This window comes from Podarcis vaucheri (genome assembly GCF_965113315.1).
Source record: "Podarcis vaucheri genome assembly, chromosome: 4".
In the NCBI taxonomy this organism is placed as follows: Eukaryota; Metazoa; Chordata; class Lepidosauria; order Squamata; family Lacertidae; genus Podarcis; species Podarcis vaucheri.
Window position 1 is genome coordinate 95464619 of NC_138762.1, and position 72089 is coordinate 95536707.

Consider the following 72089-nt stretch of genomic DNA (forward strand, 5'->3'; position numbering starts at 1 on the left):
CAGCCCTTAACAACTTAACCGGCGCAAAAGATTTTTTTGAAAAAATCCCTAAGCCCCGGGGTCACAATTTCAGCAAAAATCTGACTTTTGGCAATTCACTCAAAAATGGTGCCAAAAGCTTGCAAATGCTCTCCTGAAAGGTTTGGCAATCAAAACAAAAGGCTTTTTATCACAGGACAAGAAATCAGCCCTCAACAACTTAACCGGCAGAAAAGATGTTTTTTGAAAAAATCCCTAAGCCCCGGGGTCACAATTTCAGCAAAAATCTGACTTTTTGCAATTCACTCCAAAATTTTGCCAGAAGCTTGCAAATGCTCTCCTGAAAAGGTTTGGCAGTCGAAACAGAAGGCTTTTTATCACAGGACAAGAAATCAGCCCTCAACAATTTAACCGGCAGAAAAGATGTTTTTTGAAAAAATCCCTAAGCCCCGGGGTCACAATTTCAGCAAAAATCTGACTTTTGGCAATTCACTCAAAAATGGTGCCAACCGGTTGCAAATGTTCCCCTGAAAACTTTGGCGATGGAAACAGAAGGTTTTTCTTATCACAAGACAAGAAATCAGCCCTCAACAACTTAACCGGCAGTAAATATTTTTTTGAAAAAATCCCTAAGCCCCGGGGTCACAATTTCAGCAAAAATCTGACTTTTGGCAATTCACTCGAAAATGGTGCCAGAAGCTTGAAAATGCTCTCCTGAAAGCTTTGGCAGTCGAAACAAAAGGCTTTTTATCACAAGACAAGAAATCAACCCTCAACAACTTAACCAGCAGAAAAGATGTTTTTTGGAAAAATCCCTAAGCCCCGGGGTCACAATTTCAGCAAAAATCTGACTTTTGGCAATTCACTCAAAAATGGTGCCAGAAGCTTGCAAATGCTCTCCTGAAAAGGTTTGGCAGTCGAAACAGAAGGCTTTTTATCACAGGACAAGAAATCAGCCCTCAACAATTTAACCGGCAGAAAAGATGTTTTTTGAAAAAATCCCTAAGCCCCGGGGTCACAATTTCAGCAAAAATCTGACATTTGGCAATTCACTCAAAAATGGTGCCAACCGGTTGCAAATGGTCCCCTGAAAACTTTGGCGATGGAAACAGAAGGTTTTTCTTATCACAAGACAAGAAATCAGCCTTAACAACTTAACCGGCAGTAAATATTTTTTTGAAAAAATCCCTAAGCCCCGGGGTCACAATTTCAGCAAAAATCTGACTTTTGGCAATTCACTCCAAAATTTTGCCAGAAGCTTGCAAATGCTCTCCTGAAAGGTTTGGCAGTCAAAACAGAAGGCTTTTATCACAGGACGAGAAATCAGCCCTCGACAACTTAACCGGCGCAGAATATTTTTTTTTTTTAAAAAAAATCCCAAAGCCCCGGGGTCACAATTTCAGCAAAAATCTGACTTTTGGCAATTCACTCAAAAATGGTGCCAAAAGCTTGCAAATGCTCTCCTGAAAGATTTGGCAGTCGAAACAGAAGGCTTTTTATCACAGGACAAGAAATCAGCCCTCAACAACTTAACCGTAGGAAAATATTTTTTTGAAAAAATCCCTAAGCCCCGGGGTCACAATTTCAGCAAAAATCTGACTTTTGGCAATTCACTCAAAAATGGTGCCAGAAGCTTGCAAATGCTCTCCTGAAAGGTTTGGCAGTCGAAACAAAAGGCTTTTTATCACAAGACAAGAAATCAGCCCTCAACAACTTAACCGGCAGAAAAGATGTTTTTTGAAAAAATCCCTAAGCCCCGGGGTCACAATTTCAGCAAAAATCTGACTTTTGGCAATTCACTCCAAAATGGTGCCAACCGGTTGCAAATGGTCCCCTGAAAACTTTGCCGATGGAAACAGAAGGTTTTTCTTATCACAAGACAAGAAATCAGCCCTTAACAACTTAACCGGCGGAAAAGATGTTTTTGAAAAAATCACTAAGCCCCGGGGTCACAATTTCAGCAAAAATCTGACTTTTGGCAATTCACTCCAAAATTTTGCCAGAAGCTTGCAAATGCTCTCCTGAAATGTTTGGCAATCAAAACAGAAGGCTTTTTATCACAGGACAAGAAATCAGCCCTCGACAACTTAACCGGTGGAAAATATTTTTTTGAAAAAATCCCTAAGCCTCGGGGTCACAATTTCAGCAAAAATCTGACTTTTGGCAATTCACTCAAAAATGGTACCAACCGGTTGCAAATGGTCCCCAGAAAGCTTTGGCGATGGAAACAGAAGGTTTTTTATCACAGGACAAGAAATCAGCCCTTAACAACTTAACCGGCGCAAAAGATTTTTTTGAAAAAATCCCTAAGCCCCGGGGTCACAATTTCAGCAAAAATCTGACTTTTGGCAATTCACTCAAAAATGGTGCCAAAAGCTTGCAAATGCTCTCCTGAAATGTTTGGCAATCAAAACAGAAGGCTTTTTATCACAGGACAAGAGATCAGCCCTAAAGAACTTAACAGGCGGAAAAGATTTTTTTGAAAAAATCCCTAAGCCCCGGGGTCACAATTTCAGCAAAAATCTGACTTTTGGCAATTCACTCCAAAATGGTGCCAACTGGTTGCAAATGGTACCCTGAAAGTTTTGGCGATGGAAACAGAAGGTTTTTCTTATCACAAGACAAGAAATCAGCCCTTAACAACTTAACCGACGGAAAAGATTTTTTTGAAAAAATCACTTAGCCCCGGGGTCACAATTTCAGCAAAAATCTGACTTTTGGCAATTCACTCCAAAATGGTGCCAACCGGTTGCAAATGGTCCCCTGAAAACTTTGGCGATGGAAACAGAAGGTTTATTATCACAAGACAAGAAATCAGCCCTTAACAACTTAACCGACGGAAACGATTTTTTTGAAAAAATCCCTAAGCCCCGGGGTCACAATTTCAGCAAAAAACTGACTTTTGGCAATTCACTCAAAAATGGTGCCAGAAGCTTGCAAATGGTCTCCTGAAAAAGTTTGGCAGTCGAAACAGAAGGCTTTTTATCACAGGACAAGAAATCAGCCCTCAACAACTTAACAGGCTGAAAATATTTTTTTGAAAAAATCCCTACGCCCCGGGGTCACAATTTCAGCAAAAATCTGACTTTTGGCAATTCACTCAAAAATGGTGCCAGAAGCTTGAAAATGCTCTCCTGAAAGCTTTGGCAGTCGAAACAAAAGGCTTTTTATCACAAGACAAGAAATCAGCCCTCAACAACTTAACCGGCAGAAAAGATGTTTTTTGAAAAAATCCCTAAGCCCCGGGGTCACAATTTCAGCAAAAATCTGACATTTGGCAATTCACTCAAAAATGGTGCCAACCGGTTGCAAATGGTCCCCTGAAAACTTTGGCGATGGAAACAGAAGGTTTTTCTTATCACAAGACAAGAAATCAGCCCTCAACAACTTAACCGGCAGTAAATATTTTTTTGAAAAAATCCCTAAGCCCCGGGGTCACAATTTCAGCAAAAATCTGACTTTTGGCAATTCACTCCAAAATTTTGCCAGAAGCTTGCAAATGCTCTCCTGAAAGGTTTGGCAGTCAAAACAGAAGGCTTTTATCACAGGACGAGAAATCAGCCCTCGACAACTTAACCGGCGCAGAATATTTTTTAAAAAAAAAAAATCCCAAAGCCCCGGGGTCACAATTTCAGCAAAAATCTGACTTTTGGCAATTCACTCAAAAATGGTGCCAAAAGCTTGCAAATGCTCTCCTAAAAGGTTTGGCAGTCGAAACAGAAGGCTTTTTATCACAGGACAAGAAATCAGCCCTCAACAACTTAACAGGCTGAAAATATTTTTTTGAAAAAATCCCTAAGCCCCGGGGTCACAATTTCATCAAAAATCTGACTTTTGGCAACTCACTCAAAAATGGTGCCAGAAGCTTGCAAATGCTCTCCTGAAATGTTTGGCAATCAAAACAGAAGGCTTTTTATCACAGGACAAGAAATCAGCCCTCGACAACTTAACAGGTGGAAAATATTTTTTTGAAAAAATCCCTAAGCCCCGGGGTCACAATTTCATCAAAAATCTGACTTTTGGCAATTCACTCAAAAATGGTACCAACCGGTTGCAAATGGTCCCCAGAAAGCTTTGGCGATGGAAACAGAAGGTTTTTTATCACAGGACAAGAAATCAGCCCTTAACAACTTAACCGGCGCAAAAGATTTTTTTGAAAAAATCCCTAAGCCCCGGGGTCACAATTTCAGCAAAAATCTGACTTTTGGCAATTCACTCAAAAATGGTGCCAAAAGCTTGCAAATGCTCTCCTGAAAGGTTTGGCAATCAAAACAAAAGGCTTTTTATCACAGGACAAGAAATCAGCCCTCAACAACTTAACCGGCAGAAAAGATGTTTTTTGAAAAAATCCCTAAGCCCCGGGGTCACAATTTCAGCAAAAATCTGACTTTTGGCAATTCACTCCAAAATTTTGCCAGAAGCTTGCAAATGCTCTCCTGAAAAGGTTTGGCAGTCGAAACAGAAGGCTTTTTATCACAGGACAAGAAATCAGCCCTCAACAATTTAACCGGCAGAAAAGATGTTTTTTGAAAAAATCCCTAAGCTCCGGGGTCACAATTTCAGCAAAAATCTGACTTTTGGCAATTCACTCAAAAATGGTGCCAACCGGTTGCAAATGTTCCCCTGCAAACTTTGGCGATGGAAACAGAAGGTTTTTCTTATCACAAGACAAGAAATCAGCCCTCAACAACTTAACCGGCAGTAAATATTTTTTTGAAAAAATCCCTAAGCCCCGGGGTCACAATTTCAGCAAAAATCTGACTTTTGGCAATTCACTCCAAAATGGTGTCAGAAGCTTGCAAATGCTCTCCTAAAAAGGTTTGGCAGTCGAAACAGAAGGCTTTTTATCACAGGACAAGAAATCAGCCCTCAACAACTTAACAGGCTGAAAATATTTTTTTGAAAAAATCCCTAAGCCCCGGGGTCACAATTTCAGCAAAAATCTGACTTTTGGTAATTCACTCGAAAATGGTGCCAGAAGCTTGAAAATGCTCTCCTGAAAGCTTTGGCAGTCGAAACAAAAGGCTTTTTATCAGAAGACAAGAAATCAGCCCTCAACAACTTAACCGGCAGTAAATATTTTTTTGAAAAAATCCCTAAGCCCCGGGGTCACAATTTCAGCAAAAATCTGACTTTTGGCAATTCACTCGAAAATGGTGCCAGAAGCTTGAAAATGCTCTCCTGAAAGCTTTGGCAGTCGAAACAAAAGGCTTTTTATCACAAGACAAGAAATCAGCCCTCAACAACTTAACCGGCAGAAAAGATGTTTTTTGGAAAAATCCCTAAGCCCCGGGGTCACAATTTCAGCAAAAATCTGACTTTTGGCAATTCACTCAAAAATGGTGCCAACCGGTTGCAAATGGTCCCCTGAAAACTTTGGCAATGGAAAGAGAAGGTTTTTCTTATCACAAGACAAGAAATCAGCCCTCAACAACTTAACCGGCAGAAAAGATGTTTTTTGAAAAAATCCCTAAGCCCCGGGGTCACAATTTCTGCAAAAATCTGACATTTGGCAATTCACTCAAAAATGGTGCCAACCGGTTGCAAATGGTCCCCTGAAAACTTTGGCGATGGAAACAGAAGGTTTTTCTTATCACAAGAGAAGAAATCAGCCTTAACAACTTAACCGGCAGTAAATATTTTTTTGAAAAAATCCCTAAGCCCCGGGGTCACAATTTCAGCAAAAATCTGACTTTTGGCAATTCACTCCAAAATTTTGCCAGAAGCTTGCAAATGCTTTCCTGAAATGTTTGGCAATCAAAACAGAAGGCTTTTTATCACAGGACAAGAAATCAGCCCTCGACAACTTAACCGGTGGAAAATATTTTTTTGAAAAAATCCCTAAGCCCCGGGGTCACAATTTCAGCAAAAATCTGACTTTTGGCAATTCACTCAAAAATGGTACCAACCGGTTGCAAATGGTCCCCAGAAAGCTTTGGCGATGGAAACAGAAGGTTTTTTATCACAGGACAAGAAATCAGCCCTTAACAACTTAACCGGCGCAAAAGATTTTTTTGAAAAAATCCCTAAGCCCCGGGGTCACAATTTCAGCAAAAATCTGACTTTTGGCAATTCACTCAAAAATGGTGCCAACCGGTTGCAAATGGTCCCCTGAAAACTTTGGCAATGGAAACAGAAGGTTTTTCTTATCACAAGACAAGAAATCAGCCCTCAACAACTTAACCGGCAGTAAATATTTTTTTGAAAAAATCCCTAAGCCACGGGGTCACAATTTCAGCAAATATCTGACTTTTGGCAATTCACTACAAAATTTTGCCAGAAGCTTGCAAATGCTCTCCTGCAAGGTTTGGCGATGGAAACAGAAGGTTTATTATCACAAGACAAGAAATCAGCCCTTAACAACTTAACCGACGGAAAAGATTTTTTTGGAAATATCCCTAAGCCCCGGGGTCACAATTTCAGCAAAAATCTGACTTTTGGCAATTCACTCAAAAATGGTGCCAACCGGTTGCAAATGGTCCCCTGAAAACTTTGCCGATGGAAACAGAAGGTTTTTCTTATCACAAGACAAGAAATCAGCCCTCAACAACTTAACCGGCAGTAAATATTTTTTTGAAAAAATCCCTAAGCCACGGGGCCACAATTTCAGCAAATATCTGACTTTTGGAAATTCACTCCAAAATTTTGCCAGAAGCTTGCAAGTGCTCTCCTGAAAGGTTTGGCAGTCGAAACAGAAGGCTTTTTATCACAGGAAAAGAAATCAGCCCTCGACAACTTAGCCGGCGGAATTTTTTTTTTTGAAAAAATCCCTAAGCCCCGGGGTCACAATTTCAGCAAAAATCTGACTTTTGGCAATTCTCTCAAAAATGGTGCCAGAAGCTTGCAAATGCTCTCCTAAAAAGGTTTGGCAGTCGAAACAGAAGGCTTTTTATCACCGGACAAGAAATCAGCCCTCGACAACTTAACCAGCGGAAAATATTTTTTTGAAAAAATCCCTAAGCCCCGGGGTCACAATTTCATCAAAAATCTGACTTTTGGCAATTCACTCCAAAATGGTGCCAACTGGTTGCAAATGGTACCCTGAAAGTTTTGGCGATGGAAACAGAAGGTTTATTATCACAAGACAAGAAATCAGCCCTTAACAACTTAACCGACGGAAAAGATTTTTTTGAAAAAATCACTTAGCCCCGGGGTCACAATTTCAGCAAAAATCTGACTTTTGGCAATTCACTCCAAAATGGTGCCAACCGGTTGCAAATGGTCCCCTGAAAACTTTGGCGATGGAAACAGAAGGTTTATTATCACAAGACAAGAAATCAGCCCTTAACAACTTAACCGACGGAAAAGATTTTTTTGAAAAAATCCCTAAGCCCCGGGGTCACAATTTCAGCAAAAATCTGACTTTTGGCAATTCACTCAAAAATGGTGCCAGAAGCTTGCAAATGCTCTCCTGAAATGTTTGGCAGTAGAAACAGAAGGCTTTTTATCACAGGACAAGAAATCAGCCCTCAACAACTTAACCGGCAGTAAATATTTTTTTGAAAAAATCCCTAAGCCCCAGGGTCACAATTTCAGCAAAAATCTGACTTTTGGCAATTCACTACAAAATTTTGCCAGAAGCTTGCAAATGCTCTCCTGAAAGGTTTGGCAGTCAAAACAGAAGGCTTTTTATCACAGGACAAGAAATCAGCCCTCAACAATTTAACCGGCAGAAAAGATGTTTTTTGAAAAAATCCCTAAGCCCCGGGGTCACAATTTCAGCAAAAATCTGACTTTTGGCAATTCACTCAAAAATGGTGCCAACCGGTTGCAAATGGTCCCCTGAAAACTTTGGCGATGGAAACAGAAGGTTTTTCTTATCACAAAACAAGAAATCAGCCCTCAACAACTTTGTTGTTGTTGTTTAGTCGTTTAGTCGTGTCCGACTCTTCGTGACCCCATGGACCAGAGCACGCCAGGCACTTCTGTCCTCCACTGCCTCCCGCAGTTTGATCAAACTCATGCTAGTAGCTTCAAGAACACCATCCAACCATCTCATTCTCTGTCGTCCCCTTCTCCTTATGCCCTCCATCTTTCCCAACATCAGGGTCTTTTCCAGGGAGTCCTCTCTTCTCATGAGGTGGCCAAAGTATTGGAGCCTCAGCTTCACGATCTGTCCTTCCAGTGAGCACTCGGCTGATTTCCTTCAGAATGGAGAGGTTTGATCTTCTTGCAGTCCATGGGACTCTCAAGAGTCTCCTCCAGCACCATCATTCAAAAGCATCAATTCTTCGGCGATCAGCCTTCTTTATGGTCCAGCTCTCACTTCCATACATCACTACTGGGAAAACCATGGCTTTTACTATACGGACCTTTGTTGGCAAGGTGATGTCTCTGCTTTTTAAGATGTTGTCTAGGTTTGCCATCGCCTTTCTCCCAAGGAGCAGGCGTCTTTTAATTTCGTGACTGCTGTCACCATCTGCACTGATCATGGAGCCCAAGAAAGTAAAATCTCTCACTGCCTCCATTTCTTCCCCATCTATTTGCCAGGAGGTGATGGGCCCAGTGGCCATGATCTTCGTTTTTTTGATGTTGAGCTTCAGACCATATTTTGCGCTCTCCTCTTTCACCCTCATTAAAAGGTTCTTTAATTCCTCTTCACTTTCTGCCATCAAGGTTGTGTCATCTGCATATCTGAGGTTGTTGATATTTCTTCCGGCAATCTTAATTCCGGCTTGGGATTCATCCAGCCCAGCCTTTCGCATGATGAATTCTGCATATAAGTTAAATAAGCAGGGAGACAATATACAGCCTTGCCGTACTCCTTTCCCAATTTGGAACCAATCAGTTGTTCCATATCCAGTTCTAACTGTAGCTTCTTGTCCCACATAGAGATTTTGCAGGAGACAGATGAGGTGATCAGGCACTCCCATTTCTTTAAGAACTTGCCATAGTTTGCTGTGGTCAACACAGTCAAAGGCTTTTGCATAGTCAATGAAGCAGAAGTAGATGTCTTTCTGGAACTCTCTGGCTTTCTCCATAATCCAGCGCATGTTTGCAATTTGGTCTCTGGTTCCTCTGCCTCTTCTAAATCCAGCTTGCACTTCTGGGAGTTCTCGGTCCACATACTCCTTGAGCCTTCCTTGTAGAATTTTAAGCATAACCTTGCTAGCATGTGAAATGAGTGAAATTGTGCGGTAGTTGGAGCATTCTTTGGCACTGCCTTTCTTTGGGATTGGAATGTAGACTGATCTTCTCCAATCCTCTGGCCACTGCTGAGTTTTCCAAACTTGCTGGCATATTGAGTGTAGCACCTTAACAGCATCATCTTTTAAAATTTTAAACAGTTCAGCTGGAATACTATCACTTCCGCTGGCCTTGTTATTTGCAGTGCTTTCTAAGGCCCATTTGACTTCACTCTCAGCAAAAATCTGACTTTTGGCAATTCACTACAAAATTTTGCCAGAAGCTTGCAAATGCTCTCCTGAAAGGTTTGGCAGTCAAAACAGAAGGCTTTTTATCACAGGACAAGAAATCAGCCCTCAACAACTTAACAGGCGGAAAATATTTTTTTGAAAAAATCCCTAAGCCCCGGGGTCACAATTTCAGCAAAAATCTGACTTTTGACAATTCACTCCAAAATGGTGCCAACTGGTTGCAAATGGTACCCTGAAAGTTTTGGCGATGGAAACAGAAGGTTTATTATCACAAGACCAGAAATCAGGCCTTAACAACTTAACCGACGGAAAAGATTTTTTTTGAAAAAATCACTTAGCCCCGGGGTCACAATTACAGCAAAAATCTGACTTTTGGCAATTCACTCAAAAATGGTGCCAGAAGCTTCCAAATGCTCTCCTGAAAAGGTTTGGCAGCCGAAACAGAAGGCTTTTTATCACCGGACAAGAAATCAGCCCTCGACAACTTAACCAGCGGAAAATATTTTTTTGAAAAAATCCCTAAACCCCGGGGTCACACTTTCAGCAAAAATCTGACTTTTGGCAATTCAATCAAAAATGGTGCCAACCGGTTGCAAATGGTCCCCTGAAAACTTTGGCGATGGAAACAGAAGGTTTTTCTTATCACAAGACAAGAAATCAGCCCTCAACAACTTAACCGGCAGTAAATATTTTTTTGAAAAAATACCTAAGCCCCGGCGTCACAATTTCAGCAAAAATCTGACTTCTGGCAATTCACTCAAAAATGGTGCCAAAAGCTTGCAAATGCTCTCCTGAAATGTTTGGCAATCAAAACAGAAAGCTTTTTATCACAGGACAAGAAATCAGCCCTCAACAACGTAACCGGCAGAACATATTTTTTTGGAAATATCCCTAAGCCCCGGGGTCACAATTTCAGCAAAAATCTGACTTTTGGCAATTCACTCGAAAATGGTCCCAGAAGCTTGCAAATGCTCTCCTGAAAGATTTGGCAGTCGAAACAGAAGGCTTTTTATCACAGGACAAGAAATCAGCCCTCGACAACTTAACCGGCGTAAAATATTTTTTTGAAAAAATCCCTAAGCCCAGGGGTCACAATTTCAGCAAAAATCTGACTTTTGGCAATTCACTCCAAAATTTTGCCAGAAGCTTGCAAATGCTCTCCTGAAAGGTTTGGCAATCAAAACAGAAGGCTTTTTATCACAGGACAAGAAATCAGCCCTCGACAACTTAACCGGCGCAGAATATATTTTTTTTAAAAAAATACCAAAGCCCCGGGGTCACAATTTCAGCAAAAATCTGACTTTTGGCAATGCACTCAAAAATGGTGCCAACCGGTTGCAAATGGTCCCCAGAAAGCTTTGGCGATGGAAACAGAAGTTTTTTTATCACAGGACAAGAAATCAGCCCTTAACAACTTAACCGGCACAAAAGATTTATTTGAAAAAATCACTAAGCCCCGGGGTCACAATTTCAGCAAAAATCTGACTTTTGGCAATGCACTCAAAAATGGTGCCAACCGGTTGCAAATGGTCCCCAGAAAGCTTTGGCGATGGAAACAGAAGTTTTTTTATCACAGGACAAGAAATCAGCCCTTAACAACTTAACCGGCACAAAAGATTTATTTGAAAAAATCACTAAGCCCCGGGGTCACAATTTCAGCAAAAATCTGACTTTTGGCAATTCACTCAATAATGGTGCCAGAAGCTTGCAAATGCTCTCCTGAAAAGGTTTGGCAGTCGAAACAGAAGGCTTGTTATCACAGGACAAGAAATCAGCCCTCAACAACTTAACAGGCGGAAAATATTTTTTTGAAAAAATCCCTAAGCCCCGGGGTCACAATTTCAGCAAAAATCTGACTTTTGGCAATTCACTCGAAAATGGTGCCAGAAGCTTGCAAATGCTCTCCTGAAAGGTTTGGCAGTCGAAACAGAAGGCTTTTTATCACAGGACAAGAAATCAGCCCTCGACAACTTAACCAGCGGAAAAGATTTTTTTGATAAAATCCCTAAGCCTCGGGGTCACAATTTCAGCAAAAATCTGACTTTTGGCAATTCACTCAATAATGGTGCCAGAAGGTTGCAAATGCTCTCTTGAAAAGGTTTGGCAGCCGAAACAGAAGGCTTTTTATCACAGGACAAGAAATCAGCCCTCGACAACTTAACCAGCGGAAAAGATTTTTTTGAAAAAATCACTAAGCCACGGGGTCACAATTTCAGCAAAAAACTGACTTTTGGCAATTCACTCAAAAATGGTGCCAGAAGCTTGCAAATGCTCTCCTGAAATATTTGGCAGTCAAAACAGAAGGCTTTTTATCACAGGACAAGAAATCAGCAATCGACAACTTAACCGGCGGAAAATCTTTTTTTGAAAAAATCCCTAAGCCCCGGGGTCACAATTTCAGCAAAAATCTGACTTTTGGCAATTCATTCAAAAATGGTGCCAGAAGCTTGCAAATGCTCTCCTGAAAAGGTTTGGCAGTCAAAACAGAAGGCTTTTTATCACAGGAAAAGAAATCAGCCCTCGACAACTTAACCAGCGGAAAATATTTTTTTGAAAAACACCCTAAGCCCGGGGTCACAATTTCAGCAAAAATCTGACTTTGGCAATTCACTCAAAAATGGTGCCAGAAGCTTGCAAATGCTCTCCTGAAAGGTTTGGAAGTCGAAACAGAAGGCTTTTTATCACAAGACAAGAAATCAGCCATCAACAAGTTAACCGGCAGAAAAGATTTCTTTGAAAAAATCCGTAAGCCCCGGGTGTCACAATTTCAGCAAAAATCTGACTTTTTGCAATTCACTCAAAAATGGTGCCAACCGGTTGCAAATGGTCCCCTGAAAGCTTTGGCAATGGAAACAGAACGTTTTTCTTATCAAAAGACAAGAAATCAGCCCTTAACAACTTAACCGGCGGAGAAGATTTTTTTGAAAAAATCCTTAAGCCCCGGGGTCAAAATTTCAGCAAAAATCTGACTTTTGGCAATTCACTCAAAAATGGTGCCAGAAGCTTGCAAATGCTCTCCTAAAAGGTTTGGCAGTCGAAATAGAAGGCTTTTTATCACAGGACAAGAAATCAGCCCTCGACAACTTAACCGGCGCAGAATTTTTTTTTTTTTTTGAAAAAATCCCTAAGCCCCGGGGTCACAATTTCAGCAAAAATCTGACTTTTGGCAATTCACTAAAAAATGGTGCCAACCGGTTGCAAATGGTCCCCAGAAAGTTTGGCGAAGGAAACAAAAGGTTTTTTATCACAGGACAAGAAATCAGCCCTTAACAACTTAACCGGCGCAAAAGATTTTTTTGAAAAAATCCCTAAGCCCCGGGGTCACAATTTCAGCAAAAATCTGACTTTTGGCAATTCACTCAAAAATTTTGCCAGAAGCTTGCAAATGGTCCCCTGAAAGCTTTGGCGATGGAAACAGAAGGTTTTTCTTATCACAAGACAAGAAATCAGCCCTTAACAACTTAAGCAGCGGAAAAGATTTTTTTGAAAAAATCCCTAAGCCCCGGGGTCACAATTTCAGCAGAAATCTGACTTTTGGCAATTCACTCAAAAATGGTGCCAACCGGTTGCAAATGCTCTTCTGAAATGGTTTGGCAGTCGAAACAGAAGGCTTTTTATCACAGGACAAGAAATCAGACCTCAACAACTTAACCGGCGGAAAATATTTTTTTGAAAAAATCCCTAAGCCCCGGGGTCACAATTTCAGCAAAAATCTGACTTTTGGCAATTCACTCAAAAATGGTGCCAGAATCTTGCAAATGCTCTCCTGAAATGGTTTGGCAGTCGAAACAGAAGGCTTTTTATCACAGGACAAGAAATCAGACCTCAACAACTTAACCGGCGGAAAATATTTTTTTGAAAAAATCCCTAAGCCCCGGGGTCACAATTTCAGCAAAAATATGACTTTTGGCAATTCACTCAAAAATGGTGCCAGCGGTTGCAAATGCTCTCCTGAAAAGGTTTGGCAGTCGAAACAGAAGGCTTTTTATCACAAGACAAGAAATCAGCCCTCAACAACTTAACCGGCAGAAATTTTTTTTTGGAAATATCCCTAAGCCCCGGGGTCACAATTTCAGCAAAAATCTGACTTTTGGCAATTCATTCGAAAATGGTGCCAGAAGCTTGCAAATGCTCATCTGAAAGATTTGGCAGTCAAAACAGAAGGCTTTTTATCACAGGAGAAAAAATCAGCCATCGACAACTTAACCGGCGGAAAATATTTTTTTGAAAAAATCCCTAAGAACCGGGGTCACAATTTCAGCAAAAATCTGACTTTTGGCAATTCACTCAAAAATGGTGCCAGAAGCTTGCAAATGCTCTCCTGAAAAGGTTTGGCAGTCGAAACAGAAGGTTTTTCTTATCACAAGACAAGAAATCAGCCCTTAACAACTTAACCGGCACAAAAGATTTATTTGAAAAAATCACTAAGCCCCGGGGTCACAATTTCAGCAAAAATCTGACTTTTGGCAATTCACTCAATAATGGTGCCAGAAGCTTGCAAATGCTCTCCTGAAAAGGTTTGGCAGTCGAAACAGAAGGCTTGTTATCACAGGACAAGAAATCAGCCCTCAACAACTTAACAGGCGGAAAATATTTTTTTGAAAAAATCCCTAAGCCCCGGGGTCACAATTTCAGCAAAAATCTGACTTTTGGCAATTCACTCGAAAATGGTGCCAGAAGCTTGCAAATGCTCTCCTGAAAGGTTTGGCAGTCGAAACAGAAGGCTTTTTATCACAGGACAAGAAATCAGCCCTCGACAACTTAACCAGCGGAAAAGATTTTTTTGATAAAATCCCTAAGCCTCGGGGTCACAATTTCAGCAAAAATCTGACTTTTGGCAATTCACTCAATAATGGTGCCAGAAGGTTGCAAATGCTCTCTTGAAAAGGTTTGGCAGCCGAAACAGAAGGCTTTTTATCACAGGACAAGAAATCAGCCCTCGACAACTTAACCAGCGGAAAAGATTTTTTTGAAAAAATCACTAAGCCACGGGGTCACAATTTCAGCAAAAAACTGACTTTTGGCAATTCACTCAAAAATGGTGCCAGAAGCTTGCAAATGCTCTCCTGAAATATTTGGCAGTCAAAACAGAAGGCTTTTTATCACAGGACAAGAAATCAGCAATCGACAACTTAACCGGCGGAAAATCTTTTTTTGAAAAAATCCCTAAGCCCCGGGGTCACAATTTCAGCAAAAATCTGACTTTTGGCAATTCATTCAAAAATGGTGCCAGAAGCTTGCAAATGCTCTCCTGAAAAGGTTTGGCAGTCAAAACAGAAGGCTTTTTATCACAGGAAAAGAAATCAGCCCTCGACAACTTAACCAGCGGAAAATATTTTTTTGAAAAACACCCTAAGCCCGGGGTCACAATTTCAGCAAAAATCTGACTTTGGCAATTCACTCAAAAATGGTGCCAGAAGCTTGCAAATGCTCTCCTGAAAGGTTTGGAAGTCGAAACAGAAGGCTTTTTATCACAAGACAAGAAATCAGCCATCAACAAGTTAACCGGCAGAAAAGATTTCTTTGAAAAAATCCGTAAGCCCCGGGTGTCACAATTTCAGCAAAAATCTGACTTTTTGCAATTCACTCAAAAATGGTGCCAACCGGTTGCAAATGGTCCCCTGAAAGCTTTGGCAATGGAAACAGAACGTTTTTCTTATCAAAAGACAAGAAATCAGCCCTTAACAACTTAACCGGCGGAGAAGATTTTTTTGAAAAAATCCTTAAGCCCCGGGGTCAAAATTTCAGCAAAAATCTGACTTTTGGCAATTCACTCAAAAATGGTGCCAGAAGCTTGCAAATGCTCTCCTAAAAGGTTTGGCAGTCGAAATAGAAGGCTTTTTATCACAGGACAAGAAATCAGCCCTCGACAACTTAACCGGCGCAGAATTTTTTTTTTTTTTAAAAATCCCTAAGCCCCGTGGTCACAATTTCAGCAGAAATCTGACTTTTGGCAATTCACTAAAAAATGGTGCCAACCGGTTGCAAATGGTCCCCAGAAAGTTTGGCGAAGGAAACAAAAGGTTTTTTATCACAGGACAAGAAATCAGACCTCAACAACTTAACAGGCGCAAAATATTTTTTCGAAAAAATCCCTAAGCCCCGGGGTCACAATTTCAGCAAAAATCTGACTTTTGGCAATTCACTCAAAAATGGTGCCAGAATCTTGCAAATGCTCTCCTGAAATGGTTTGGCAGTCGAAACAGAAGGCTTTTTATCACAGGACAAGAAATCAGACCTCAACAACTTAACCGGCGGAAAATATTTTTTTGAAAAAATCCCTAAGCCCCGGGGTCACAATTTCAGCAAAAATATGACTTTTGGCAATTCACTCAAAAATGGTGCCAGCGGTTGCAAATGCTCTCCTGAAAAGGTTTGGCAGTCGAAACAGAAGGCTTTTTATCACAAGACAAGAAATCAGCCCTCAACAACTTAACCGGCAGAAATTTTTTTTTGGAAATATCCCTAAGCCCCGGGGTCACAATTTCAGCAAAAATCTGACTTTTGGCAATTCATTCGAAAATGGTGCCAGAAGCTTGCAAATGCTCATCTGAAAGATTTGGCAGTCGAAACAGAAGGCTTTTTACCACAGGAGAAAAAATCAGCCATCGACAACTTAACCGGCGGAAAATATTTTTTTGAAAAAATCCCTAAGAACCGGGGTCACAATTTCAGCAAAAATCTGACTTTTGGCAATTCACTCAAAAATGGTGCCAGAAGCTTGCAAATGCTCTCCTGAAAAGGTTTGGCAGTCGAAACAGAAGGTTTTTCTTATCACAAGACAAGAAATCAGCCCTTAACAACTTAACCGGCAGAAAAGATTTTTTTGAAAAAATCCCTAAGCCCCGGGGTCACAATTTCAGCAGATATCTGACTTTTGGCAATTCACTCAAAAATGGTGCCAGAAGCTTGCAAATGCTCTCCTGAAAAGGTTTGGCAGTCGAAACAGAAGGCTTTTTATCACAGGACAAGAAATCAGACCTCAACAACTTAACCGGCGGAAAATATTTTTTTGAAAAAATCCCTAAGCCCCGGGGTCACAATTTCAGCAAAAATCTGACTTTTGGCAATTCACTCAAAAATGGTGCCAGCGGTTGCAAATGCTCTCCTGAAAAGGTTTGGCAGTCGAAACAGAAGGCTTTTTATCACAAGACAAGAAATCAGCCCTCAACAACTTAACCGGCAGAATTTTTTTTTGGGAAATATCCCTAAGCCCCGGGGTCACAATTTCAGCAAAAATCTGACTTTTGGCAATTCATTCGAAAATGGTGCCAGAAGCTTGCAAATGCTCATCTGAAAGATTTGGCAGTCAAAACAGAAGGCTTTTTATCACAGGAGAAAAAATCAGCCATCGACAACTTAACCGGCGGAAAATATTTTTTTGAAAAAATCCCTAAGAACCGGGGTCACAATTTCAGCAAAAATCTGACTTTTGGCAATTCACTAAAAAATGGTGCCAGAAGCTTGCAAATGCTCTCCTGAAAGGTTTGGCAGTCCAAACAGAAGGCTTTTTATAACAGGACAAGAAATCAGCCCTCGACAACTTAACCGGCGCAGAATATTTTTTTAAAAAAAAATAAATCCCAAAGCCCCGGGGTCACAATTTCAGCAAAAATCTGACTTTTGGCAATTCACTCAAAAATGGTGCCAACCGGTTGCAAATGGTCCCCAGAAAGCTTTGGCGATGGAAACAGAAGGTTTTTTATCACAGTACAAGAAATCAGTCCTTAACAACTTAACCGGCGCAGAATATTTTTTTTAAAAAAAATTCCCAAAGCCCCGGGGTCACAATTTCAGCAGAAATCTGACTTTTGGCAATTCACTCAAAAATTTTGCCAGAAGCTTGCAAATGGTCCCCTGAAAGCTTTGGCGATGGAAACAGAAGGTTTTTTATCACAGGACGAGAAATCAGCCCTTAACAACTTAACCGGCACAAAAGATTTTTTTGAAAAAATCCCTAAGCCCCGGGGTCACAATTTCAGCAGATATCTGACTTTTGGCAATTCACTCAAAAATGGTGCCAGAAGCTTGCAAATGCTCTCCTGAAAAGGTTTGGCAGTCGAAACAGAAGGCTTTTTATCACAGGACAAGAAATCAGCCCTCAACAACTTAACCGGCGGAAAATATTTTTTTGAAAAAATCCCTAAGCCCCGGGGTCACAATTTCAGCAAAAATCTGACTTTTGCAATTCACTCAAAAATTTTGCCAGAAGCTTGCAAATGGTCCCCTGAAAGCTTTGGCGATGGAAACAGAAGGTTTTTCTTATCACAAGACAGGAAATCAGCCCTTAACAACTTAACCGGCGGAAAAGATTTTTTTGAAAAAAATCCCAAAGGCCTGGGGTCACAATTTCAGCAAAAATCTGACTTTTGGAAATTCACTCCAAAATTTTGCCAGAAGCTTGCAAATGCTCTCCTGAAAGGTTTGGCAGTCAAAACAGAAGGCTTTTTATCACAGCACAAGAAATCAGCCCTCAACAACTTCACCGGCAGAAAAAGATTTATTTGAAAAAATCCCTAAGCCCCGGGGTCACAATTTCAGCAAAAATCTGACTTTTGGCAAATCACTCCAAAATTTTGCCAGATGCTTGCAAATGCTCTCCTGAAAGGTTTGGCAATCAGAACAGAAGGCTTTTTATCACAGGACAAGAAATCAGCCCTCGAAAATTTAACCGGCGCAGAATATTTTTTTTAAAAAAAAAATCCCAAAGCCCCGGGGTCACAATTTCAGCAAAAATCTGACTTTTGGCAATTCACTCAAAAATGGTGCCAACCGGTTGCAAATGGTCCCCAGAAAGCTTTGGCGATGGAAACAGAAGTTTTTTTATCACAGGACAAGAAATCAGCCCTCAACAACTTAACAGGCGCAAAAGATTTTTTTGAAAAAATCCCTAAGCCCCGGGGTCACAATTTCAGCAAAAATCTGACTTTTGGCAATTCACTCAAAAATGGTGCCAAAAGCTTGCAAATGCTCTCCTGAAATGTTTGGCAATCAAAACAGAAAGCTTTTTTATCACAGGACAAGAAATCAGCCCTCAACAACTTAACCGGCAGAAAATATTTTTTTGGAAATATCCCTAAGCCCCGGGGTCACAATTTCAGCAAAAAACTGACTTTTGGCAATTCACTCGAAAATGGTGCCAGAAGCTTGCAAATGCTTTCCTGAAAGATTTGGCAGTCGAAACAGAAGGCTTTTTATCACAGGACAAGAAATCAGCCCTCGACAACTTAACCAGCGTAAAATATTTTTTTGAAAAAACCCCTAAGCCCAGGGGTCACAATTTCAGCAAAAATCTGACTTTTGGCAATTCACTCAAAAATGGTGCCAGAAGCTTGCAAATGCTCTCCTGAAATGTTTGGCAGTACAAACCGAAGGCTTTTTATCACAGGACAAGAAATCAGCCCTCAACAACTTAACCGGCAGTAAATATTTTTTTGAAAAAAATCCCTAAGCCCCGGGGTCACAATTTCAGCAAAAATCTGACTTTTGGCAATTCAGTACAAAATTTTGCCAGAAGCTTGCAAATACTCTCCTGAAAGGTTTGGCAGTCAAAACAGAAGGCTTTTTATCACAGGACAAGAAATCAGCCCTCAACAACTTAACCGGCAGAAAATATTTTTTTGGAAATATCCCTAAGCCCCGGGGTCACAATTTCAGCAAAAATCTGACCTTTGGCAATTCACTCGAAAATGGTGCCAGAAGTTTGCAAATGCTCTCCTGAAAAGGTTTGGCAGTCGAAACAGAAGGCTTTTTATCACAGGACAAGAAATCAGCCCTCGACAACTTAACAGGCGGAAAATATTTTTTTTAAAAAATCCCTAAGCCCCGGGGTCACAATTTCAGCAAAAATCTGACTTTTGGCAATTCACTCCAAAATGGTGCCAGAAGCTTGCAAATGCTCTCCTGAAAAGGTTTGGCAGTCGAAACAGATGGCTTTTTATCACAGGACAAGAAATCAGCCCTCAACAATTTAACCGGCAGAAAAGATGTTTTTTGAAAAAATCCCTAAGCCCCGGGGTCACAATTTCAGCAAAAAACTGACTTTTGGCAATTCACTCGAAAATGGTGCCAGAAGCTTGCAAATGCTCTCCTGAAAGATTTGGCAGTCGAAACAGAAGGCTTTTTATCACAGGACAAGAAATCAGCCCTCGACAACTTAACCAGCGTAAAACATTTTTTTGAAAAAATCCCTAAGCCCAGGGGTCACAATTTCAGCAAAAATCTGACTTTTGGCAATTCACTCAAAAATGGTGCCAGAAGCCTGCAAATGCTCTCCTGAAATGTTTGGCAGTACAAACCGAAGGCTTTTAATCACAGGACAAGAAATCAGCCCTCAACAACTTAAACGGCAGTAAATATTTTTTTGGAAATATCCCTAAGCCCCGGGGTCACAATTTCAGCAAAAATCTGACCTTTGGCAATTCACTCGAAAATGGTGCCAGAAGCTTGCAAATGCTCTCCTGAAAGGTTTGGCAGTCGAAACAGAAGGCTTTTTATCACAGGACAAGAAATCAGCCCTCGACAACTTAACAGGCGGAAAATATTTTTTTGAAAAAATCCCTAAGCCACGGGGTCACAATTTCAGCAAAAATCTGACTTTTGGCAATTCACTCGAAAATGGTGCCAGAAGCTTGCAAATGCTCTCCTGAAAAGGTTTGGCAGTCGAAACAGATGGCTTTTTATCACAGGACAAGAAATCAGCCCTCAACAATTTAACCGGCAGAAAAGATGTTTTTTGAAAAAATCCCTAAGCCCCGGGGTCACAATTTCAGCAAAAATCTGACTTTTGGCAATTCACTCAAACATGGTGCCAAACGGTTGCAAATGCTCCCCTGAAAGGTTTGCTGGTCGAAAAAGAAGGCTTTTTATCACAGGACAAGAAATCAGACCTCAAGAACTTCACCGGCAGAAAAAGATTTTTATGGAAAAAAACCAAGCCCCGGGGTCACAATTTCAGCAAAAATCTGACTTTCAGCAATTCACTCAAAAATGGTGCCTAACGGTTGCAAAAGCTCCCCTGTGGTCAAGACAGAAGGCTTTTTATCACAGGAAAAGAAATCAGCCATCGGCAAGTTAACTGGGAGAAAAAGATTTTTTTGAAAAAATCCCTAAGCCCCGGGGTCACAATTTCCTAAAAAATCTGACTTTCGGCAATTCTGTTAACAATTGTGCCAAATGGTTGCAAATGCTCCTCTGAAAGGTTTGGCGGTCAAAACAGTAGGCTTTTTATCACAGCACAAGAAATCAGCCCTCAACAACTTCACCGGTAGAAAAAGATTTATTTGAAAAAATCCCTAAGCCCCGGGGTCACAATTTCAGCAAAAATCTGACTTTTGGCAAATCACTCCAAAATTTTGCCAGATGCTTGCAAATGCTCTCCTGAAAGGTTTGGCAATCAGAACAGAAGGCTTTTTATCACAGGACAAGAAATCAGCCCTCGACAACTTAACCGGCGCAGAATATTTTTTTTAAAAAAAAAAATCCCAATTTCACAAAAATCTGACTTTTTGCAATTCACTCAAAAATGGTGACAACCGGTTGCAAATGGTCCCCAGAAAGCTTTGGCGATGGAAACAGAAGTTTTTTTATCACAGGACAAGAAATCAGCCCTCAACAACTTAACAGGCGCAAAAGATTTTTTTGAAAAAATCCCTAAGCCCCGGGGTCACAATTTCAGCAAAAATCTGACTTTTGGCAATTCACTCAAAAATGGTGCCAAAAGCTTGCAAATGCTCTCCTGAAATGTTTGGCAATCAAAACAGAAAGCTTTTTTTATCACAGGACAAGAAATCAGCCCTCAACAACTTAACCGGCAGAAAATATTTTTTTGGAAATATCCCTAAGCCCCGGGGTCACAATTTCAGCAAAAATCTGACTTTTGGCAATTCACTCGAAAATGGTGCCAGAAGCTTGCAAATGCTCTCCTGAAAGATTTGGCAGTCGAAACAGAAGGCTTTTTATGACAGGACAAGAAATCAGCCCTCGACAACTTAACCGGCGTAAAATATTTTTTTGAAAAAATCCCTAAGCCCAGGGGTCACAATTTCAGCAAAAATCTGACTTTTGGCAATTCACTCAAAAATGGTGCCAGAAGCTTGCAAATGCTCTCCTGAAATGTTTGGCAGTACAAACCGAAGGCTTTTTATCACATAACAAGAAATCAGCCCTCAACAACTTAACCGGCAGTAAATATTTTTTTGAAAAAAATCCCTAAGCCCCAGGGTCACAATTTCAGCAAAAATCTGACTTTTGGCAATTCAGTACAAAATTTTGCCAGAAGCTTGCAAATGCTCTCCTGAAAGGTTTGGCAGTCAAAACAGAAGGCTTTTTATCACAGGACAAGAAATCAGCCCTCAACAACTTAACCGGCAGAAAATATTTTTTTGGAAATATCCCTAAGCCCCGGGGTCACAATTTCAGCAAAAATCTGACTTTTGGCAATTCACTCAAAAATGGTGCCAACCGGTTGCAAATGGTCCCCAGAAAGCTTTGGCGATGGAAACAGAAGTTTTTTTTATCACAGGACAAGAATTCAGCCCTTAACAACTTAACCGGCACAAAAGATTTATTTGAAAAAATCCCTAAGCCACGGGGTCACAATTTCAGCAAAAATCTGACTTTTGGCAATTCACTCAATAATGGTGCCAGAAGCTTGCAAATGCTCCCCTGAAAGATTTGGCAGTCAAAACTGAAGGCTTTTTATCACAGGACAAGAAATCAGCCCTCGACAACTTAACCGGCGGAAAATCTTTTTTTGAAAAAATCCCTAAGCCCCGGGGTCACAATTTCAGCAAAAATCTGACTTTTGGCAATTCACTCCAAAATGGTGCCAGAAGCTGGCAAATGCTCTCCTGAAAAGGTTTGGCAGTCGAAACAGATGGCTTTTTATCACAGGACAAGAAATCAGCCCTCAACAATTTAACCGGCAGAAAAGATGTTTTTTGAAAAAATCCCTAAGCCCCGGGGTCACAATTTCAGCAAAAATCTGACTTTTGGCAATTCACTCAAAAATGGTGCCAACCGGTTGCAAATGGTCCCCTGAAAACTTTGGCGATGGAAACAGAAGGTTTTTCTTATCACAAGACAAGAAATCAGCCCTCAACAACTTAACCGGCAGTAAATATTTTTTTGAAAAAATCCCTAAGCCCCGGCGTCACAATTTCAGCAAAAAACTGACTTTTGGCAATTCACTCCAAAATTTTGCCAGAAGCTTGCAAATGCTCTCCTGAAAGGTTTGTCAATCAAAACAGAAGGCTTTTTATCACAGGACAAGAAATCAGCCCTCGACAACTTAACCGGCGCAGAATATATTTTTTTAAAAAAAATCCCAAAGCCCCGGGGTCACAATTTCAGCAAAAATCTGACTTTTGGCAATTCACTCAAAAATGGTGCCAACCGGTTGCAAATGGTCCCCAGAAAGCTTTGGCGATGGAAACAGAAGTTTTTTTATCACAGGACAAGAAATCAGCCCTTAACAACTTAACCGGCACAAAAGATTTATTTGAAAAAATCCCTAAGCCCCGGGGTCACAATTTCAGCAAAAATCTGACTTTTGGCAATTCACTCAATCATGGTGCCAGAAGCTTGCAAATGCTCCCCTGAAAGGTTTGGCAGTCGAAACAGAAGGCTTTTTATCACAGGACAAGAAATCAGCCCTCGACAACTTAACCGGCGGAAAATCTTTTTTTGAAAAAATCCCTAAGCCCCGGGGTCACAATTTCAGCAAAAATCTGACTTTTGGCAATTCACTCAAAAATGGTGCCAGAAGCTTGCAAATGCTCTCCTGAAAGGTTTGGCAGTCGAAACAGAAGGCTTTTTATCACAGGACAAGAAATCAGCCATCAACAACTTAACCGGCAGAAAAGATTTCTTTGAAAAAATCCGTAAGCCCCGGGGTCACAATTTCAGCAGAAATCTGACTTTTGACAATTCACTCCAAAATTTTGCTAGAAGCTTGCAAATGCTCTCCTGAAAGGTTTGGCAGTCAAAACAGAAGGCTTTTTATCACAGGACAAGAAATCAGCCCTCGACAACTTAACAGGCGGAAAATATTTTTTTGAAATAATCCCTAAGCCCCGGGGTCACAATTTCAGCAAAAATCTGACTTTTGGCAATTCACTCCAAAATTTTGCCAGAAGCTTGCAAATGGTCCCCTGAAGGCTTTGGCGATGGAAACAGAAAGTTTTTCTTATCACAAGACAAGAAATCAGCCCTTAACAACTTAACCGGCGGAAAAGATTTTTTTGAAAAAATCCCTAAGCCCCGGGACCACAATTTCAGCAGAAATCTGACTTTTGGCAATTCACTCAAAAATGGTGCTAAACCGGTTGCAAATGGTCCCCAGAAAGCTTTGGCGATGGAAACAGAAGGTTTTTTTATCACAGGACAAGAAATCAGCCCTTAACAACTTAACCGGCGCAAAAGATTTTTTTGAAAAAATTCCTAAGCCACGGGGTCACAATTTCAGCAAAAATCTGACTTTTGGCAATTCACTCAAAAATGGTGCCAGAATCTTGCAAATGCTCTCCTGAAATGGTTTGGCAGTCGAAACAGAAGGCTTTTTATCACAGGACAAGAAATCAGACCTCAACAACTTAACCGGCGGAAAATATTTTTTTGAAAAAATCCCTAAGCCCCGGGGTCACAATTTCAGCAAAAATCTGACTTTTGGCAATTCACTCAAAAATGGTGCCAGAAGCTTGCAAATGCTCATCTGAAAGATTTGGCAGTCAAAACAGAAGGCTTTTTATCACAGGAGAAAAAATCAGCCATCGACAACTTAACCGGCGGAAAATATTTTTTTGGAAATATCCCTAAGCCCCAGGGTCACAATTTCAGCAAAAATCTGACTTTTGGCAATTCACTTAAAAATGCTGCCAGAAGCTTGCAAATGCCCTCCTGAAAATGTTTGGCAGTCGAAACAGAAGGCTTTTTATCACAGGACAAGAAATCAGCCCTCGACAACTTAACCAGCGGAAAATATTTTTTTTTTGAAAAAATCCCAAAGCCCCGGAGTCACAATTTCAGCAAAAATCTGACTTTTGGCAATTCACTCAAAAATGGTGTCAACCGGTTGCAAATGCCCTCCTGAAAAGGTTTGCGGTCGAAACAGAAGTCTTTTTATCACAGTATAAGAAATCAGCCGTCGACAAGTTAACCGGGAGAAAAAGATTTTTTTTGAAAAAATCCCTAAGCCCCGGGCTCACTATTTCAGCAAAAATCTGACTTTTGGCAATTCACTCAAAAATGGTGCCAGAAGCTTGCAAATGCTCTCCTGAAAAGGTTTGGCAGTCGAAACAGAAGGCTTCTTATCACAGGACAAGAAGTCAGACCTCAACAACTTAACAGGTGGAAAATATTTTTTTGAAAAAATCCCTAAGCCCCGGGGTCACAATTTCAGCAAAAATCTGACTTTTGGCAATTCACTCAAAAATTTTGCCAGAAGCTTGCAAATGGTCCCCTGAAAGCTTTGGTGATGGAAACAGAAGGTTTTTCTTATCACAAGACAAGAAATCAGCCCTTAACAACTTAACCGGCGGAAAAGATTTTTTTGAAAAAATCCCTAAGCCCCGGGGTCACAATTTCAGCAAAAATCTGACTTTCGGCAATTCACTCAAAAATGGTGCCAGAAGCTTGCAAAGGGTCTCCTGAAAAGGTTTGGCAATCGAAACAGAAGGCTTTTTATCACAGGACAAGAAATCAGCCCTCAACAACTTAACCGGCGGAAAATATTTTTTTGAAAAAATCCAAAAGGCCCGGGGTCACAATTTCAGCAAAAATCTGACTTTTGGAAATTCACTCCAAAATTTTGCCAGAAGCTTGCAAATGCTCTCCTGAAAGGTTTGGCAGTCAAAACAGAAGGCTTTTTATAACAGGACAAGAAATCAGCCCTCGACAACTTAACCGGTGAAGAATATTTTTTTTTAAAAAAATCCCAAAGCCCCGGGGTCACAATTTCAGCAAAAATCTGACTTTTGGCAATTCACTCGAAAATGGTGCCAGAAGCTTGCAAATGCTCTCCTGAAAGATTTGGCAGTCAAAACAGAAGGCTTTTCATCACAGGACAAAAAATCAGCCATCGACAACTTAACCGGCACAGGATATTTTTTTTAAAAAAAAAAAAAAAATCCCATAGCCCCGGGGTCACAATTTCAGCAAAAATCTGACTTTTGGCAATTCACTCAAAAATGGTGCCAACCGGTTGCAAATGGTCCCCAGAAAGCTTTGGCGATGGAAACAGAAGATTTTTTATCACAGGACGAGAAATCAGCCCTTAACAACTTAACCGGCGCAAAAGATTTTTTTGAAAAAATCCCTAAGCCCCGGGGCCACAATTTCAGCAGAAATCTGACTTTTGGCAATTCACTCAAAAATGGTGCCAAACGGTTGCAAATGCTCCCCTGAAAGGTTTGCTGGTCGAAAAAGAAGGCTTTTTATCACAGGACAAGAAATCAGACCTCAAGAACTTCACCGGCAGAAAAAGATTTTTATGGAAAAAAACCAAGCCCCGGGGTCACAATTTCAGCAAAAATCTGACTTTCAGCAATTCACTCAAAAATGGTGCCTAACGGTTGCAAAAGCTCCCCTGTGGTCAAGACAGAAGGCTTTTTATCACAGGAAAAGAAATCAGCCATCGGCAAGTTAACAGGAAGAAAAAGATTTCTTTGAAAAAATCCCAAAGCCCCGGGGTCACAATTTCCTAAGAAATCTGACTTTCGGCAATTCTGTTAACAATTGTGCCAAATGGTTGCAAATGCTCCTCTGAAAGGTTTGGCGGTCAAAACAGTAGGCTTTTTATCACAGCACAAGAAATCAGCCCTCAACCACTTCACCGGCAGAAAAAGATTTTTTTGAAAAAATCTCTAAGCCCCGGGGTCACAATTTCCTAAAAAATGTGAAGTTCTCCAATTCACTCAAAAATGGTGCCAAATGCTACAAATGTTGCCCTGAGAAGTTTTGGCGTCAAAACAGAAGGCTTTTTATCAAAGGAAAAGAAATCAGCCCTCGTCAAGTTAACCGGGAGAAAAAGATTTTTTTTGAAAAAATCCCTAAGCCCCGGGGTCACAATTTCAGCAGAAATCTGACTTTTGGCAATTCACTCAAAAATGGTGCCAACCGGTTGCAAATGGTCCCCACAAAGCTTTGGCGATGGAAACAGAAGGTTTTTTTATCACAGGACAAGAAATCAGCCCTTAACAACTTAACCGGCGGAAAATATTTTTTTGGAAAAATCCCTAAGCCCCGGGGTCACAATTTCAGCAAAAATCTGACTTTCGGCAATTCACTCAAAAATGGTGCCAAATGGTTGCAAATGCTCCCCTGAAAGGTTTTGCGTTCGAAACAGAAGGCTTTTATCACAGGATAAGAAATCAGCCCTCGACAACTTCACCGGCAGAAAAAAATTTTTTTGAAAAAATCCCAACGCCCCGGGGTCACAATTTCAGCAAAAATCTGACTTTTGGCAATTCACTTAAAAATGGTGCCAGAAGCTTGCAAATGCCCTCCTGAAAATGTTTGGCAGTCGAAACAGAAGGCTTTTTATCACAGGACAAGAAATCAGCCCTCGACAACTTAACCAGCGGAAAATATTTTTTTTTGAAAAAATCCCAAAGCCCTGGAGTCACAATTTCAGCAAAAATCTGACTTTTGGCAATTCACTCAAAAATGGTGTCAACCGGTTGCAAATGCCCTCCTGAAAAGGTTTGCGGTCGAAACAGAAGTCTTTTTATCACAGTATAAGAAATCAGCCGTCGACAAGTTAACCGGGAGAAAAAGATTTTTTTTGAAAAAATCCCTAAGCCCCGGGCTCACTATTTCAGCAAAAATCTGACTTTTGGCAATTCACTCAAAAATGGTGCCAGAAGCTTGCAAATGCTCTCCTGAAAAGTTTTGGCAGTCGAAACAGAAGGCTTCTTATCACAGGACAAGAAGTCAGACCTCAACAACTTAACAGGCGGAAAATATTTTTTTGAAAAAATCCCTAAGCCCCGGGGTCACAATTTCAGCAAAAATCTGACTTTTGGCAATTCACTCAAAAATTTTGCCAGAAGCTTGCAAATGGTCCCCTGAAAGCTTTGGCGATGGAAACAGAAGGTTTTTCTTATCACAAGACAAGAAATCAGCCCTTAACAACTTAACCGGCGGAAAAGATTTTTTTGAAAAAATCCCTAAGCCCCGGGGTCACAATTTCAGCAAAAATCTGACTTTCGGCAATTCACTCAAAAATGGTGCCAGAAGCTTGCAAAGGGTCTCCTGAAAAGGTTTGGCAATCGAAACAGAAGGCTTTTTATCACAGGACAAGAAGTCAGACCTCAACAACTTTACCGGGAGAAAAAGATTTTTTTGAAAAAATCCCTAAGGCCCGGGGTCACAATTTCAGCAAAAATCTGACTTTCAGCAATTCACTTTATTATGCGACAAACTTTTGCAAATACTCCTCTGAAAGGTTTGCGGAACGAAACAGAAGGCTTTTTATCACAGGACAAGAAATCAGCCCTGAACAACTTCACCGGCAGAAAAAGGTTTTTTTGAAAAAATCTCTAAGCCCCGGGGTCACAATTTCATAATAAATCTGACTTTCGGCAATTCACTTAAAAATGGTGTCAAATGGTGGCAAATGCTCCCCTGAGAGGTTTTGCGGTTGAAACAGAAGGCTTTTATCACAGGACAAGAAATCAGACCTTGACAAGTTAACCGGGAGGAAAACATTTTTTTGAAAAAATCCCTCAGCCCCAGGGTCACAATTTCATCAAAAATCTGACTTTTGGCAATTCACTCAAATATGGTGCCAAAAGGTTGCAAATGCTCCCCTGAGAGGTTTGGCGGTCGAAACAGAATGCTTTTTATCTCAGGACAAGAAATCAGCCCTCAACAACTTCACCGGCAGAAAAAGATTTTTTTGAAAAAATCTCTAAGCCCCGGGGTCACAATTTCATTAAAAATCTGTCTTTCGGTCATTCTCTCAAAAATGCTGCCAAACGGTTGCAAATGCTCCCCTGAGAGGTTTGGTGGTCAAAACAGAAGTCTTTTTATCACAGGACAAGAAATCAGCCCTCAACAACTTAACCGGCAGAAAAGATTTTTTTGAAAAAATCCCTAAGCCCTGGGGTCACAATTTCATCAAAAATCTGACTATCGGCAATTCACTCAAATTGGTGTCAAATGGTTGCAAATGCTCCCCTGAGAGGTTTTGCGTTCGAAACAGAAGGCACTTTATCAAAGGACAAGAAATCAGCCCTCAACAACTCCACTGGCAGAAAAAGATTTTTTTGAAAAAATCCTTCAGCCCCGGGGTCACAATTTCACCAAAAATCTCACTTTCGGCAATTCACTCAAAAATGGTGCCAAACGGTTTCGGCACTTCATTCAAAAATGGTGCCAAATGGTTGCAAAAGCTCCTCTGAAAGGTTCGGCGGTCAAAACAGAAGCCTTTTGATCACAGGACGAGAAATCAGCCCTCAACAACTTCACCGGCAGAAAAAGATTTTTTTTGAAAAAATCCCTAAGCCCCGGGGTCACAATTTCAGCAAAAATCTGACTTTCGGCAATTCACTTTATTATGGGACAAACATTTGCAAATACTCCTCTGAAAGGTTTGCGGAATGAAACAGAAGGCTTTTTATCACAGGACAAGAAATCAGCCCTCAACAACTTCACCGGCAGAAAAAGAGTTTTTTGAAAATATCCCTAAGCAAAAATCTGACTTTCGGCAATTCACTCAAAAATCGTGCCAAACGTTTGCAAATGCTCCTCTGAAAGGTATGCCGGTCGAAACAGAAGGCTTTTTATCACAGGACGAGAAATCAGCCCTCAACAACTGTTGGGAAACTGCCAGGGAGATAAAGTCCATCATGACCCCCAAGCCGGGTGTCGGAGGACCCATCGGCCTCCCGTAGTCACGCAGATCCAACAGTTAGCGACACGAAGCCTCTGGAAATTCCTAGCCACATTCCAGGCTTGTGTACACTGTTTATCAGCAGAAACACAGCCAAAAGCTTGCACCGCAGAAGAGCATAATTTACAGACTTTATTAGCGTTTAACAGAACAAAAGAAAACGTGACCGTTCTGTGTCAGCATCTCTGGCCAACTGGCAAAAACGAGAGGAAAACAGCAAGCATAAACATCCTGTCAACAGGACATGCGCAGACTCTGTTATTTACAAAGCCTGCTCCCTTTTAAGGTGGAACGGAAATATCCTAACAACAACTTCACCGGCAGAAAAAATCCCCGGGGTCACAATTTCATCAAAAATCTGACTTTCGGCAATTCACTCAAAAATGGTGCCAAACGGTTGCAAATGCTCCCCTGAGAGGTTTGGCGGTCAAAACAGAAGCCTTTTGATCACAGGACGAGAAATCAGCCCTCAACAACTTCACCGGCAGAAAAAGATTTTTTTGAAAAAATCCCTAAGCCCCGGGATCACAATTTCAGCAAAAATCTGACTTTCGGCAATTCACTCAAAAATGGTGTCAAACAGTTGCAAATGCTCCCCTGAGAGGTTTGCCGGTCGAAACAGAAGGCTTTTTAACTCAGGACAAGAAAACAGCCCTCAACAACTTCACCGGCAGAAAAAGGGTTTTTTGAACAAATCTCTAAGCCCCGGGGTCACAATTTCAGCAATAATCTGACTTTCGGCAATTCAATCAAAAACGGTGTCAAATGGTTGCAAATGCCCCCCTGAGAGGTTTGGCGGTCGAAACAGAAGCCTTTTTATTACAGGACTAGAAATCAGCCCTCAAGAACTTCACAGGCAGAAAAAGATTTTTTTGAAAAAATCTCTAAGCCCCGGGGTCACAATTTCATCAAAAATCTATCTTTCGGCCATTCTCTCAAAAATGCTGCCAAACGGTTGCAAATGCTCCCCTGAGAGGTTTGGTGGTCAAAACAGAAGGCTTTTTATCACAGGACAAGAAATCAGCCCTCAACAACTTAACCGGCAGAAAAGATGTTTTGAAAAAATCCCTAAGCCCTGGAGTCACAATTTCATCAAAAATCTGACTATCGGCAATTCACTCAAATTGGTGTCAAATGGTTGCAAATGCTCCCCTGAGAGGTTTTGCGGTCGAAACAGAAGGCTTTTATCACAGGACAAGAAATCAGCCCTCAACAACTTCACAGGCAGAAAAAGATTTTTTTGAAAAAATCTCTAAGCCCCGGGGTCACAATTTCATCAAAAATCTATCTTTCGGCCATTCTCTCAAAAATGCTGCCAAACGGTTGCAAATGCTCCCCTGAGAGGTTTGGTGGTCAAAACAGAAGGCTTTTTATCACAGGACAAGAAATCAGCCCTCAACAACTTAACCGGCAGAAAAGATGTTTTGAAAAAATCCCTAAGCCCTGGAGTCACAATTTCATCAAAAATCTGACTATCGGCAATTCACTCAAATTGGTGTCAAATGGTTGCAAATGCTCCCCTGAGAGGTTTTGCGGTCGAAACAGAAGGCTTTTATCACAGGACAAGAAATCAGCCCTCAACAACTTCACAGGCAGAAAAAGATTTTTTTTGAAAAAATCTCTAAGCCCCGGGGTCACAATTTCATCAAAAATCTATCTTTCGGCCATTCTCTCAAAAATGCTGCCAAACGGTTGCAAATGCTCCCCTGAGAGGTTTGGTGGTCAAAACAGAAGGCTTTTTATCACAGGACAAGAAATCAGCCCTCAACAACTTAACCGGCAGAAAAGATGTTTTGAAAAAATCCCTAAGCCCTGGAGTCACAATTTCATCAAAAATCTGACTATCGGCAATTCACTCAAATTGGTGTCAAATGGTTGCAAATGCTCCCCTGAGAGGTTTTGCGGTCGAAACAGAAGGCTTTTATCACAGGACAAGAAATCAGCCCTTGACAAGTTAACCGGGAGGAAAAGATGTTTTTGAAAAAATCTCTAAGCCCCGGGGTCACAATTTCATTAAAAATCTGACTTTCGGTACTTCATTCAAAAATGGTGCCAAATGGTTGCAAATGCTCCCCTGAAAGGTTCGGCGGTCAAAACAGAAGCCTTTTGATCACAGGACGAGAAATCAGCCCTCAACAACTTCACCGGCAGAAAAAGATTTTTTTGAAAAAATCCCTAAGCCCCGGGGTCACAATTTCAGCAAAAATCTGACTTTCGGCAATTCACTTTATTATTGGACAAACTTTTGCAAATACTCCTCTGAAAGGTTTGCGGAACGAAACAGAAGGCTTTTTATCACAGGACGAGAAATCAGCCCTCAACAACTTCACCGGCAGAAAAAATCCCCGGGGTCACAATTTCATCAAAAATCTGACTTTCGGCAATTCACTCAAAAATGGTGCCAAACGGTTGCAAATGCTCCCCTGAGAGGTTTGGCGGTCAAAACAGAAGCCTTTTGATCACAGGACGAGAAATCAGCCCTCAACAACTTCACCGGCAGAAAAAGATTTTTTTGAAAAAATCCCTAAGCCCCGGGGTCAAAATTTCATCAAAAAATCTGTCTTTGGGCCATTCTCTCAAAAATGCTGCCAAACGGTTGCAAATGGCCCCCTGAGAGGTTTGGCGGTCGAAACAGAAGGTTTTTTTTACAGGACAAGAAATCAGCCCTCAACAACTTAACCGGCGGTAAAAGATTTTTTTGAAAATAACCCTAAGGCCCGGCCGGGGTCACAATTTCAGTAAAAATCTGACTTTCGGCAATTCACTCAAAAATGCTGCCAAACGGTTGCAAATGCTCCCCTGAGAGGTTTGGTGGTCAAAACAGAAGGCTTTTTATCACAGGACTAGAAATCAGCCCTCAACAACTTAACCAGCAGAAAATATTTTTTTGAAAAAATCCCTAAGCCCCGGGATCACAATTTCAGCAAAAATCTGACTTTTGGAAATTCACTCCAAAATTTTGCCAGAAGCTTGCAAATGCTCTCCTGAAAGGTTTGCCGGTCGAAACAGAAGGCTTTTTATCACAGCACAAGAAATCAGCCCTCAACAACTTCACCGGCAGCAAAAGATTTTTTTGAAAATATCCCTAAGCCCCGGGGTCACAATTTCAGCAAAAATCTGACTTTCGGCAATTCACTCAAAAAATGGTGCCAAACAGTTGCAAATGCTCCCCTGAAAGGTTTGCCGGTCGAAACAGAAGGCTTTTTATCTCAGGACAAGAAATCAGCCCTCAACAACTTCACCGGCAGAAAAAGGGTTTTTTGAAAAAATCTCTAAGCCCTGGGGTCACAATTTCAGCAATAATCTGACTTTCGGCAATTCAATCAAAAATGGTGTCAAATGGTTGCAAATGCCCCCCTGAGAGGTTTGGCGGTCGAAACAGAAGCCTTTTTATTACAGGACTAGAAATCAGCCCTCAACAACTTCACCGGCAGAAAAAGATTTTTTTGAAAAAATCTCTAAGCCCCGGGGTCACAATTCATCAAAAATCTGTCTTTCGGCCATTCTCTCAAAAATGCTGCCAAACGGTTGCAAATGCTCCCCTGAGAGGTTTGGTGGTCAAAACAGAAGGCTTTTTATCACAGGACAAGAAATCAGCCCTTAACAACTTAACCGGCAGAAAAGATTTTTTTGAAAAAATCCCTAAGCCCTGGAGTCACAATTTCATCAAAAATCTGACTATCGGCAATTCACTCAAATTGGTGTCAAATGGTTGCAAATGCTCCCCTGAGAGGTTTTGCGGTCGAAACAGAAGGCTTTTATCACAGGACAAGAAATCAGCCCTTGACAAGTTAACCGGGAGGAAAAGATGTTTTTGAAAAAATCCCTAAGCCCCGGGGTCACAATTTCATTAAAAATCTGACTTTCGGCACTTCATTCAAAAATGGTGCCAAACGGTTGCAAATGCTCCCCTGAGAGGTTCGGCGGTCAAAACAGAAGCCTTTTGATCACAGGACGAGAAATCAGCCCTCAACAACTTCACCGGCAGAAAAAGATTTTTTTGAAAAAATCCCAAAGTCCCGGCTTCCCAATTTCAGCAAAAATCTGACTTTCGGCAATTCATTCAAAAATGGTGCCAAATGGTTGCAAATGCTCCCCTGAAAGGTTTTTCGGTCAAAACAGAAGGCACTTTATCAAAGGACAAGAAATCAGCCCTCAACAACTCCACTGGCAGAAAAAGATTTTTTTGAAAAAATCCTTCAGCCCCGGGGTCACAATTTCATCAAAAATCTGTCTTTCGGCCATTCTCTCAAAAATGCTGCCAAACGGTTGCAAATGCTCCCCTGAGATGTTTGGTGGTCAAAACAGAAGGCTTTTAATCACAGGACGAGAAATCAGCCCTCAACAACTTCACCGGCAGAAAAAGAGTTTTTTGAAAATATCCCTAAACCCCGGGGTCATAATTTCAGAAAAAATCTGACTTTCGGCAATTCACTCAAATTGGTCTCAAATGGTTGCAAATGCTCCCCTGAGAGGTTTTGCGGTCGAAACAGAATGCTTTTATCACAGGACAAGAAATCAGCCCTTGACAAGTTAACCGGGAGGAAAAGATGTTTTTGAAAAAAATCCCTAAGCCCCGGGGTCACAATTTCATTAAAAATCTGACTTTCGGCAATTCACTCAAAAATGGTGCCAAACGGTTGCAAATGCTCCTCTGAAAGGTATGCCGGTCGAAACAAAATGCTTTTTATCACAGCACAAGAAATCAGCCCTCAACAACTTAACCGGCAGAAAAAGGGTTTTTTGAAAAAATCCCTAAGCCCCGGGGTCACAATTTCAGCAATAATCTGACTTTTGGCAATTCAATCAAAAATGGTATCAAATGGTTGCAAATGCCCCCCTGAGAGGTTTGGCGGGAGAAACAGAAGGCTTTTTATTACAGGACTAGAAATCAGCCCTCAACAACTTAACCGGCGGTATAAGATTTTTTTGAAAATATCCCTAAGGCCCGGCCGGGGTCACAATTTCAGCAAAAATCTGACTTTCGGCAATTCACTCAAAAATGGTGCCAAATGGTTGCAAATGCTCCGCTGAAAGGTTTGCCGGTCGAAACAGAAGGCTTTTTATCACAGGACGAGAAATCAGCCCTCAACAACTTCACCGGCAGAAAAAGATTTTTTTGACAAAAATCTCTAAGCCCCGGCATCACAATGTCATCAAAAATCTGACTTTCGGCAATTCACTCAAACATGGTGCCAAATACTTGCAAAAGCTCCCATGAGAGGTTTTGCGGTCGCAACAGAAGGCTTTTTATCACAGGACAGGAAATCAGCCCTCAACAACTTCACCGGCAGCAAAAGATTTTTTGAAAAAATCCCTAAGTCCCGGGGTCACAATTTCATCAAAAATCTGACTTTCGGCAATTCAATCAAAAATGGAGCTAAACGGTTGCAAATGCTCCCCTGAGAGGTTTGGCGGTCAAAACAGAAGGCTTTTCATCACAGGACAAGAAATCAGCACTTGACAAGTTAACCAGGAGAATTTTTTTTAAAAAAATAATCACAATTTCAGCAAAAATCTGACGTTCTGCAATTCACTCACAAATGGTGCCAAACGGTTGCAAATACTTAACGTGCAGAAAAAGATTTTTTTGAAAAAATACCTAAGCCCTGGGGGTCACAATTTCACAAAAAATCTCATCTTCTCCAATTCACTGAAAAATGGTGCCAAACGGTTGCAAATGCTCCCCTCAAAGGTTTGGCGATCAAAACAGAAGGCTTTTTATCACAGGACAAGAAATCAGCCCTCGACAACTTAAGCGGTGGATAAAGATTTTTTTGTAAAAATCGCTAAGCCCCGGGGTCACAATTTCATCAAACATCTGAGTTTCGGCAATTCACTCAAAAATGGTGCCAAATGGTTGCAAATGCTCCTCTGAAAGGTCATCTCTCGACAACTTAACCAGCAGAAAATGATTTTTTTGAAATCTTGTCTTATTCACTTAAAGATTGTGAATGGTTGTTACAATTGTGCAAAGACATGAAAAATCCTGTCAAATGTCCAATCCAGGTTTAGCAGGACAACAAAGCATGTTTGGCTTTGCTGAATTCTGAAGGTTGTAAGTAAAGCACGAAGCACTTGCAATTGAAATTGCAATATGCTAGTGAATGTATTCAGAAGGGACTCGTAACGGTGTCCTATATGCCATGTAATGAAATTCCTGCTGATGTATTGTCCAAGATTTTATCAAGGGATCAACACTGTACCTATGTGCAGAAGTTGTGTTTGTACTGATACTGTACGAACATGCTGCCCAGTGATGTTCACAGAAAGGGGGAGGATGTTGGTTTCTGTTTCCCCCACTGAGCAGCAAAATGCTTGTCACAAGACAATTGTTTACATTCCACAGTCAGAGTTACTGTTGGTTTCCCACGGGAATGGGAGACTGGATGTGACGTACTCTGGTTTCCTGTTTTTCAGTGTTCAGTGTTCTCTCGGTTTCTTTGTTAGAGAGTGAGTTGCTTCTCTGCTCTCACAGAGGCAGGGTGCATGTTTGTATGCTCTCATTTTAGAGTGTAAATAAAGTCAGCATGTGGCACATTACCTGCTTATCCTTCTGCTGTGTGACGACGCTCTGCTTGGGCTCAAGATAAGATGAGCCTGTATCAGCTTCAGATGGGCGAAGCTGATCAAAATCTCACAGGTAGTGCAACAGCTTCCTATCAGCCCCAACAAACACGTTTGATGGTCAAGAATGATGGAAACTGTATTCTGGAACGTCCAGAGGAGACCAGCAAGAAAAGCTTCCCAGCCCTGCTATATATTGCCTTCCAAGATTAGATGCCTTGGAATACCAGGCATGTGGAAACAACAGTGCAAGGGGACTATTGACCTACTGTCTACTTGTGGGTTTCTCATATGCAACTAGTTGGGTGCTGTGGGAAACAGGATGCTAGATGAGAGATGTCTTTGATCTGATCAGCATAATTCTTCTCTTCTTCTAAAGTTCATTTGAACTTACTTATATACCTAACAACAGCTCTTACAAGGTAACCTGTTCTCTCACATTTTGAAGAAACGTATGCTGTTACTTTGGTTCCAGCAGATGTTTAAGTTCTTAGCTTTCCTTGATATGATGTTGTCCATTTTTAGTGGTTTTATATTGGATACTTTCTTATTGGTATTGTATTGTATTGTATTGTATTGTATTGTATTGTATTGTATTGTAGTCTTTGTTTTCTTTCTAGATATGATGTTCCAAGCTGCTTTGTGACCACCATGTTATGAAGGGTGGACTGCAAAACTGGTTAATAAAAATAAGAGAAATTAACAAACTTGAGAATTTAAAACATTTTAAGAAAGAAACCTAAAGTTTCAGAGGGTGTACATTCTGGTTCAGTTAAACTTGCTTCTCTTATATCATCCAACTCTGATGGAAGAGGTAAGAAGGTCCAGGGACATGGTCTTCAAAGGAAAAGAAAAAAGAGAATCATCTTAAGTTTCAGACTTCACTTTGAAAAGAAGAATCTAACTTTACAGCTTATACTGGTGCTTCTTTTTTAAAAAAATGATATTTATTGGGGATTTGAGGTTACAGGAAAAAAAAGAAAAAAGAAAAAACAGGAAAAAAGAAATTAAACAGTAAAAAGAAGAAAAAAGTACAAAACATACAATACATCAAAATCAAAAACAAGAGCAAAAGAATAAATTTAAAAACAAATCCAATATTCCCATATCCTTATCTTCATTAACTTGTTTCATCGACCTCCTCACATCTCCCTTTTTTGTATTCTAATTATTAATTATCTCAGCAAATCCTTTCCATCTTTCACTGTATTCTGTCCTTTAGTTGTCTTAATTTATTTTAACCTTATCTTACCATAAAAAGCCCTAGAACTTGAAAACATATTTATACATAACTCCTTATAACATTTCTACTAAAGCCTAATAGTTTCATTCCAAGATTTTTCTAGCACTGATTAATTTTACAATATTTCTCTAAATAAATTTTTAAAATTTCTTCCAATCTTCATCCACCGTCTCTTCTTCCTGGTCTCGGGTTCTGTCAGTCCTTTCTGTCTATTCCATCTAGTCCATCAACCTGGTGATCTTATGTCTGAGGCTCTTAACTCTTTTCCATGTCCCTTCTGCAGATCTTCTTCATATTTGTACCTGCACTTTACTTTGTCTTCTGCTGGTCTTGTTCTTGATTTCCTTCCTTTATTACTGAGGAGTAGATCTCGGGGAAACAACCTAAGGATGTCTTTATCCCTTCTCGACAGGTCAGCCCATTCTCCATGGTCAGCACCAAAATCCAAAAAATATTCCTAAGCATACTTCAATGTCCCTCCAAAGTTAAGGGCCTCGACTACTCCAGTCTCCCCCTGACCCAAAACCAGATCCCCAAAGCCAGGACATCCCTGCATAGGGGGGGTCTGACCAACTTGCCATCTCCAGTCCCAAGAGGACTCCATCTCTCCAAGTCTGACTCACTCCAGATTCAGTCCTCAGAAGCAACAACTTATGTTCCTGCAGGGCCGCAGCTTTCTCGACTTGTATTACTTGAGGTTCAACAACAACCTCCTCCTTTGTCTTCTCTGCAGCTTGCTCTGTCAGAGCAGATTCTTGGGTCAGTTCCTGAGCAGGTTCTATATAGATATTCACTGTTTGTCCAAAATTATCAATTGCAGTAGTCATCAAATCCATCTTCTCATGAAGCTGTTCCAGTAGGGTACTTGTTTTGCAAAGAGCAATCACTAAGACTTCCTCTGCCCACATTCTTGTTCAAGGTCAATGTCTAGTTCTCACGATCTTTAATTTCTACAGCTGTAGAGTTCCCCAGGTCCACTCCAACAACAGTTCAAAAGCTCCCTCTAGAGGAAACAATTTCTATTTGTATCCATCCTTTTACAAGCAGATCCAGCAACAAAATTACTTTCATTTTTCAAATATTTGTTCCTTTTTAGTGCAAAAGGAAACATTGGAATCAATATGTTTCTCTTATTTGACTATCTGTCAACATACGTTCTATTCACAGTCAATGAACTTTCCCAAAATGTCCGTCTTTGACAGCCCGTTCCCAGGTTCAAGACGATAGAAATTTATCTTTCTTTACTCTCTCTCCTGCAGGCTTGAACAATTTAAGATTTCCCCCCTCTTCTCCTGCTTCCAAGGGGGTTTTTGCAGTTTTAACCGATGGAAATTTAGTCCTTTACAAATAACTTTCCGGACTTTAGCTTGCGATGTCTTTGCTTCAAACTATTTACAAAAGCGGAAGGCGGACTTCCTGTTTAGACCTTCCCGCTCCGATGCCAAATTACGAAGTTTAATAATCCAATTTTCCGTTTTACTCACGGGTACTTGTTTAGAGTCCAATTGTCCACAGGAAAAAAGTCAGCGCTCTCCGGCAACAGCAATGCGGCTTCACTCCGTGAAAAGAGCAATCAGTTCGAAGCACCGCACCGCTCACCCCACGTCGCTCCGGATCCCCGTAACTGGGTTTCCCCGTGAGTACGGGAGGCGCAAAAGGTGCCAGCCAAATCCCAGGTCCACAGGCTTCTCCCGCCTGTGGTTTTTGATGAGTCTCCGCCTCGCCGTGGAGGTCCAGACCCTGATTTCCACGGAGCGGATTCCTCCAGATCAGAGGAAATCCGCCATTGCCGGTGGCGCTAACCCGGAAGTCTCCTACCGCTTATACTGGTGCTTCAAGCATAGACAAGCAGTGCTAGATTTAAGCGATGGTTCGATCTGGGGAATGAAAATACACAAAGGATAGGTTTGCAATGCCTTCCATGAGTAAGTATTTTTTTCTTCTGGGATTCAAGAGTTTCTGCAAATGGCATAATCACTTTGCCCTGAAAATAAGGGGAAATTTTTACCTCATAGAATGTGTTTAAACTGCGAAGAGCTGCAGGAACCAACTGGTTTTAGTCATCGTCAATGGTCAAAATGGGAAAAGTCAGAGGAAAACAAATAATTATGAATTAAACATCAATAAATCAGTAATCTACTTTCTAGCAATTCTTCAGACATCAACTTTTTATCCTGATGAAAGAGTGATTAGGCAATGTTAGTATCAACAGCCCTTAAGTTCAGGTGGAAATTATATTAGCCTGTTTTAATATTTCTGCTTTCACCCATCTCAGTATTGTTTTGCTTTAGTAGAAGCAAAAGTATATTTCCACTTTCGATTTCTTCTTCTTCTTTTTTCCACTTTGGGAAATGTTCAAATCAGCATACATGCAGGTATTTGCAAGTATATTACATTAAAGTCTCACTCTGACAGAAAAACAAATGAAAAGCTTAGGAGAATATTTTCAAAAATATAAATATAAATGACTGTAGGCAGCAATATTGCTGGTGCTCATGTTGTGGGGGCAGGGAGGAGGAAAGGGAAACAGGATTCTCAGTTTCACAAAACTCTGGACTTAAAAGCGTTTGACTTTCACTGCAGCTATTTTCCATGGCCAACTTTAAAGGCCAAGCTAGTTTCCCAATTCGCCAAGCCCCAAAGAGGCAAAGGGCAAGCGAGCTGAATCCTTCCTTCCTTCCTTCCTTCCTTCCTTCCTTCCTTCCTTCCTTTTACGTTTTTTAGTTATACTTCTCAAATTTATACATTTCATTAGTTTTACAATCCATTTGTCATTTCAAAAATTGACTTCCTTCCTCCTCTTTCCGCGGTTCCTTAATTATTATTTTTAATATCTTCTGCATATCCAAATTCATTTAACTTGCTCATTTAGTTACCTACTATAAATATATACTCTTATAAAACTGCAGGTTATTGCAATAATCCTGCTAATGTTTTTATCTGTTTAAAATTTATCTGTAAATATTCAATAAACCATTTCCATTCTTTTATAAAAAGTTTGTTATCTTGATTTCTTATTTTTCCGGTAAGTTTTGCCATTTCTGCATATTCCATACGTTTTTGTATCCATTCTTCCTTTGCTGGGACTTCTGCTTCTTTACATTTTGGGGCAAGTAACATTCTTGCCACTATAGTCACATACATAAATAAATTTCTATACAATTTAGGTAGTTCTGTTCCTATAATTCCCAAAAGAAAAGCTTCTGATTTTTTAAATAAGAGTTATTTTGAACACCCTTTTCAATTCATTATATATCATTTCCCAGTAAGCTTGAACCTTACTACAAGACCACCACATAGGATAAAAAGAACCTTCTTTCTCTTTACATTTCCAACATTTGTTTGATTTAGATTTATACATTTTTGCCAATTTACTTGGTGTTAGAGACCAACGATATATCGTTTTCATATAATTTTCTCTTAAACTATAGCATGCTGTAAATTTTTATATCTGAATTCCACAATCATGAATCCTTTTCTTTCTGATCCCCACAAGCCAAGTTTGATAGGTGAGTCAGGCTGCCCACCTGCCAATCATCTGACATTATTATAATTGTGTCTCCAGGGGGGAAAATCATAACAATAGCCAAATACAGCAGTAATAATAATCATTCTCCACAGTGTTGGAGACCATATAAAAAGACATTGTGCATCACTCAGCCCCCCTTTTTTATCCTTACATGGTAGGCTAATAGATTGTGATAAGTTTCCCCCTAGCAGGTTTTTGCTACCGAGTAGGGATGGGAACACGGGTGGAGCTGTGGGTTAAACCACAGAGCCTAGGACTTGCCAATCAGAAGGTTGGCGGTTCAAATCCCCGCGACGGGGTGAGCCCCCGTTGTTCGGTCCCTGCTCCTGCCAACCTAGCAGCTCGAAAGCACGTCAAAGTGCAAGTAGATAAATAGGTACTGCTCCAGCGGGAAGGTAAATGGTGTTTCTGTGCACTGCTCTGGTTCACCAGAAGCAGCTTAGTCATGCTGGCCACATGACCCAGAAGCTGTACGCCGGCTCCCTCGGCCAATAAAGCGAGATGAGCGCCGCAACCCCAGAGTCGGTCACAACTGGACCTAATGGTCTGGGGTCTCTTTACCTTTACCTTAGGGATGGGAAAATGGGTCTCCCCACTCCTGGTCCAACTCTCTAATGATTATTATTTACAGGTTATTGCTAAGTGATTACTACAAGTTTCCTTGTAGTCCTTATAAAAGAAAGCAGCCATGAATTCAAATAAGTTATATTATAGAATCAGCTACTCCTGCGGATTTCAGGAAGCTTTGTTTGATTAAAAAATGGGAAGGGAGGCAAATCTATGCTAATTAGCATAGCTGTCATCTACAGTATGATTAAATTTATATATTTCTCCCAGAATAAATGGCTCCATATGGCAACCTTATCAATTTTTATTTTTGTTTTGACAACTTGAACAGAAGCCAAAGGAAAGTCCTTTCAAAAATGTCATGGTTGTATTAAACATCATTAAGACCAAGCCAATGTTTATACAGAAGCTTTTCAGCACTATTTGCTGCAAAAATGGGGGTTTGGTTGGCAAATACCGTATTGGCCCAAATATAAGCCGCAAATAAGCCGCACTTTTAAAATTCGGGGGGGGGGGAGGGAGACAATACCCAAATATAAGTCACTCCCTTAAAATTCCGTAGGCACTCACATCCATAAAATGGCAAATGTAGAAGTAAATCCTATGGGTACTACAGAGGACCCGTAAGTAAACGCAATGAGTGACATTAGAATTAATTGCACAACAGTCTCAACCTCACAAATTGGCAATAAAACATTTTTTGTTCCATTTTAACGTAGGTCTGTTTCAGCAGCGATATCATAAAGGCCCATTTTTGTAAGGTCGCGAATTTAAGCCATTTTTTGTTGGGTTTTCTTAATATTGGTGTGGTCAATGGTGCTACTCAGAGATGTGTGTTTGTAATTATAATCTGCATGGCAGCACATCTGTGAGCTTTTGACAAGGGGTGTTTTGCAGCTGTTTGATTATTATTTAAAAATAAACGTAAGCAAAGATATTGCGGGCAGGTTTTTATTCCATCGCCCCAGTCACTGCGCAAACTCGGCTGGCAAAAAAGGTCTAGCATGTTTCATCAGTGATATTGTAAAAGCCAATTTTTGTAAGGTCGCGAATTTTTTATTTTTTATTTTTAAGTTCAAACACCTTATGTAGTCCTTCTTTTTTATTTTATTTTTTTGTTGAGACATTAGGGGGGAAAGGGGGGAAGGGGGGGAAGATGGGTGGGGGTGGGGGTGGGGTCGGGTGGCGATGTTTCTAGTTTGCTTAATTGGTGTCAGTGTTGCTCGTGCAGGTTCTCTGCTGCTCATTTGTGTTTCTTTGGTGGTGAGAGAGGTTGGGGTTGGTGGGTGTTTTGGATCAGGTTAGGTCATAAATTTAAGTCACATTTTAACTTTTCATGGTCAGAATTTTTTTGGGGGGAAGTGTGGCTTATATTCAGGTCAATACGGTATTTGGCCGTGAGGTAGTATACTCTCTAGCAAAACAAACCCAACTCTTTGTCAATGGGATCAGGCTTTGAATGGGAATGAACATCAGCTGATGTGATGAGACAAATATGATGAGAAAGGTTGTTTTCTGCTGCTCCAGAGAAGCGGACACGGAGCAATGGATCCAAACTACAAGAAAGAAGATTCCACCTAAACATTAGGAAGAACTTCCTGACAGTAAGAGCTGTTCGACAGTGGAATTTGCTGCCAAGGAGTGTGGTGGAGTCTCCTACTTTGGAGGTCTTTAAGCAGAGGCTTGACAACCATATGTCAGGAGTGCTCTGATGGTGTTTCCTGCTTGGCAGGGGGTTGGACTCGATGGCCCTTGTGGTCTCTTCCAACTCTATGATTCTATGATTCTATGAAATAGATGTCACTTAACCGGGATGACATGAGCTTGAAGCCACAGATTTGGAAAGAAAGCACAGGGAGACAACACTCTGCCCAATTTCATGAAGCCTCTTGGTATAGTGCAGTGCTTCTCAAATTTGGTTCTCCAGATGTTTTTGGACTACAGTTCCCATCATCCCTGGCTACTGGTCCTGCCAGATAGGGATGATGGGAGTTGTAGTCCAGAAACAGCCGGAGAACCAAGTTTGGGAAACACACAAGGCTGCTCAAATGATTTATGCCCAAAGATGGAAGGAATGGACAGTTCTGACTAATGGAGACTGGAAATTAAAACTAATGGAATGTGCAGAAATGGCGAAATTCGCCAGAAGAATAGGAAATCAAGAAGAGAGACCTTTTAAAATAGAATGGGGAAAATGTATTGATTATTTGAGGGCACATTGTCAACAAATTAAAACACTAGCGGGACTGAAATAAACACCTGCAGTAAGAGTTAATTAAAGGGAGGATAAGGGAAAAATTATAAATATATTTGAATTGGATATGCAGTAATAAAAAGATATGAAATAAATAAGTGCAGGAGGGAGGGGAGGGAAGTCAAGGGGAAGGTAAAGCACATTTGTAAAGACTTTTTTTCTGGCTAAAATGTTTGTTAAAGTTGAAAACAAAAAAAAATATTAAGAATTTTTTTGGGGGGTGGGGGAAATATATTGTGTATGCTTTGTATGTGTTAGAAGGCGGCTTGTAACATCTTCACTATTAACAATATAATGGTTTCATTGATGTAAATGGATTTTCCAGGTTCAGGGTATTTTAAATGTTTGGTACATTGCTGCCAGACAGTAGCTCCATCTCCAGGACCCGCTGAAGAGAGCGTTTGTTCTCATTCTGAAAGATTTATATGCTGTCCTGGTTTATATACCTTGATCTCCATTAATACCTTTATTATTTGTATGGCCTAGCTGACGATATGAGAAAATGGATGTTAATCTGCGTGTGGTTTGTACAATTCACTGGACTGCAAATCCTTTATTATCTTCATGTTGATAGGCTTTATCGTATGGATATTAAGAACACGAGGGGCTTTAAAAATATTATTCCTAAATGGAAACAGCTTTGTACAGCCGTCTTTAAGAATATGTGGAAGAAGATCTATAACTTTTTCACAAAATATTAAATAGGGCCAGACGGCCACCATACAATAGTGCAGCTTTTGCCCATTAAATATACCTGACTCCAAGGCAAAAAGTGAGGTGGATCTGAAATGCCTGAGAATTGATCCAAAATGCTAGCACAGGACCAGATTTATCTTTAAAACAAAGTATTGTTTTGTGGGTAAAAGCCTCAGCGCCTAGGGCTTGCCGATCGAAAGGTCGGCGGTTCGAATCCCCGCGGCGGGGTGCGCTCCCGCTGCTCGGTCCCAGCGCCTGCCAACCTAGCAGTTCGAAAGCACCCCCGGGTGCAAGTAGATAAATAGGTACCGCTTACCAGCGGGAAGGTAAACGGCGTTCCGTGTGCTGTGCTAGCTCGCCAGATGCAGCTTTGTCACGCTGGCCACGTGACCCGGAAGTGTCTGCGGACAGCGCTGGCCCCCCGGCCTATAGATGTGAGATGGGCGCACAAACCCCAGAGTCTGTCAAGACTGGCCCGTTTGGGCAGGGGTACCTTTACCTTTACCTTTATTGTTTTGTTTCTGCTTTTTCTTTTTAAAAAGCCATTTTTTTGCAAAAAAGAGAGAAAATATAATAATTTATATTTTTAGAAAAATATTAAAAATATAATATTTTAATAGTTTGTTACAATGAAACTACACAAAACCACAAACACAGCTTTTTCATAGATAAATATAATAAATCCAACTATTGCATGTAGAGACCTTCTTGGCTGACATTGTATAATGATGTCTTTATGTTAGGATGGAAAGTTAGCTTCTCTGGAAATGTGGTGTGGCCTAAAATTTCGGAGTTTCAGACTATGATAAGTTTGGAAGTAAAACTATTCCTGCAAAGTATGAAACAATCTATGGAATACATTTCCAGAAGTTCAAGCATAATCATGTCTGAAAGTTCCTTTGCACCCAAACATTTCTGTAACAAAACTCAGTAGTTCCATCCATTTCTAGTTATAAATTTAATCTAGCTTTAAGATACATTCTCCAAGACTGTGGTCAATCAGGGGAAAACCGGCTTGGTATGCAATGGTCCCTCATCGCTAGGCTAGGCTTCCATCCACATCCACACATCTGAATGGGCATTTGCTAGTGAAGTAATGAAAAATCAGTGTTAACCATTTCAATATTTTACAGAATAATCCATTTTTTTCTTTTTGTTCGTATTAGAATAACCTCACAATAAGCTGTGCATGAGTCATGGAATTGCAGTGCCATAACCAATAAAATGTAGTGACCAAGGAAAATAATGAATAGATATGGAATCCCATTTTTTGACTCAACATCCTGTGCAAGGTTCTGGAATCTATTTCACATGCCAAACTGCCTTCTTCACCAAACTCACACGACAGTCAAATAGGATTTTAAATGTAAACTGCAAGGAGTGTAAAAGTATCAGCTACATTAATTCTGCACATAAGCTTAAGACTTGACAATGATAGAAGCATATATGACATAAATATAAACGTGCAAAGATTAGCACCAAGTCCTCATTTTCTTATTTCCTACAAAAGTAACTGTTGAAGGCTGAAGCAGGTGGATGTAAAATTTGTTTAATATTCTGAAGGTGTCAAGGAAGTCTGTTTTATTCCATTTCAACTGAATTTGTATCCCTTTTAATAAAAAAGGTCCTCTTCATCATTTAGCTTTTGCACAAGACATTAACTTCTAATCTTACAATTTACATAAAAGCTGGCTGTTGCTAAGACATCTCATAAAGCAAGCACAGAAATGAATGTTAAAAATGAGGGGAAGGCCTGCAATGTTTAAACACTTACTACTGAATTTTCAAGAGGAACCAGAATGTGAAACAAGGTAGACAAGAGAAAAATACGTTCTTTAAGATTCCTTAGCATAACTTGGGCAAGTTTTCTCTATCTTAAATTTAATACTCTATATGTTTTACAATACAGTGGTACCTCGGGTTACATACGCTTCAGGTTACATACTCTTCAGGTTACAGACTCTGCTAACCCAGAAATATTACCTCGGGTTAAGAACTTTGCTTCAGGATGAGAACAGAAATTGTGCTCCAGCGGCACGGTGGCAGCAGAAGGCCCCATGAGCTAAAGTGGCGCTTCAGGTTAAGAACAGTTTCAGGTTAAGAACGGACCTCCGGAACAAATTAAGTACTTAACCCGAGGCACCACTGTAAGTCTTGCAAGAAATGCTATTACAAATTCTCAGAGACCTCTAGAATATAACATAACACATTATAATTATATTTATCACCACAAGGTTCAACAGTGGCCGACTCCCATGGAATGGGTTTGGGGTGATCCAAGTCTGGTGGACCCATTCCATCAACATGGAGGTTGTGGAATGAAGAACTGATCATTGTCTCAATGCCATGCAAACCCTCAACCTGCTTGCTGATATCACCGTTGTACATTCTGGTTATTTGGCTACTATCATGGGTCACATAATGCGCCTTCCTGGGTAACTGGTCTTAGATGCCTGAACTTACCAAGACACCCCAAAATTGCATAAGCTGTGTGATTTCCAGATAACAGCCTTGCTGGCAAAGAATTTTGTTTGATCTGCATTTTTAAACCAACCAACCAAATTCTTAACTAAGGCTAATACATAATCAGAACTAAATTACCCTTTAGAATTTGCACTTCTCCAAAGTTTGCAATACAGTTCTTCATCTTCTACCTACAGCCTTCACCATCCCAGTGCCCTCTTGATGTTTTGGATTACAACTTCCATCAGCCCCTGCCAGTGAAAGCTGTTTTTCCCCCATTTCTATCCCCTCATTCTCCCCTGAATGCTGAAGCATCCTTTGGCTTGCAACTGTCTCATCACTCATTTGCTTCTTATTTCTCTCTGACTATGGGACAGACTTCAGCAGTTAAGCCACAAATTGTCTTTTTCTTTACTTTCACAACAACAAAAATCCTTTCTGGGGGTGGGGAGGTATATTCAATTTACATTCAGGAATACTGGGATGCAACATTATAACATATTGTGCTCCAATGTTTTTGCATACGGGCAATGTGAAATTGACAGGGAGCAGAATTACACTGTCCCTGCCATCCTTGGCTGAGGCTGCAAACACAGTAACCCATCTGTAGCACAAAAATGTAATTCTCCTGAATCCAGAATTGTTCTTGATCATCCTCAACTCACTGCCATCATTCCGGATCCTGCTTTCTGCAAGGGCAAAAAAAGACCACTATGGCCACCAGATATGGGCAAAATCACCTACAAGTCTGTGATATCTCCGACTTCAATGGCCATTGAAATGATAACAATTTATTTATTAAATCGTTTAATTTATTTCAACATATATGACCCAATCTACCCCTTCCTGCATCTGCAAGTCTGCAGGTCTGTCCCTAAGAAAGAATGTGTGTGAGAGTGCTTCCTCACAATTCTGTTGAGATAAAAACAATTGCGTGTCAAGGTCCCCAGGCCCCCCAATAACTCACACATCACACATCAAATTTTGTTTAAGGTTTTTTGGCATGATTTTGGCCACAACTTTATTTAAATACACACATGTGAGTGGTTGCTTAGACATTGGTTACGACTATCTGTCCTTGCCCAGGGACAGAACTGATTTCTGGATTCCAGCAGAAGCCAGTCAGGGAAACAATATTGGGGAGAAATGAAGCTGGGCATCAGTCCCTCACTTCTCACCCGCATGCTCCTGGTGGCTTGCCCGGCCCAAGTCCGATGCCAGGGACAAGGACGAAAAGGATGGCAAGCCCCTGGATTCCTTTAACGGAATTCCCTCACAGCACCACCATTGGAGGGGTAGGCACTTACCCCTCCCAACCAATTTTAACCAATGCCTAATGCCAACCTTACAAGTTGTGATGATTTGCTACGTAGTAGGCAAAAACCAAATGGCACCAGCCAATCAGCCAAATGGACAAAATTTCTACCAGGCCCCTGCCTCAAGAGCAGACGACCCCATGACAGGCATAGCAATGTCAAATGCAAAGAACCCTCAATTCAGGGCGGGTGGGCGGGTGATCCGATGCAAGCAGCCCAGGAGGACGCCCAAAGCTGGGTGTCCAGCAGTTAAAACCTCTGACCACTCCTCCAAATTGGCAACAAGGAAATCTCCCCAGAGACTCAATTTACCCAATCACTGCCTGAGTCCCCTCCAAACATCTGCCCAGTAACAGTGAGGTGGCCTGCAGGCCCCCACCGCAACACGTGCTCTCTGTTAGGGAGAACACGTTGAGTCGACCTTCTTCTCTATGCTCATTTATATGACTCCTCCCTTCCAAATGTAAGGAGCAGGAAAATGAACCCTGTTTTCCAGGGAGATGAAGAAATCTACAAAATGGGAGCAGTTCACAACTAATAAATAGTAGTAGTAATAATAATAATAATAATAATAATAATAATAATAATAATAATTTTTTATACCCTGCCCATATGGGCCACTCTGGGCAGCTCCAACAGAATATTAAAAGCACAATAAAACATCAAACATTAAAAACTTCCCTAAACAGCACTGCCGTTAGATGTCTTCTAAAAGTCAGATAGTTTATTTCCTTGACATCTGGTGGGAGGGCGTTCCACAGGGCGGGTGCCACTACTGAGAAGGCCCTCTGCCTGGCTCCCTGTAGCCTCATTTCTCGCAGTGAGAGAACCGCCAGAAGGCCCTCGGAGCTAGACCTCAGTGTCTGGGCTGAACGATGGGGATGGAGACACTCCTTCAGGTATACTGGGCCGATGCTGTTTAGGGGTTTAAAGGTCAGCACCAACACTTTGAATTGTGGTTGGAAATGTACTGGGAGCCAATGTAGGTCTTTCAGGACCAGTGTTATATGGTCTCAGCAGCCACTCCCAGTCACCAGTCTAGCTGCCGCATTCTCAGTGCTCAATGCGTCATAATGTCCCTGGCTATCACTTTCAATAGAATGGCCATCTGTGCCTCCTATAAGTAGATTGAATGGCCCCTTTCTAAGATGTAGGCATGGGAGAAGATGCATTATGGCGTTATTTTCTAAACACATACAGAATGAATTAGGAGAATAAAATGGATACATACTAAAGATGTAGAAACTAAATGCAGATGTTCCAACTGCTTTATTACTTCTCTCTCTTTTCCCCCTAATTACTTTTGGGCTCTCTGCTTCTGAGAAAACTGGAGGTAGAATTAACTTTCATGAGAGGCAGGAGGAATTTAATATGACCAAATAACACCTTACCAGCAAAATAAATATGGTGATTATGTGTTTTCGAAGCTATTTCCCTCCCTCCAGCAAAGCTAATACAAATGGTTGTTTTGTTCTTATCTATTATGTATTGTGTTATCAGAACAATGTTAGGGGCATATGCTCAGTGAAATTGGGTACTGCCATTTATAAATGAAGCAGAGGCAGAAAACAGGTAGAAGGAACAATTAGAGCTCATTATATGTGAAATATATCAGAAAAGGAAATGCATTAAGCGTTTGGTTGTTTTCCACATGAAATACCAGAAGACAAAATGTGAGGATATATTCTGGTACAGGAGGCTGATGCTCTCTCAACATTAAAACTCATGGGCATTTAATGATGCTGAATTTCAGGGCAGATAGAAGAAAGCAGTTCTTCATGTGACTCATAGATAAAATTTGGAGCTCGCTCCAACAGGAGCCAATGATGGCCACCAACTTGGATGGCTTTGAAAGAGGATTAGACAAATTTGTGGCGGTCAAGGCTATCAGTTTCTAGTAGCCATTATCAGTGGCATAGTGTGGAGGGAGTGCGCAGGGGCAGTTACCCCAGGTTAAAAATGGTTGGGGGTGCAAAATTTCAACACTCTGTGCTGCCTCAATACAGCTGTGTGCTTCCGTTGCTGGGCTTCATGCGAACCAGGAAGTGACCTCTCCAGACAATGGAACGATTCTTCTTCTCTTATCTCTGCGGCTGCAATCTCTTGGGTGATGCAGACACCGTTAGGCAGTCGAATGCACATACATACGCCATCCGTTTCCCTCCCACCCTCCACTCCATGTGGCCCCGGGTGCTGGCAACCCACACTAAGCCACTGGTCATGGTCGACCACAGCAAACTATGACAAGTTCTTAAAGAAATGGGAGTGCCTGATCACCTCATCTGTCTCCTGAGACATCTCTATGTGGGACAAGAAGCTACAGTTAGAACTGGATATGGAACAACTGATTGGTTCAAAATTGGGAAAGGAGTACAACAAGGCCGTATATTGTCTCCCTGCTTATTTAACTTATATGCAGAATTCATCATGCGAAAGGCTGGGCTGGATGAATCACTAGCTGGAATTAAGATTGTCGGGGAAGTAATGGAGGCAGTGAGAGATTTTACTTTCTTGGGCTCCATGATCACTGCAGATGGTGAGAGCAGCCACGAAATTAAAAGACGCCTGCTTCTTGGGAGAAAAGCAATGACAAACCTAGACAGCATCTTAAAAAGCAGAGACATCACCTTGCCAACAAAGGTCCGTATAGTAAAAGCTATGGTTTTCCCAGTAGTGATGTATGGAAGTGAGAGCTGGACCATAAAGAAGGCTGATCGCCGAAGAATTGATGCTTTTGAATTATGGTGCTGGAGGAGACTCTTGAGAGTCCCATGGACTGCAAGAAGATCAAACCTATCCATTCTGAGGGAAATCAGCCCTGAGTGCTCACTGGAAGGACAGATCCTGAAGCTGAGTCTCCAAGACTTTGGCCACCTCATGAGAAGAGAAGACTCCCTGGAAAAGACCCTGATGTTGGGAAAGATGGAGGGCACAAGGAGAAGGGGACGACAGAGGACGTGATGGTTGGATAGTGTTCTCGAAGCTACCAGCATGAGTTTGACTAAACTGCTTGAGGCAGTGGAAGACAGGAGTGCCTGGCGTGCTCTGGTCCATGGGGTCACGAAGAGTCGGACACGACTAAACAACTAAACAACAACACCTCCTCATAGCTACCAAGCAAACAGGGTTCTATGGAACTAACCTCTGTGAACTAAGGTGGGGGAGTTAAGAGAGATGAATGCAGAATCCTGTGTACATGGTCCAGAATGATCCAAATGGGGAATAAGTACTAAACCATGCAGTGGGGGAAATGTTGAAATGGTGCAGTCTAAGCGTCGGAGGGGAATAAAGAGAAAGCAAAGTGAAAATGAAAAGGATTTTAGGGGAAATAAAAACCTATAAAAACTGCATGTGTCTGAAACTGTTCATGAACCAAATATCCAGGCCTCAAAAGGCTGGCTCAGAGAAAATAGCGAAGAGCAGCTTCAAAAACTGAAGCAAGAAAAGAAAAGAAAGCTGGGCTCCAGAGAAACAGAACAAGCAGAAATAGAAAAATTGAGCTAAGTCAAAAAAATTAAATTAAGCGGAAAAGGGAAAGAAGTGAGTGCTAGCACTGAACACAGTCTATTTATTTTTTATCTCCAATGACACCCCCATTTTTTCTGCATTCTGATTTGTCATTTCCCCCTTCATCCCACTTTTTCTTACACACACACACAAAATCAGTTCTGTATCGGTAAGTGGAAGGTCACAGGAGAGACCTGTGACCAGTTTTCCATTGTTTTAGGGTTTTCCATTGAACCAGTTTTCCATCGTTTTAGGGTTTGACTTGTTCTTAACATTATTGGGGTACAGGGAAGCTCACACAGCCCTGCCAGTCGCATGGAGTAACAAATCTTCACACTTCACACTGACTATGGACCTATTAGCATTTCTGCTTCTCAGATTTCAAGACAGCTATCCAGGTGTACTCTACCAAAATTTTCTTCCATTCTATTCCACAGTTTTTGGGTAACCATGCAGACAGATTTGTCCCCCAAACTGAGTTCAGTAACACTCTCCAGATGCTGTTGTTCTCAGGTTCCAATCATCCCTAGCCACCATGGCCAACAATCAGGGGTGATGGGAGTCCAACATCTGGAAAACCCCATGTTGACTACCCCTGTGTGCACAGCCTGTGTGTACCTATGTATAGAACAGTTGAGCTGTCCAAATCAATAAATTTACACCATTTCACAGCTTATGCATGTGTTCAACATAATGTGTTAAGAAGCATACAAGCGTGGGGGTTTGGTAAAATTCCCAGGAAGAGAGTTGGCCTGAAGGGAGGCTTCAGTTTGTGGTAAAGCTGGAGGAGGACATGTTGAAATTTGAGGATTTTTTTAAATAAAAGAAGAAGCCCCATGAAATGCCTACATACTTGTAATGATGAATCAAAACTTGACGTATTATTGCTATTGTGTTTACATTTTGATTTTTTGTTAGCTTGTCTAGGAAATGACTGCCTGAAGAAGCAGGGTAAAAATCGCCCAAAATAAGCAAGCAAGGAAGAAATCTCTGGATTATAACCACTGTGAATGTGAGTTGTGTTTTCCATACTTACTAGGGAGGAAGCTTTAGTAAAGACAGTGGAATTTCCTTCCAATTAAGCATGCAAATGATTGCACTGATAAACTACAAGACTTAAGTTCTGTTGAACAGATTGTGCTTTCTTGCTCAGACATTGATGCAGATGGAAGGCATTTCTGATTTTTTCCACTTTGATACCTAGAAATCAGTATATGTGCTTTAATTTGTACCAAGAAAAACGAGGCTGGTCTCGTGCCCATAAGTAGTACTTTTTAGATAATTCAGGGTGACATTCTCATCAGGTTTTTCCAATACAGTTTAAACCAACATTAAAACAGAAATGGATTTTTCAAGGAACCGAGTCTGTGGGAAGGGCTTTCAAAAGTCATATGAAAACATGGGCAATCATAGTATTAAGGAAATGATAGCTTACAGCAAGTAAAATTGATTTTGAACAGTTCATGGTGATGAAGCAAGATAAAATTTAGGGTGGGGTTTAAGGAGGAGGAGGCACATGTATTTCAAGATGAAAGACTGAGTGTTCAGGAGACACATTTAGATACTTTCGAAATTAAACTTGAACCACGTGACATGTTGGGTTTGTTCACACTGACCTTGTGTGGTACAGCATAGCTTCTCTCTTTTTTTGTTAGGTAACAACCATTGAGGGTGCTATAAACCTGTGGGCTATTAATTCCATTCGGTGAAGCATGAAACAACCCAACTATGAAAATAAGCTATCTCAAAGCTGTCCTTTATCGGGGAAGAAGCAACAACACCTGGTTGGTTTCATTTCTAAATAAAAAATAGCCAGACTCATTTCTAGAAGATATAGCGTTCTTTTGAAGTGTGGTTGTTATCTAGTTTGCTACAGTATGCAGAAAACAACATGCACAACTTTGCATCAAATGTTATATTGTACACAAGAGCCAGGATGGCTGCTTGTGGTGGGTGAATAATAAGATTGGTGGCCAAAGGGGATGAGCTCCCAGAGAATGACAATTCAATGCCAGGTGACAAGCTGCAGAAACATATTGTCCATTATGAGACTGGAAGCAAGCATGCTTACAAAAATATTTCCAGAGCACTGCACATATGCTATTCTAATTAAAGGACTTCTGTGTGTATGCCTTTAAAGCAGCCGGGCTGCGGGGATTTGATCTGTTGAACACTGATCAAGCATGTGCAAAATCTCATTTAGCATTCTAAAAGATGGAGAAACAGTGCTTGATTCATATCACAACCAAATACTACAAGCTGGGCAAATTCATAAACTCAATCGGTTAACTAATTATACACTTCAAAAGCATCACTATCTGCTACTACCTGAGCCTACGGTTCACATTTCTCACTGTGGAATCTAGCAAAGAAGCCTCTCAAATTTACCTGATAGTTTGTGGTGAGTGGTTAAACCACAGAGCCTAGGACTTGCCGAGCAGAATGTCGGTGGTTCCAATCCCCGCAACGGGGTGAGCTCCCGTTGCTCGGTCCCTGCTCCTGCACGTCAAAAATGCAAGTAGATAAATAGGTACCGCTCTGGCGGGAAGGTAAATGGCGTTTCTGTGCGCTGCTCTGGTTCGCCAGAAGCAGTTTAGTCATGCTGGCCACAGGACCCGGAAACTGTGCGCTGGCTCCCACAACCAATAAAGTGAGATGAGCGCCGCAACCCCAGAGTCAGTCACGACTGTACCTAATGGTCAGGGGTCCCTTTACCTTTACTCTTTGTGATGCTCCATTTGTATTAGTAAGAACAGAGAATTGACACTGAACGGTGACTAGGGAGATAACATGCCAGCAATGATAAGAGCTAGAGATGCTCTTTCATACAATCACAGTGGCTTCTCAAATTTAGCAAGACTGGCACTGTGGTTTTTTTCTGATGCAACTGCATCCTATAATGGTAATAATTTTATTATATATATGCTGCACATCTGACTGGGTTGCTCCAGATGCATCCTGACAGTTAAGCCCTCGTTGAGAACATTTGCTCACAACTATTATTCCAGTACATATAGAAATCTTTGCAAAATTTCATCTTTGTGAATTCCTATATGAAATTCACTGTCAGATTAATGTGCAGGGTGGAATTGAGTTATCCAGAGCATTTTGCACTTTGTTTGTGATACAGTTGTGGGCTGTTTACATATATTCTAAAAAGCTGTTCCTGGGTGAGGAATATTGACCACTATGTCATTTAACAGCTAGAGTACATGAAACCACTGCATGAGATCACCCGCTAAGTTTTATAAATGCTGTAAGGTGCCCAGAGTGGCTGGAGAGACCTGGCCAGATGGGCGGGGTATAAATAATAATAAAAATATTATCCAAGATTTGGGTGTGGTGCCAATATGCTGCCGACGCTAACATCCCAATATTTCCCTTATTTACCTCTAAATACAAAGAAACTGTTTATGTTCTGAAGCAGTATCAGATGTAAATAGTAAACTGGAGGAGGGCCAATAGCTTTATCTTTAATCAAGTCAGGACAGAGGTCTTCCTGGTCAGTAGAAGTGCAGATCAGAAAATTGGGATTCAGACTGTCTTAGATGAGGTCATACTCTCCTTAAAGACTTAAGTCACATTTAAAAAGGTAAAGGTAAAGGACTCCTGACAGTTAAGTCCAGTCGCAGACAACTCTGAGGTTGCGGCACTCATCTCGCTTTACAGGCCGAGGGAGCCGGCGTTTGTCCGCAGTTTTTCCGGGTCATGTGGCCAGCATGACTAAACCGCTTCTGGCACAATGGAACACAAAAACCAGAGCAGCACACAGAAACGCTGTTTACCTTCCCGCCGGAGTGGTACCTATTTATCTACTTGCACTTTTTGGTGTGCTTTTGAACTGCTAGGTTGGCAGGAGCTGGGACCAAGCAGCGGGTGCTCACCCCATCATGGGGATTCGAACCGCCGACCTGCTGATCGGCAAGCCCAAGAGGCTCAGTGGTTTAGACCACAGCGCCACCTGCCTCCAGGTTGCATTTAGGGTATACTAAATAAAAATATGTGGATCAGAAAGCAAGCAGAATGTTTCATGGACTGATGAAGGAATAGAAAGGGAAGCAAACTCTGGGTTAATTAAAGAAAAGACTATGAAGTACCTTGTTGGAGGCCCAAATATTCCATAGGGAAAAACAAAGTATGTCTGAATGATAATCTGCTGTAGCTAGAAGGGATTCCAGGCACAGAAATTCTTCTATCTATTCCCCACCCCCCCATTTCTTCAGGGCTTATAAGCAAGACCAGTAATCATTTATATGGATTTACAGAAATATTTTGACATGGTTGTGCATGAATGATTCATACTTAGGATAAAAGTTGAAATTTGTGTGTTCAGAGACATAGGAAAATAATATGTACTCTATAAGTTGAAAAAAGCCACATCTAAAATGAGGAAACAGTTGTAAAATCAGGTATATAAAATTTTGGGGGGAAATTTTAGCTGAAGTCTCACAGGACACACTCAGAGAGCCTTTCCTACATTTTTTGAAAATAGATATTGATCCTCATGCTAATAGGCTTGGAATAAATATAAGGTAGCATAATCCTCTCTACCCTAATATGCTGCCCAAAGAATCCAGAACAAATCTTATGAGAGAACATTTCAGTATATAAGGGAGATCTCAGACAGTACAAATAATCATTGCCTTAAATCTCTTACCCAACTCTAAATTGTAGTAAAAGCAATTGCAGCTTAAAAAAACCTCTGTACTGATCTCTATACCTTTTAACGCTCAGGTTCATTTGTATGTTTACTGCTTACAAATGATTAACCGCTGAAAGTTCATCAATTTGCTTGGATGCATTAAGGCAAAAAGATTAAAGTGTATAAGGTAAAGGTAAAGGGACCCCTGACCATTAGGTCCAGTCGTGGCCGACTCTGGGGTTGTGGCGCTCATCTTGCTTTATTGGCTGAGGGAGCCGGCGTACAGCTTCCAGGTCATGTGGCCAGCATGACTAAGCCGCTTCTGGCGAACCAGAGCAGTGCATGGAAACGCCGTTTACCTTCCCGCCGGAGCAGTACCTATTTATCTACTTGCAGTGGCGTGCTTTCAAACTGCTAGGTTGGCAGGAGCTGGGACCGAACAACAGGAGCTCATCCCGTCGTGGGGATTCAAACTGCCAACCTTCTGATTGGCAAGCCCTAGGCTCTATGGTTTAACCCACAGCGCCACCCGCGTCAGAATAGAAAATTCCTCTGTATAGATTGGAAAGAATGTAACAGAGAATGCTAGTTCTGATGCTATAGGATGACCACCACTGTGGTTTTGTGACTATGTTACCATCATGCTTCTGAGTTTTGCAATGTCTTAGAGACCTTCTAGCTCCACAAGTATCTGAAGGTCTCTAAGACATGCTAATTGTGACAATTAGATATTACGCCAGGATTCAGTATAATGTCCAGATCAAGGGTAATAGTACCACTTTATTCTGCTTTGGTCAGACCACACCTGGAACACTGTGTCCAATTCTGGACACCGCAATTCAAGAAGGATGTTGACAAGCTGGAACATGTGGTGAGGAGGGTAACCAAAATGATAAAGGGTCTGGAAATGAAGCCTTATGAGGAATAGTTGAGAGAGTTGAGAGAGTTGGGTATGTTTAGCTAGATGGCCCTCAGAGTCCCTTCTAGCTCTAGAATTCTATGATTCTTTAAGTTTCATACCAAACATTTTCACTGGACCTACAGCATGTGGGACATGGAAATTTAACTCTTTCATCCCCAGCTGTGTGCCTAATGAAAGTCAGTACACGACACACAAGGGGCTATGGGCCTTAGAAAAAGCTCTTCTAATAGGATTGTTGTTGTTGGGGGTCTTCTGTTCCTAGATCTTAATTTATATAATTAAATATGAACAAGAAGTCATCTGCCACAGCTTACGATTAAAGCTTCAGAACCATATCTCGGCTCTGCCTTCATTATGCAGTTATAGTGCAGTTGAAGCACTATATGCAGTTGAAGCATACCATGTCTAAAGACATGAATATTCTGTTGGAAAGAATGTCTAGCAAGGGATGACATTGGTATCATCAAGGACAGAACGATATTGGATTTATAGGCTGTCAGGCACCATAAAAGAATCCGACAGCTGAGGTTCTACCCCCCTCATGACATTTGGCTTGTGCCTTTTAAAGTAAGCCAGGCATTCCAATCTCAGGTGGGTAAACGATCACACAGAAGTCCAAGTTGCATCCCCCTAGGAATTTAAAATAGCACACAACTGCCCTTGTCATGATTGGACTAGGAGGAAAGTTAATAGCCAGTTTTAACAAAGGATATTTAAGTTCATCCACTGATTTAAATGACATTTTTTTAAAAAAAACCAAAGCATTTAGTTCACTGTAATAAAGTACAGCTCTTTCTGCTATTGTCAATTATAAGATACAGGACAGGATTCAGTGGACATACCAGCATGATCAAGTTCACTGTTGAACTGTGGCCCTTCATTTTTAAAACATGCATGCTTTAATTGGCTTTGGAATGTAAGATATATTATTAATTGGCCTGACAAATGACTCTTTTACTTCTACAGCCAGTATTCGTGTTTACAGTTGGAGGTTCCAGAAACCTTTAAGTAACGATCGGGGGGGGGGGTGTTTGTTGCTAAGCACCACTTATTTATTATTTTGAAAGATCTCTAAATTTGCTTTTTTAAAAAAGGATGAAAAGATTGCTCAATTCTACACCTCATTTGGATTTAACTATTTTTTTAAAAAAACGTGATGCTTTGGCTCATTGTAACCTTCTGGGAAGTAAATCTCACTCAGACCTAGAGAACTTGCAGAAGAGAACATTGTTAAGTTTTATTAATAGAAACCTAATAGATAAGATTTTGGGTGCTTTGCTTAAGCATTGTGAAGCCTTGTTAAGATTTCTGAATTTAATTAGGAGTGTCATTGCTTAAGGATGGGAAATGGGTTATTGTTGCAACCTACCCAGAATTGGAGTGAATTTGGGGTTCTGCCTCGATGCATTTTGTGGGCGCTTCCTGGTATCTGCTTCAATGATTTTTATTTGTCTCTGCTCATGATAGACCTATGCCAGAGTCGCCAAACACTAGTCGTGGCTGATGACTTCATTAGCCCATGGAAATACTTGTGACCTTTTCAAAGATTTGACCTGCAACATGTGACAGCAGGTTCTCATCGCCACTGTTGTTCTGTCCTAAGGAAGTTTTCTTATTGCGTGTGGAGGTCCCCAAGCCACCCCTCAAAATAATTCACAAATCACATGTAATTTTTGTTTAAGGTTTTTGGCATAATTTTGGCCACAACTTTATTAAAATACATAATCTGTGAGTGGTTGCTTAGGCATTGGTTATGACTATCTGTCCCCTCGCCTGGGACTAGAACTAACTATCCGAACTCCCTCAGAAGCCAGTGAAGGGAAAACAATGTTGGGGATCAGTTGAGCTGAGCGACAGTCCCTCACCGCTCACCCAACCAGCTCCCCAAGGCTTGCCGGCCCTGGTCCCATTTCAGGGATTGGACGAAATTGTGGCAAGCCCCAGGATTTCTTTAACAAAATTCCCTTCCACACCACCATTGGAGGGGCAGGCCCAGCCTATCCTGACCCCTCCTCCACCAATTTTTATAACCAATGCCAAACCGCAACCTTACAAGTTTGACGAATTGCTAAATAGTGGGCAAAAAACAAATGGCACCAGCCAATCAGCCAAATGGACAAAATTCCTATTAGGCCCCTGCCCCAACGGCAGACAACCCCATGACAGGCATAGCAAAGTCAGCCAGAACTGAGGGCGGGCGGGCGGGCGATCCGATGCACTCAGCGAAAGACAAAGCAAAAGCAGAGTGCCCAAAATATTTAAAACCTTTGGTCCCACCCACCCAATTTGCAACATGCAATTTGCCCCAGCAACCCAGTCATCTAGTCGTTGTTTCAGGCAATCACCATTAACCTACCTGGCAACAGAGGGTTGGCCTGGCAGACCCCACCACAACACGTGCTCTCATTTTAGGGAGAACATGCTTTGCTAGGATAAGGAGGGCTCATACATTCCAAGAAGCCCCCAGCCTCGACAGCGATCTTATCTCTGCATTGTTAAAAGCTCTAGATTATGGCAAGAAATCTCATTTGCCCCTTCCAGAGTCTGGAATAGATACTCCTACATGCTTTTTGAAATTTCTATAATATTTTTGTGAACTTTTGTTCAGAAAAAAAATCAAAGGAAACAAGCCAAACCCCGCAGATATAATGTATTGAAACATTTCAGCCTCTTCTTCGGTGTTCGAAAGGCTTGAGAAATACATATCAAGCTTAAATTGCAAAGGAAGATGGTAGAATGCAAATATATTTTCAATCTAGGGCTTAGCCTAACAGGTACAATTTGGGAAAGGCTTGTACCTGAAGGAGCGTCTCCACCCCCATCGTTCTGCCTGGACACTGATGTCCAGTGCCGAGGGCCTTCTGGCGGTTCCCTCACTGTGAGAAGCCAAGTTACAGGGAACCAGGCAGAGGGCCTTCTCGGTAGTGGCACCCGCCCTGTGGAACGCCCTTCCAGCAGATGTCAAAGGAAAAAACAACTACCGGACTTTTAGGAGACATCTGAAGGCAGCCCTGTTTAGGGAAGCTTTTAATGTTTAACAGACTATGGTATTTTAATATTTTGTTGGAAGCTGCCCAGAGTGGCTGGGGAAACCCATCAAGATGGGCGGGGTATAAATAAATAAATAAATTATTATTATTATTATTATTATTATTATTATTATTATTATTATTACTACTACTACTATTATTATTACCATCTTCAGGGCTATTTAAGACAATTTCTTTGCCACTTAATATACAAGAGAAAATTTAAAAGCCACAGATATTGCAAAATTATACAATAAAACCACTAACACAAATGACTAAAATGGCAATAAAAAGCACAACAATAAAGCCTTATTACACACAAAAGAAAGGATTCAGCTTTAACCATCAGGGAAAGCCTTGCAAAAAGCTATGCTCAAAAGATGACTGAAGGATACCCAACAACAGTGACGTAGCAGATCATCATATCATAAAGTGTTAACCATGGACATTAGGTTTCAAGTTAGGCAGATGTGCTATTTTGCCAGGAAAAGTTGTTTACATGGTTCCAAGACATCTGCAGGTTTGGAAGTTTCCCCTTGCTTGAGTGTAAGACCCCAGCCCTAGAAATGTATGTGCATAAACTTTCAAATAAGTCACACTGTAGCATGGGAATTACATCATCCATAATACAGTGGAATCAAATGTGTGCATGCCATAGCATGTGTGGCCTCCAAGGAAACTGAGATATAGGCATCCATTTACACTTTCTTCTTGTTCAGCATGACTATTTCCCCCCTCCTAAAAAAATAAAGCTTCATGATTACTTTTCAAATATGTATATATTCTGTTTTATGGTGGGGAAAATGGGGTGGAGGAGAGGGAAATGCAATCAGTACAGTGCAAAATCTAATCCAATGGGAAAGGCATATAATTCGAAAGACATTTATTCCCAGGTTGTTACACTATGCTTTATGGCTGCTGTGCTTCCTTTATAATGAGATTGATTGTGCAGACACAAAACATTACAGCTTCTGTTTAAAGCAAACGAACAAACCATTTATCTTTGTCACAGATAGAAAAACAAGCAAATTTTGGAAACGATACTTTCCCAGAATGTTGAAACTAACAGGAAAAAGGAGGGAAAGATGGTTTTACCACATGCAAAGTTGCCATTCCAGAGTACTTAAAATTCTGTTTCGTTGTTGTTGTTTTAAAAAACATAATTCATCCAAAGGCCCTTTTCTATCATCAAAGTTTTATTGAAGAAGAACAACAAAAGTCACAGCAAAAGGGAAATCTCCCTCCAGGCATTCTTTATTTGCTTATTTAATAAACCTTGCACCCAGATCTTTAAACTGCTTACTTGTAAGTAAGATCCACTGAATTTACTAGAATTGAATCGCAAACAAATACACAGGAAACAACTGTCTTAATAATATAGTGGTCTGGTGCATAACAGAAACAAATGCAATAGATCTCCCATAATATGTTGCTGAAGTCCACAGAGCTCCAGCTGTTCTGTATGCTAGGCCAATCTGCAGTTTAACACAACTTTCAAGAACGCTATATGTGCTGGGTCACTGATGGCAGGCATGTCTAGTCTCACCAGCTGACTCTTGCACCATGCTTTTGGTAAATGATAAAAATAATAATGTTAAGTTAATGTGTTGTTGTTTAGTTGTTTAGTCATGTCCGACTCTTCGTGACCCCATGGACCAGAGCACGCCAGGCACTCCTGTCTTCCACTGCCTCCCGCAGTTTGGTCAAACTCATGCTGGTAGCTTCGAGAACACTGTCCCACCATCTCGTCCTCTGTCGTCCCCTTCTCCTTGTACCCTCCATCTTTCCCAACATCAGGGTCTTTTCCAGGGAGTCTTCTCTTCTCATGAGGTGGCCAAAGTATTGGCGCCTCAGCTTCAGGATCTGTCCTTCCAGTGAGCACTCAGGACTGATTTCCTTAAGAATGGATAGATTTGATCTTCTTGCAGTCCATAGGGCTCTCAAGAGTCTCCTCCAGCACCATAATTCAAAAGCATCAATTCTTCAGCAATCAGCCTTCTTTATGGTCCAGCTCTCACTTCCATACATCACTACTGGGAAAACCATAGCTTTTACTATATGGACCTTTGTTGGCAAGCTGATGTTTCTGCTTTTTAAGATGCTGTCTAGGTTTGTCATTGCTTTTCTCCCAAGAAGCAGGCGTCTTTTAATTTCATGGCTGCTGTCACCATCTGCAGTGATCATGGAGCCCAAGAAAGTAAAATCTCTCACTGCCTCCATTTCTTCCCCTTCTATTTGCCAGGAGGTGATGGGACCAGTGGCCATAATCTTCATTTTTTTCAAAAGTTGTTCAGCTTTTTTTGGCAAAGTTGTTCAGCTTTACCAACGATTTCTGCCCAATGCAGTTTCTGATTCCCAAATCCCAGACGTATTGCAACCCTAAATCATGAGATCTGGAACAACACCCAGCCCCATTTTTCTTGATCTCATTCTGAATACCTGCTGCATAGGATTAATAACAGTTAATATCCATGATATATATGTGCTGAAGCTAAGCAGATGTGATCTTGTCTCTTGCCTGTGGACCATATATTCAGAGGAAGAGTAGTTTATAGTTATAATAATACAGGTAATACAGGAGGCCAGGGGACTGAACCAAGGATACTGGGAGCAGGACTCAGTTGCCTTATTCCTTACACCACTGGAACACATCTCAGACTAAAGGAATCCTTCATATGGTATTTTCTACATTGAAGCACCACTCGTGTATGTACTATGGCTCATTACCCTAGCCAGACCAGATGACTTAACGAACCAATAGAAGTCTGGCTAAGGTAAAGGTAAAGGTACCCCTGACCGTTAGGTCCAGTCGCGGATGACTCTGGGGTTGTGCACTCATCTCGCTCTATAGGCCAAGGGAGCCGGCATTTGTCTGCAGACAGCTGGTGGCCAGTATGACGAAGCTACTTCTGGCAAACCAGAGCAGCACACGGAAATGCTGTTTACCTTCCCGCTGGAGTGGTAGCTGTTTATCTACTTGCACTTTGACGTGATTTCGAACTGCTAGGTGGGCAGGAGCTGGGACCGAGCAACGGGAGCTCACCCCATTGCGGGGATTCGAACCGCCGACCTTCTGCTTGGCAGCCTCAATCTGAGTAACTTGTTCTACAGAGTTAAGTGAATAGAAAACACTTCTGTTTGAGTACAAGATGCAAATTCAGATTTATTTTGTTAGCTTTGTCCCAGTTCTCCCATCAGTTAAAGTCATCTTGAATACAGATTCTGTCTTCTGCTACCCCTCCCAGTTTGGTGTCATCTGCAAATTTCATAAGCATCCCCTCAATTCCTTCATTCAAGTTGTTTATAAAGATGTAACTTTATCCAGGCTTCACTTCGACCAGCTTCTTGTGTATAGGATTGCTCTTACAGACAAGAAATCATTGGGGTGGGTGGTTATTGAGCACATATAAAAAAATGGGAGGAAAACAAACTAGCAAAAGTGCAGGAGTAGAGATCAGTGCTAAAGTGTTGCTTAAACAACTGATAGAGGCAACATTTTTGGATTCTAAAGAAGAAATGTAGACTTCTTGTCTCTCCAGGACATTATCAGACAAGGGCTTGATGCCTGCACATTTCATTCCTTCTCCTACTTGCTGTGACCTTCAGCTTTTACAATGAAGTGTGATATGAACTTCCCATCAACATATCTGGACTGCCTATCATAGAAAAAGAACTGATAGGTGTGCCAATTTTAGATGCAAATGAAAAGTTTTATCAGCAGATATATGTCGATTATTCTGATTTATTGCTCTAGGTGAAATTAGAACATTGTCAAATTCTTCCTTGTCTTGCATTTCTGAAGTTCTATGCTTTTAAATGGAAATTTGCTGAAATGTTAAAAGTTCTAGGGGGCAGGCATAATAAGAGATTCTGGTAACTGAATGCACACAGTACTGAACACTGAGAAGAGGAAGCAAGGTATTTAAAAAGGAGTACAGTGCTAATGCATATATTTTAGCCATCAGTATATTTCAAAAGCCCATTCAATGAATAATTTCATCATTGATATAACTGGGCACAAGCCAGCCAAAGTTAAGCATGTTTACATCCTGTTGATATAAATGAAGGAGACTGAAGTTCATGAATAACTTTTCATTTTAATTCAATATGAATTAAAAGTGCTTAACTTTAGTTAGCTACAACCAAAATATAAAACCAATTATCTTCTGCCAAAGCACACAGAAATGCCATTTACCTTCCCGCCACAGCAGTACCTATTTATCTACTTGCACAGGAGGAAAACACACTTCAGAAGATACACATCTGTGTTCTATTGGTTGTTGTTGTTTAGTCATTTAGTCGTTTAGTCGTGTCCGACTCTTCGGGACTCCATGGACCAGAGCACGCCAGGCACTCCAGTCTTCCACTGCCTCCCGCAGTTTGGTCAAACTCATGTTGGTAGCTTCGAGAACACTGTCCAGCCATCTCATTCTCTGCATCCCCTTCTCCTTGTGCCCTCCATCTTTCCCAACATCAGGGTCTTCTCCAGGGAGTCTTCTCTTCTCATGAGGTAGCCAAAGTACTGGAGCCTCAGCTTCAGGATCTGTCCTTCCAGTGAGCACTCAGGGCTGATTTCCTTAAGAATAGGTAGGGTTGATCTTCTTGCAGTCCATGGGACTCTCAAGAGTCTCCTCCAGCACCATAATTCAAAAGCATCAATTCTTCAGCAATCAGCCTTCTTTATGGTCCAGCTCTCACTTCCATACATCACTACTGGGAAAACCATAGCTTTAACTATACGGGCCTTTGTTGGCAAGCTGATGTCTCTGCTTTTTAAGATGCTGTCTAGATTTGTCATTGCTCTTCTCCCAAGAAGCAGGCGTCTTTTAATTTTGTGACTGCTGTCAGCATCTGCAGTGATTATGGAGCACAATAAAGTAAAATCCCTCACTGTCTCTATTTCGTCCCCTTCCATTTGCCAGGAGGTGATGGGACCAGTGGCCATGATCTTCTTTTTTTATGTTAAGCTTCAGACCATATTTTGTGCTCTCCTCTTTCACCCTCATTAAAAGGTTCTTTAATTCCTTCTCACTTTCTGCTATCAAAGTTGTGTCATCTGCATATCTGAGGTTGTTGATATTTCTTCTGGCAATCTTAATTTCGGCCTGGGATTCATCCAGTCCAGCCTTTCACATGATGGATTCTGCATATAAGTTAAATAAACAGGGAGAAAATACACAGCCTTTTCGTACTCCTTTCCCAATTTTGAATCAATCTATTCAATTGGTAGCAGGTTTAAAAAAATTGTAACTTCATTATTAGATTTTTGAAATCATGTAATATAAAAGGTAAGTCATGCAAAAAGAACTATTGCATACAATTGATTCACTATACAAATTAAAAGTCAGAGGAAAGTATCACTGAGTTCAAAGTCTTGCAGCAAAAATAGACTGAACTTTCATAGACTGAAATGTATTGTTCCAGTAGTTAAATGAACGTCTTTAAGAATAAAAAGTTGTTATAGTGCCTTCCTAGCATAACTGGAGCATATGAGCTAGAAAGGTCAAGGGCACATGTAAACATAGATAGATCCTTTATTATTTTTGTGAAATTACTCTCAAATCCCTCTCCCTCTCACTCAATCTCTCCACCCCACTTTTAGGTGAAATCCAGGTTCTACCTTAAGTGTGGCTTCACCACTTCTCTAAGCAATCTCCATAGGAAGCATGTTAATTCCATAGGAGACTTGTCATTGTTTTCATAGCTATTGATCTATAAATAGACATTGGACATGATACAGGAAGCAAGCACACACAATGTTGATCTGCAAGGCATTTGCAAAGCATTATTTCATACAAAGCCAAATGGCATCCATCTAAGGCTGTTACTTCCAGACAGCTGTCAGATAGGGCTGTTGCAGTCCCTACCTAAGCATCTAAGCTGTATTTCAGAAGGAACCATCTATTGGTGATCATGGGGGAAATCTCTGTCCATCAAAAGCCATTGAACAAACATTCTAAGCTAGCTCTCCAAAACATCAGCTGACAATAATGTAGTGAGTGTGGACGACAGATAACACTCATTAGTAATATAATCAAGCTGAACAAAAGCTGGCAGTTTCTTCACTTGACAAAATTGCATTTCAAAAATTTCAGTGTCAACAGTATTCAGAGCTCTTAGCTCTTGCTGCCTCAGAAGCCATCTTCTGTGTATTTTGATTCTTCTCTTTGCACTCAGCAAGTCTGTATTTCCTGTGATGTGTCCTTTTTTATAGATGCAATATAATTTAGAGTAAAGAAAAGAGATTGGTGGAGGGTTTTTTACATCTATGTTTGGAACCATGGGATTCTCAATTGACCCTTCTGATATTTAACAGTCTTGTTTAGCTACCGTCACCAGGGAAATATTTTGTGAATTCCTAAGTCGTGCAATCCAGTTATCTGGGTTAGATCTTCAATAAAGCATCAGTTAACATTTAAGAAAAGTTCAGCATCTAGGAATAGCTTAGCACATGATTTGATATGGGAATACTTTTGGGTTATCACAAATTTTAAGAGGGGGGAAGCTATATTTAATGTCTCTCTGTGAATCCTAATGCATATGAGGATAACTTCTAAAGGCTGTCTCAGTCCCCCACAAAGGGGCATTGCTAACTAAGCTTATAGTAAACTAAGTTCTTCACTGGCTCCCAGTACGTTTCCAAGCACAATTCAAAGTGTTGGTGCTGACCTTTAAAGCCCTATAATGGCCTCGGTCCAGTATACCTGAAGGAGCCTCTCCACCCCCATCGTTCTGCCCAGAAACCGACGTCCTCCTCCAATGGTCTTCTGCTGATTCCCTCACTGCGAGAAGAAAAGTTACAGGGAACCAGGCAGAGGGTCTTCTCGGTAGTGTTGCCCTTTCTGTGGAAACCCCTCCCCCTTCAGATGTCAAGGAGATAAAGAATTACACAACTTTTACAAAACATCTGAAGGCAACCCTGTATTGGGAAGTTTTTAATGCTTGATGTTTTTATTAAGTTTTTAGATATGCTATAAGTCACGCAGCGTGGCTGGGGAAACCCAGCCAGATGGGCGGGGTATAACTAATAAAGTAACAATAACAACAATAACTATTATTATTACATATTTAAACAAGTTGGAACAAACTTTCCTTCAAGGATTACCTTCTTTCCACATTATCCTCACAACCAGGGCTTTTTTCAGCTGGAACACACCAGAACTCAATTCCGGCGCCTCTCAGGTCGGCACTATTGCCATTCTAAGAGAACAAGGGAGGTGTTCATGGTGAGTTCCACCATCTATGTTTCTAGAAAAATAGCACTGTTCACAACAATCCGGGTTTCAAATTTCCACTCAGCAACAAAACTCACTGAGTAACCTTGGGCCAGCCACTGTCTCTCAGCCTAACCATCAATATTGTGAGGATAAAATGGAGGAAGCGAGGAAGCATCATATATGGTTGTCAGGGAACTGCCATCAGAGCTAGAGGTGGAGGGAAGGCTCCAGAGGGATGCCAGAGAGGGTCCCAGTAGGGAGAGAGGCAGCCCATCTGCTGGGGAAGGAATTCAGCGTAACACCAGTGGAGAAGGGGGGCAGATGGGGGAATCGGAGAGGAGGCTCCAAGACTCCTCGCCGGAGACCAGCGGAGAGAGTATGGGTACTCCGCTACCCACGCCCTCCCTGCGCAGAAGACTTCCGCGCAGGGAGAGTAGGAGGAGACTTGGCGTCAAACAGCTTTTATGCTGGAAAAGGTTCAAGAAACGCCCACTGACGGATTCTGCCAGCGACTGAGACAGTCACAATGCTGTTCAGTCAGAAAGGGTTTAACCAGGTAACCTCACCAGCAGTGGCGGCAACTTACGCACAAGCAACCCCTAAATCCATTACAATGGTGCTTTGAACTTCTTGGAGGAAAGGTTGGCTGTGGTTATAAAATCATAGAATTGGAAGGGACCACCAGCGTCATCTAGTCGAACCCTCTACAATGCAGGAATCTTCTATCCAATGTGGTTCTTGAACCGACGACCCTGAGATTAAGAGTCTCATACTCTAGCAATTGAGCTATCCCAGGTCTTCAGTGATCCATTTTAAATGTAGTAAATAGAATAGTAAAACAGATCAATCCTATGAGGTAGAGAAAGCGGAGAGGGACTGACCCAAGGTCACCCAGTGAGTTTCATGTCTGAATGGGAATTTGAACTTGGATTTTATCATGATCCAGCAGTGACCGGGACATGAGTCAGAGGCTACAGTGTCAGATGATGGTGATCAGGAGGTTATTTAACCCGAGGCTGGTGCTCAGGAGGCCAGGGAATCAGATCCCTCAGCTCCATGGTCTCTAGAACCAGAGCTAGACTCTTGTGAGACCTTTTCTTAGACCTAAGTGCTTCCAATGGCACAGAAGGCTCACCAGGGAGGAGGCCATGGAGTTTAGAAGAAGTGCCTGTTGTCAGGCTAGAGATGGCTATATTCACCCAAGTCCTCTCAGAACAGACCCACCGGAATTAATGGACCTAGGTTAATCTTGTCTCTTAATTCCCAAGGGTCTACTCTGAGTAAGGCTACCTCACTCGTTCTCCAAATGTAGGAGGTGCTTCTGAGAGGTACACTGAAGAGACTCAAAAGGCCTTGGTTTACTTCCAACCCTTGTCAGAGAAAGTTGCTCACTAGAAGCCCTTCCTAGCACTGTGGCAACCAACCTGTTTGGCAAACTTGCCGTTGGGGTTTTTCCCGGGCCAGAACAGGACAACTTTCCTCAGTTCTAATCTAACAGCCTAACCACACTGGCACTCTATGATATAAAAGTAATTTCTCATCCAGGCTCTGACTAGACCCACATCTGAATACCTTCCAGAACCCTGTGGCCTCATATGGCTTCAGTCCATGATTTGGGATCATCTCCTACTTTTGGAACATGGTCAGTGTGTGGCAGAGATATGAAAAGTGACATAGCAAGAGCAGGACTAATGGCACACCTGAAAGGAGAAGGCATTGGTGGTGCAAATAAGCTGCCTGACCTCCCTCTGGCTGAGACACTGTTGTATAACAGAAGGAAATGCCTCTTCTCGAGCTTAGAAGGCTAGAGGCAAACCCATACCAGTCTGTGGGAGAGATCTACATACACACTGCAGCTGAGACTTGCAAATAGTCAACTGATTCCTTGAGAACATTTTTGGAGTATTAGCTCTATAAACACCAGAGTCACTAGAAGGGAGGGGGAAATAAAACTAACGTTCAGTTTCACTCCAACATGATGTCCTCCAGGATCTCTGCTACAACACCGCCTTTAAAAAATGTGTATGTGTTTTGCAGCACAAATAACTAGCGCACATGAGACTTTATGGCTGGGATGGAGAACTTGTGGCCTTCCACATGTAATTCGACTCACATAAATTGCTGTATTTAAGTGGCACTAGAGTAGCACAACTTTGCTCTTTGAGCTCGACTTGGGGCACACTTGGCAAAACTGTTGGCCGCTGCTGTGCATTTTGGGTTTTATACATTATATGAGAACAACACTTTTGCCTGTAAGTACTTAAATGTTTATTTGACTAATTGGTTTAGATGCTTAATGGCTGGCTTAATAGTCTCGCTTTTTTATTATTCATTATGGAAGATGCTAAAGTAGTTGCCTTCCTCTTTTACATTAGTAAAATGTGCTTTATTTTCCCCTTGGCTATTACCATTTCAGTTCATTTTGCTCTGCTTGTTTAGGAATTTAAATATCTCTATTATTGCTACTATCTGGGCAAATTTAATAAATGGTCACTGTTTTGTGATTACTCAGGAATGTAATGATTTAGCTGATAATGGGCCAGAACAAGCAAAGAGATCTTTAATATTGATCAGGATTTGTCTTCTGTGTACCTTAGAGTAACAGGAAGCAATTGTTTTTAGCAATAAAGCCATTTACAAGCATTTATTTCAAACAATAAATGTAGCTAATGTAATATTAATGTTATAGGAAAGAGGAGGAAATGCTAAAAGCTGCATTGTATGAAGACCTTGAGCTGTTCTGTCTAGTTTCGTGTTCCATATTCCCCATGGATTCAGCTGACAAATGGAATCAAAAGTGATCTCCATTTTCTGTGATCCCCTTATCATGTCTAGCCGGGGGACTTGCACTGGAGGTATGTGCAAGCAGCATCAGTGACTGGAAGGAATCGTCATCCACCCCCATCGTTCTGCCCGGACGCTGAGGTCCAGCCCCAAGGGCCTTCTAGCGGTTCCCTCATTGAGAGAAGTAAGGTTACAGGGAACCAGGCAGAGGGCCTTCTCGGTAGTGGCGCCCGCCCTGTGAAACGCCCTCCCATCAGATGTCAAAGCGATAAACAACTACCTGACATTCAGAAGACATCTTAAGGCAGCCCTGTTCAGGGAAGTTTTTAATGTGTGATATTTTAGTGTATTATTGGTTTCTATGGAAGCCGCCCAGAGTGGCTGGGGAAACGCAGCCAGATGGGCGGGGTACAAATAATAATAATATGTTGTTGTTGTTGTTGTTGTTGTTGTTGTTGTTGTTGTTGTTATATCTCAACTGCAAGAGCACATGGTTTGCATGTAGAAGGTCCCAAGAACAACAAGAAGGCTCTGCGCTTTGGAAAGGATCGCATAGCAAGTGATGAAAAACATTTTCTTCCTGAGACCATGGAAAGTCTCTGCCAGTTAGAGTAGATGGCAGTACAGTGTACAGATATAAGGGAGATCCCTAAATTCCTACCTGGACCTCTCTATCCCATGCAAGTGTTTGTTTAAGGGCTACAGCCAAAGTAAGAGGGATTTTCATTTCCACTTAGCCAATCTTTACTGAAACACTTGATTCCTCTTTCACTACATGACCATAGACAAGCTAGAAAGTTTCTGAAAAACAGAAACGACTTCCGTTGGAGGTTTGTTGGAGAATATCCAGAATAAGCATTTCTTCAATCTATTTTTCATTAATGGTCACCATTTTTCATTTTCATGAATGGTCATCTGACTATCTTCCGATATATAAAAAAGCAGATGATCAATTCTTGTTGGTAGGTTGGCAGATACAAAATCAGTGTTTCTGTCACAAAAAGAGTATGTAACTATTCTGCAACAGTGCATTGTTTGGGTGCACCAAAGATCAGAAGATGAAGTTCAGTGGAAATGAGGCTACCAAAACATTTCAGAGGAGCCAAAGCAGCCTATCCACTTCTATCAAGGTCCCTTGGGGTACTCTCATTTCGACTCAAGAAAATCACCATTTTATAGTTCAAATCGGGAAAAATAAATACAGTAAATGGACAAAAGTATAAAGATTTGCAAAATGTTTAGGGGTATGTGTAACCCTGCATACCCCCAGAAAAAGGCACTGTATAGATGTAATAAATGAATAAACTTAGAACACTTTGCAATAATCCAGTCTTGATTACTTGATATGAAATGGATTTACAAAAAAATGCACTCTGTGTGGGCACTAGTTACTTTTTATAGCACACCATGTATGCTTCATCACTGATTGTTTTAATTTTTTAAATGTTTGGTAATTGAGAGCCACATGCAAGGCTTGTTTTCCTCCCTTCTTTTCTATACCCTTTTTTCTGTGCTCATCAAAGTCATTCAGGCAATTAATATTTGTTAGAACAAGAAAGCCAGGGGAGATTCTTCATCTTAAACAAATGTGACTGTCTTGCTGCTCCAAACACAACCATTAGTTTGGAGGCACCAAGACAATTTCACAATGTGGCAGGCAGAATAGTATTTACTTGTCATTCTGCAACCTCTTCAGCATTTATCAAACTTGAGAACTTCAAAACATGTTATGTAAAGAGCAAGGATAGTTTAAGGCTTTGATTAATGCCGTCAACTTCAGTTTCCCAGCTCCATTGAGAATGTATATTGTACTTAGCTGCAAGCAAATATCATATATGTCTATATTAACTTCCATCTTTGCACTGAGAGAGCAGGGCAGTTTCCATACCTGAGGTGATTGCAATAAACACACACACACATACACAAAAATAACTGGAAGAGAAATTTGAAGCCTGAGGAATGGATACATAATCAAGGATGAAGCTGTACCCTGGTAATTTTTCCTATCCGTTACAGCATAATGGTTACACAGAGGAACGATATGAAATGAACATCCACAACTGTCATTGTATATGCCTGGAAGCAAACGAGAGCAGTTAAAAT